At 45.3% G+C, this 71,905-nt stretch overlaps 1 protein-coding gene and 1 long non-coding RNA gene across 10 annotated transcripts in view; one reads left to right on the top strand and one right to left on the bottom strand.

Moving 5' to 3' along the window:
• The first annotated feature begins 31,694 nt into the window (after positions 1-31,694).
• MINAR1 (membrane integral NOTCH2 associated receptor 1) lies at positions 31,695-58,113 on the top strand. The gene is made up of 4 exons (XM_079954228.1): positions 31,695-31,848; positions 42,302-44,650; positions 48,788-49,042; positions 55,137-58,113. The coding sequence occupies exons 2-4, from the start codon at positions 42,353-42,355 to the stop codon at positions 55,332-55,334; spliced, it is 2,751 nt and encodes a 916-aa protein (XP_079810354.1). The 5' UTR covers positions 31,695-31,848; positions 42,302-42,352; the 3' UTR covers positions 55,335-58,113.
• Positions 58,114-58,976: 863 nt separating this feature from the next.
• Positions 58,977-71,905, bottom strand: part of LOC307203535 — a 17,167-nt gene continuing 4,238 nt past the window's right edge. For 2 of the 9 annotated variants that reach the window (XR_013833257.1, XR_013833261.1), the window contains 2 exons: positions 68,693-68,792; positions 58,977-63,073 (listed from right to left, as the gene is read on the bottom strand). This is a non-coding gene — a long non-coding RNA (uncharacterized lncRNA). Of the gene's footprint in view, positions 63,074-67,480; positions 67,661-68,692; positions 68,793-69,291 lie in introns of all 9 variants that reach the window. The other 7 variants (XR_013833258.1, XR_013833259.1, XR_013833260.1 and 4 more) reach the window with 7 other exon arrangements.

The following is a 71,905-nucleotide window of genomic DNA, read 5'->3' as shown; positions in this document are numbered from 1 at the left end:
CAGGTTAAATCCCTGGGATTCCCCACGTGAGGGTGCGAGACATTAACTGCCTAAAACCCTGGAAAGCCATTGCCAGCCAGTGTAGAAAATACTGTAGATTCCCAGAATAGTTTTACAATCCAATTTTTCTTTGAGCTTTGGGAATAGGGGGTCTCTTAACAACTCTCAGCACCTTTCGCAACCCACAGCTTCCAGGATTCTTGGCTGCTTAAAGTAGTGTCAAAGTATTCTTTATATGCTGTGAATGTGGCCTCCGTCTGAATATATTATTTGTGAATCTGGACTGAGATTATAAAAGCAAACCAACCTGAAGCAAAATTTCAAAAGCCATCAGCACGGCAAGTGTTTTTTCAGAAAACGATTGTTCCTTCTGAAGTGTGTTCTGTGGGCAAAACTTCACTTTCCTACGGTTTGATGTGCTCTGCTGAGAACAAAAAAATAAAAATCGATATTTTTATCAGAAAGGATTATTGTAGAAGTTAGGCCATCACAACTTGTCATTGCTTTTGAGATATCTGTCACTCACCATCATATTTTCTAACCTCATGTGGCGCTCCACCAACTTTTGTCAACACCTTGAATGTTGGTTGTCATGGCCCCAGCTCCAAGCAAGAGATCCAAACCAGAGTAGATCCACTTTAGATCCAGATGCATGTGCCACATGTGCCAAGCCCCTTTGAGAGCGGGAGCTTCATTTGTTAGATTTCATGACATCCCAAGTACTGTCAGTTCAGTGTTCATTCCAGATGCAGGGAGAAGAGGGGAGAGAGAGACAATCTTCCCTTCCTCCAACAGAGCATCAGCCATAACCACCTTCTTCTTTGGCAATCACTCGTAGCCAAGTAAGATTGTCTCCCATAAACACAGTTTTAACAGTGGGTCCGTAAGTGACTGTGGAGGCCAATTCTGGATCCACACATCCTTCCACAGTGGGGACATAGGTTTCTGGGTGGGAGTTGATCATGGTGAGCATTTTCCAAGTGCGCCTTCCTCTTCGCACCTTTCTCCCTTTTGTCCTGAGTTTGAGCATCTTCAAAACCCATGACACCTTTGGTAAAAGCTGTTCTCCAATTGGAGCACTCACAGGCCAGTGTTTCCCAGTTGTCGGTGTTTATACTACATTTTTTTTTTAGATTTGCCTTGAGAGAGTCTTTAAACCTCTTTTGTTGATCACCGGCACCACGCTTTCCATTTTTAAGTTCAGAATAGAGTAGTTGCTTTGGAAGACGATAATCAGGCATCTGCACAACATGACCATTCCAACGAAGTTGATGTTGAAGAATTATCACTTTGACACTGGCGATCTTTGCTTCTTCCAGTACACTGGCATTCGTTTGCCTGTCTTCCCATCAGCCATAACCACCACCATGAAACCACTAGCTAGGAGATGCCTTTATTTATCACCCAAGCAGTAAAACAGCACAACAGTAAACACACCAAATAAGCAAAAGACCCATTGCTGATTATAATAACAGTTTGCAAACAGGGCAGAAAGCAATTGTTTAACTCAGCTAATGTTGTGGATTAACTTGAACAAATTCCACTACTGCCACCCAGTCTCCCACAGGAGAAAGGGGCAAGCAGCAGGAAGGAACAGGCGAACCTCCTTTGCATTTGGAAGGTCCCAGTTTCAGTCCTCAGCATCTCCAGGTATTTATGGGAAAGACCCCAAAGAACTGCTACTAGTCATTGTAGACAACAATGTGTAAGATGGACCACTGGTGTAACTTGGTCAGTGGTGCAGCATGGGTTGTCAGCTCCCAGGGCCACAGGGAGGGATGGTTGGGTGGGAGAGAAATAGACAGAGTACACATGCACATTCAACTGCCTACCGGTGTCCATGTCACCCAGAAGATCACAGCTGCATAGATAAGAAGAATTGTCCCTGGATCAAATATATGTTGGAAATGCAAGGGAAAAGAAGGCACCTTTTATCATATCTGGTGGACATATAAGGCAGTAAAAGGATTTTGGGAAATGATATATTATGAACTGAAAAAAATGTTTAAAATAACCTTTTCTAAAAGACCAGAAGCCTTTCTTTTAAGAATTTTAGGTGCCAAAATCCCAGTGGAGCAGAAAAGACTATTTATGTATGCGACCACAGCTGCACAGATGTTATTGGCCCAAAGATGGAAAGAAGACAAAGTCCCTACTGGAGAAGAATGGCAGATGAAGTTGATGGATTATGCCGAAATGGCAAAAATGACCGGAAGAATCAAAAATCAGGAAGACCAAAATTTAAATAAGGAATGGGGGGAAATTATAATTTATCTTAAAAACCATTGTAAACACTTGTAGTTTAGCAGTGAACTTTGGAAATAATGGAGATGTAAAAGATTTAGATTATTATAAAAGGTGCAGGAGGAAATGATTAACAACAGGACCCACAAAGGGCAGGAGGGAAGTCCAGGAGACTCTTTGGAATCTTGTTTTTATGTCAGATATATGATTGTAAAACTTTAATCTGAAAAGTCAAATGAATAAACTTAAAATAAAATAAAATAAGAGTTGTTCCATTGTCTGGAAAGGTCAATTCCTGGTTTGCATGGAGATGATGGAAGCATGCAGCTGTATTGAGGCAGCACTGGGTGTTGAAATTTTCCACCTCTAACAATTTTGCGCCTGGGGCAACCACCCCTGTGGGCCTCACCCCCCGCTATGCCACTGCTTGGTATGCCGCTTCCTGTGTCTGCTGTCCCAGATTCAAGACCTAAACACAATTAACACACTAGTCCTCAGTAAGAAGATTTCAGTGGATTTGGAGATCAGGAGGTTTAACATGCTCTGTGTTAGAAATGCAACCTATCTGTGCTTGCTATATAACACCATGTCGAGGATTATTATGGTAACATAGATCAATGGGACTAAAGCATCTGTTGTGACTACAGGAGAGAATCATTTGGGTGTAACCAAATTGAGGAAGATTTTTATTTAAAAAGAAATAATTTCTTCTTCTTTGCCATAGTCACCTTCTTCCTGGTCTTTGAACAAAACAGGATGGCACAATGCCAAGAAACAAACTGTTTAATGCCACTGTTTGCAACCATGAACTTATTTTACTTTAAAGAAATCCCATTGGTCAAAATGGCACTTTTCCAAAATGACTATGTAAAAGCTATGCTGGCTCCGATACCGCATTTGAAGTCTGGTTTTTCTGAATTTCCAAACTCTGTGATGTTCTGGACACATTCAGATAAGCTTGTGTTTAGATACTGAGCCAAACAGCAAAAAAGATTGAAAGCTATTGGAGGGGGGGATGTGTGTATGTAGAAACTGTTACTGTTTGTAACAGAAATTAGCTCATAAATTTGATGATGTACATTGTTGTTTTGTTATTGTTTTTGTTGTTGTTGCTGTTTATTGAATTTATATACCTCCCTATACCTGGGGTCTCAGGGCAGTTCACAGAATAAAATCAAGACATAAAACCACAAAACACCCAACAAAAATAAAACAACAACCCAATAGCCCCCCATCCCCCAAAAACCACATTTTAAAGGGCATAGGATGTAAATCGGATCAATCAAAGACCTGGTTGAAAAGGAACGCTTTTGCCTGGTGCCTAAAGGTGTATAATGAAGGTGCCAGGCCAACTTCCCTGGGGAGAGCATTCCACAGATGGGGAGCCACTGCAGAGAAGGCCCCGTTCTCATGTTGCCACCCTCCGGACCTCTTGAGGAGGGGACACATGAAGGAGGGCATCAGAAAATGATCTCAGGGACCGGGTAGGTTCATGTGGGAAGAGGCGGTCCCTGAGGTATTGTAGTCCTGAACCGTTTACTATGTTACTATGCCATAGGAAGACATAGATACCCAGCACCTATTTTGTGCTTGGATCAATATTCTACTGGTTTGTGTTAGGATGTGAATTTGCACTGATCTATCTCTCCGATAAGGGGCGTGGGTGGCGCTGTGGGTTAAACCACAGAGCCTAGGGCTTGCTGATCAGAAGGTCGCGGTTCGAATCCCCGCGACGGGGTGAGCTCCCGTTGCTCGGTCCCTGCTCCTGCCAACCTAGCAGTTCAAAAGCACATCAAAGTGCAAGTAGATAAATAGGTACTGCTGTGGCGGGAAGGTAAACAGTGGTTCTGTGTGCTGCTCTGGTTCACCAGAAGCGGCTTAGTCATGCTGGCCACATGACCCAGAAGCTGTACGCCGGCTCCCTCGGCCAGTAAAGCGAGGTGAGACCAAAACCCCAGAGTCGTCTGTGACTGGACCTAACGGTCAGGGGTCTCTTTACCTTTTTATCTCTCCAATACTGTAGAGCAGAGAATTTCAGCCTGTGTGCCGCCTCACCTTTGGGTGCCATAATGACTGGTCAGGAGTGCCATTGGCCCACCTTCTTTCTCTCCCCCTCTTCGGGTCAGCTGTCCTTCCAGGATATCTCCAAATCTGCACCCTCCCTCTCCATGACTCAGCCAGGGCCCTACTGCACATCCTCTTGCTGTTGCTCCTGGGAAGGAGTTAATTCTGCAGAGATGGTGAGAGGAGCCTTTCCAAACCCAGCTTGTTGTGGTGAGTTTGTTTGAAGTGGGAACTTACTGCCCTCATGCCTACTCCACGTGGCCTTGTCCTCGTTCCTCCCTCCCTCCTGGTCAATTCTGGGAAGCAGCAGGACGAATCACTCTAGGGGCATCCACAAAACACCCTCCCTATCCTGAGTAGGCACATACAGAACTGCACAAGGATATTCCCTGGTGAGCTCTCTAAAATGACGATTGATTGATTGATTGATTGATTGATCGATCGATTTATCGATCTACAGTGGAACCTAGGTTTTCGAGAATCTCAGAAGCCGAACATTTCAGAACCTGAACTCTGAAAACCTGGAAGTAATTGCTTCTGTTTTTGAACGCACCTTGGAAGTCGAATGGTTTCCGCTGCATGTTTTTCCATTTTCTCAATGGAAATTGCCAACAGCCCTTTGCGCCTCGGTTGTCAAACGTTTCAGGAGTCGAACAGTCTTCTGTCTCTATCTATTTTAAAAAAGAAATGACTCACTCTGGAGATCCATTTCCAGACTGCTCTGGTTAACCTCAGAGAAGGGAGATAGTATGATGCTAGAAGCAAGGATGGCTTTGAGACAGGGAAATATGTTTTCTATTATTGGCTATAGTGCTGGATGCTCTTCAAAAAGCCACTTAGGTCATAATCCCATAAATGTTTTTCTTTTTTCTTTTCTTTTCTTTTTTAAATAGCAATGCAGCCTAAATGCTATTACACACAGATAATGCTCCCAACCTTCTGAAGCCTAAATCATATCAAACTCTGGAGGGATACAGTTTAAATCCACTTACGCTATCATTTATCAGAGTCATGGGCACCACAGGAATGGTGGTTGCTTGGTCCCCAAGTGCTCATCATTCAGAGTCCATTGCTGCCGGAAAAGCAGAAGATAAACAGGCTCACCTTTTCCAACATGGAAATGCAGTGCAAGGGAAAGGCATAGATCTTGAGTTTATTCCCAGAGGGGCAGGTGCGTCAGTCTCTTTCAGCAAAAACAGCAGACAGTCCTTAGTCAAAGAATTTATACACGTTCATGGTGTGTGTGTGTGTGTGTAGAATTGTAAACAGTGAGGTGAGAAGGAAATGAAATTCAGAAAAGTACAGATGGTGATAATTACCGTATTTTTTGCTCTATAAGACTCACTTTTTCCCTCCTAAAAAGTAAGGGGAAATGTGTGTGCGTCTTATGGAGTGAATGCAGGCTGCGCAGCTATCCCAGAAGCCAGAACAGCAAGAGGGATCGCTGCTTTTGCTGCGCAGCGATCCCACTTGCTGTTCTGGTTTCTGGGATTCAGAATATTTTTTTTCTTGTTTTCCTTCTCCAAAAACTAGGTGCGTCTTGTGGTCTTGTGCGTCTTATAGAGCGAAAAATACGGTATGTTATTATCAGTATGCATCCACACACAGAGAGACCTATGCTGATAACACCGACATCCTAACACTGGTAAGGCAATTACAGTCATACCTCGGGATGAATATGCTTCGGGTTAGGCAAATTCGTGTTGCACTCCACGGCGACCCGGAAGTAACGGAGCGCATTTCTTCCGGGTTTCGCAGTGCGCGCATGCGCAGACCGTCGAAATGATGTCACACACATGCGCAGAAGCGCCGAAACGTGACCCGCACACGCGCAGACGCACCGTCGCATCTTGCGTTCCATTCAGGATGTGAACGGGGCTCCGGAACGGATCCTGTTTGCATCCCGAGGTACCCAGCTCCTGCCAACCTAGCAGTTCGAAATTATGCCAGTGCAAGTAGAGAAATAGATACTGCTAAGGCAGGAAGGTAAATGGCGTTTCTGTGTGCTCTGGCTTCCATCACGGTGTCCCGTTGTGCCAGAAGCGGTTTAGTCATGTTGGCCACATGACCCGGAAAGCTGTCTGTGGACAAATGCCAGTTCCCTCGGCCTGAAAGCAGAGATGAGTGCCACACCCCATGGTCGAATTCAACTGGACTTGACTGTCCACGGTTCCTTTACCTTACCTCTCTTTGATGTCCCAGCATGGACACCTCAAAGTCAGTTTAAGTTTCCCTCCCCACACTAACACATGCACATCAGACCTAATTTCCATTTGCATCCACACAAAAAATACATTGCCTGTTACTTTTTTGACATCACTCGTCTTGTTCTGCTCTCACACTTCACACACATCCCCCAAAGCCCCCCACACCATCCACCCAACTTCTCCAGCATTTCCCTTTCAGACACCAAACTGCTATCCCCAATCACTACTTCCAGTCTACCTAAAATATCCTGCAATAAATAACAGGACTGGAACTTTTCGATCCACAATTGGACCCAGACAGTCCTTCATTTGATGGACTGTTTCTATATAAAGTAAGTGGGACCAATGACCGCCCTACCGCTCTATCACAAATAAGCTGGTCGGAAAGCTTTGGATTTGGTGAACGTTTGAAAAGGATTGTGGATATACTGTTGACTATTCATATGCAAAGAATGAAATGCACAAATTAGGTCAATGAATCTGAAAAGCCTCGTTCATTACAGCTCAAAAAGAGGCCGTCAAATTAGCCTGGGCTCCCTACTTAGCCATCTGTCTGCCTCTCCACTAAACAGTCCTCTCTCCATATCTGCTCAGAAACTTAATTATACTTGCAAAGTTCTCTACTCCGAGTGATTTACCTCAAGTTTGTGCAACTTTTCATTCAACATCTGGGGAATCACCTGAGCTCTACACATAAAGACGCAGGAGTGTGCATGACCAGATGACTTTATCAATAGCAGTCTTGAGCCATGTGATAGTTTAGAAGCAAAAATTGGCACAGCAAAAGCATTCCACCCAGCAACGAAGAGAAATGTGGTGGTTTTTATATTAGCAAAGCCAGTAAAAACACACACACACAAACAGTTGAAGTTAAATTAAGGAGTTTGATTCAGTGGTTAGAGGGAATGTACACTCAGAAAACACAGTCCCATATTCATGGCAGCACAGGAATGCAGGTTAAAGGTAAAGGGACCCCGACCATTAAGTCCAGTCTCGGATGACTCTGGGGTTGCGGTGCTCATCTTGCTTTACTGGCCGAGGGAGCCGGCGTACAGCTTCCGGGTCATGTGGCCAGCATGACTAAGCCACTTCTGGTGAACCAGTGCAGTGCATGGAAACACCGTTTACCTTCCCGCCAGAGCGGTACCTATTTATCTACTTGTACTTTGACGTGCTTTTGAACTGCTAGGTTGGCAGGAGCAGGGACCGAACAACGGGAGCTCACCCCGTCACAGGGATTCAAACCGCTGATCTTCTGATCGGCAAGCCCTAGGCTCTGTGGTTTAGACCACAGCGCCACCCGCGTCCCTAGGAATGCAGGAAGTGGCCTTAAATCAGACTATCGGCCATCTGGCTCAGAAGTGTTTCCACTGACTATCAGAAGCTCTCCAGGATTTTGGATAGGGGTCTTTCCCAGTCTACCTTGAACCCAGGACTTCATACATGGGAAACAGGTGCTCTGTCAGTGAGCCATAGACTATGCAGCTCAGCTCTGAATGTGTTCTCTTCTTTTTTGTTTTGTTATGGTTTATAACTAAAGAAATAAATAGCTCTGGACCTTCCTCCTGAAGATAGATTCTATTGCTCTTCATGCAGTCCATATAATCCTCTTCTTCCAGTTCAGAATCCGTCTCTTGAGAAGCTGGAATTTGTGCTCTTCAAGTCACACAGCGTTTTTAATTTAAAATGCACCGATTCAAGATGGCGTACAAATAATAAAGGCCGAGCTATAAATCAAATCGTATCACTAAAGCTTTGTCTGAACCTTTGACTGGCGTCGCTGGGAAAGGGGTGGGGGAGGGAAATCAGTGGGATACGTTTGAAGAAACCCACGGCAGCCCCCACTTTTCATATCACCCACAAGGCCAGTAATTAAAGCAGAGCAGCCCATATGCACACACAGGCCTCTGCTATTCGTCAAACGAAAGCTGTGAGCCAACCAAGGCTTCGCAGACCTGGTGTGATAGATGAGCACGTTGTAATTGAATTAGTCGAGAGGCATTGACCTTTCTGATGTATCATGCCCCGAAAAATGAACAACAAACCCCAAGTAATGCTTTTATGAATGTGTTGGCTAAGGCAGTCATCAGTTGGCTGATGATAAATAAGGGGGCACACATTTTCGCAAAAAACAAAGTGTAGTACACAGGCAGCAATACGCTGAACTGAAAGTTTCGGGGCTTTCTCTGAATCTGAAATTCATCCACAGGAACTTTTGACAGGTGAAGGTTATCTAGGGCTGTGGCAATCAATTAAAGGATTTTTTTAGTTGATGAGGATGGCAATCATATCCTCTGTGGGAATGTTCAGGGATGCAGGAGAGGATATATTGTCTGATTATATCCTTATCCAACTTGTGTTAACAAGTTCCACAATTTCAGCAGAGTAACATTCCCCTTATTTTAAACTTTGCAGCGGCTGCGTTTGCTCAGGCTCGCTAAAGCCTCTATAATAACTGTTCTGGTATTTTTCCATTTTTCCCTCATAAAAGATAAGACATGACACAGTCTTCTACAAAAGTATAAAAAGAGTTTACTCACATTCTGTTCACAATCAGATACCAGAAGGCAGACTTAGCTTAACGAAGTAACATACACTTGGAATCTATCTCATAAGAAGACAGTCCCTTTGTCCTCTCTTGGCTGGAAGCATCTTTGGCTTAGTAGATGTTGTTTCTTCGATGCATGTGGTGAAAGAGAGAGAGATAGCTGCCCTGCCCTGTGCTTTTGTCATTACCTGCACAGGTAACCACACCCACCTCTAGTCACATGCAGAGGAAGTCTGTCCCAGCCCAGAAGGAAACAGGAAGTTTACCTGCTGGTTGGACAAACATTCCTCCCCATGTGCAAACATGTTCACTCTAGGAATGTTGTACTTGACTGCTCTTGTGTTTCACATCCTACATCCTCATCCCCCAGGAGGGCGTCCTAGGGACCCTGTTCCATTGGGTCTCCCTCTCTGAGGTGGGAGAAAGAACTCTGATCTTGGAGAGAAAGATCTGGTGTGGAGTTCCTCCTTCTTCACTGCTGTGGCAAGGTCTGTAGTTCTGGCCTTGCTGGTGTGAGAGCTTAGTTGGGCATGTTAGGAGTGGGTTGGGAGTGTGTTTGTGGTGGAAGCACAAGTTTGAGTGGTAGAGCACAAGTTTGGCATGCAAAATGCCCAGGTCCAGTCTCCAGCATCTCCATGTAGGGCTGGGAGAGAACCCTGCAGAATCACCTGTCATCCATTAAAAACATGTTCCATACCCTCCAAAACCTGGGGTGTCATCTTCCTGGATGCCATCTTCCCTTTTTTAATCATGAGAGTACGGCAGCCATTTTGGTTGCCGTAATCTCGCGCTATTTTGTGCTTCTGTCCCGCCCCCCGAAAAAGTGCTTTTTCTGGGCATGGCGCTCAAAAACATGTGTCTGGGGTCACTGCACAAGATTGCAACACTTTTTCAGGGGGGGAATCGTGCCGTGAGATCACAGCATCCAAAATGACTGCCGTTCTTTCATGATAAAAAACAGTATGTCCTAGTTTTTGCAGGACACTTGTGGGGTATGCATGTTCTCAGGGTGGTGTACTGCACCAGGCAGTGGGGCAGGGAATAAATTATAAAATATAAAAAATATGACAGGCATATTTCATGCATTCATTCTTAAATCTATAGCCCTCCCTTCCTCTCAAAAAACCCAGGGCAGAAAACAGCAGAAATACATCTTTTAAAAAAACTATTCCAACACACAGACAGACTGGGAAAGAATTCTGCTTTAATAGGCTTGCTGGAAGAAGAAGGTCTTAAGTAGGCACCAAAATGACAACAGAGATGGCACCTGACTAATATTCAAAGAGAGGGAATTCAAAAAGGTAGTTACCACAACACCAGACCTTCCAAGTGTCCCTATTTTCCAGGGACAGTCCTGGATTTACAGAAGCCGTCCTGATTTCTGATTTGATCCTGGAATGTCCCACTTTTCCTTAGGACATCCCTATTTTCATCGAAGAAATGTTGAAGGCTATGGAGTTACGTGACCTCCGAGCCATGGAAATAAGTAATTATACAACCTTTAGAATACATCTGTAGAGGGAAGTTTTTAATGTTTAATGTTTTAGTGTGTTTTATTATATGTTAGAAGCTGCCCAGAGTGGCTGGAGCAACCCAGTCAGTTGGGTGGGGTATAAATGTTGTTGTTCTTATTGTTGTTGTTATGGAATGGGACATCCCTATTTTCATTAGAGAAATGTCAGAGGGTATGCAACACTAAAGGCCTGATTCCTACGTTATGGGTTTATAAGGGCTGAGATGATCTTTCAGGTATCCTGATCCCAAGCTGTATACAGTAGTACCTTGGAACTCAAATGGAATCCATTCCGAAAGTCTGCTTGACTTCCAAAACATTTGGAAACCCAAGCATGGCTTCCGATTGGCTGCAGGAAGCTCCTGCAGCCAATCGGAAGCTGCAGAAGCCCCATCGGACATTCAGCTTCCAAAAATAGTTCGCAAACCGGGACAGTCACTTCTGGGTTTGCGGCATTTGGGAGCCAAAACGTTCCAAAACTAAGCTGTTCGAAAACCAATAATAATAATAATAATAATAATAATAATAATAATAATAATATTTTTTTATTTATACCCCACCCATCTGGCTGAGTTTCCCCAGCCACTCTGTGCGGTTCCCAATCGAGTGTTAAAAACAATACAGCATTAAATATTAAAAACTTCCCTAAACCTCCCTAAACAGGGCTGCCTTCAGATGTCTTTTAAAGATAGGATAGCTGCTTATTTCCTTCACATCTGAAGGGAGGGTGTTCCACAAGGTGGGCGCCACTACCGAGAAGGCCCTCTGTCTGGTTCCCTGTAACCTCACTTCTTGCAATGAGGGAACCACCAGAAGGCCCTTGGTGCTGGATCTCAGTGTCCGGGCTGAACGATGGGGGTGGAGATGCTCCTTCAGGTACGACTATACACAAAAAAGCAGGACCTTGAACATAAAATTGAAACTCATCGGGATAAAACCAGGAGGGTGGAAAACAGGAATACAGAGTAAACCTCTGGGCTTATGAGTTTGGACTCAGATATCAATCCACTTTGCAAAAGAACTTCACACTTCCCAGCTAATGATAAGGAACACGGTCAGAAATCTAGGTTCATAATTTCTCCCTGGCTGAGTTGCCATATTAGCTGACAGTGTCTCGGTGGGGCTTTCGATGCTCTGCGAGCATCACTACATGTCAGAATGGATGTTAGATCAATAGGTGTTGCCTTCCCAAGCAACATACGGAACAGAATTAGATGGAAGATGTAATTAAAGGAGATGATAACACACGCAGGCCACTGTTGATCCTCCATCACTGTCTCCTCTTTGATCTATTTGGGATGCAGCCACAGAGTAGCAGAGGGACAGTGGAGGAATTTGATTTTGTTTGACTTTTAGTGGGGAAATCACCTCACTCTCACTTTTTGAGCCAACTGGCAAACAAAAACACAATTATGCCCGAAAATTCATGCATCTCTGAATTTTGTGGTGTTCTCTGTAAGTCGACATGAGTTTTCCTGTGAGGGGGAAAAGGCTGGGTATTCATAATCATCATCATCATCAATCAAACAATGTGTTAAAATGCATGTATTAGGGGGAATGTGCATAAAGATGCATGTATTATAGTAACAAACAAATATGCATTGAATTAGGGACAACTGCTTGCAGAAATATGCCTATTAGTCAGAACTGCATAAAACACACATATTCAGAGAAAGCTGCACTTAACATTGACATTTTATCACGATAGGGTTTTTTTAGAAAAGAAAATAGCAGATTGCTGCAGAAACATAGCTGAATTTCAGATCGGGGAAATGTGAAACTGAGAGAAACTGAAATTGATAGGTTCGTCTGTCTCATTGCTCCTATGAGCCTGGAAAAGTGTAAATACAACATACTAAGTGCTTGCTTGTGCCTGTTCCCCTTAGGCTAGTGGCTGATCTTGCTCTGTGGGATCTATTAGCAGTTAGTGGATTAACCCTAGGCTTGCTGCCTTGGGAATCCAAGGCGTCTTGTTTTATAGCACCAGAAACCAGCTCTCAGTTGTTTAGCCCAAAATCAGGCACCCTCCCTGTAATGGTCGTAAGGGGGTTACTTGTGCGTAAATTGCCTTCGGATTAGTTTGATTGCTTGCCCAACCATGCTTAGCCTCACAGCTCGCCCTCCGTGACCTGCTAGTCACTTGCAGAATCCGTCACTGGGCGTTTCTTGAATCTTTTCCAGCATAAAAGCTGTTTGACACCAAGTCTCCGCCTATGTTCCCTGCGCGGAACTCGTCTGCGCAAGTAAGGGGAAGGCTGGGGCGTGTCAGCGCTCTCTCCACTAGCTTCTGGTGAAGGGTCTTGGAGCCCTGTGGCCAATTCCTCCATCTCCCTCTCTTCTCTACTGGTGTTACGCTGAATTCCTTCCCCCCTGCTGGTCCCCTCTCCGGCATCGCTCTGGAGCCCTGCCTCCGCCTCTCGCTCTGATGTCAGTTCCCTGACACTCCCTCTAGTGATCATTTGATACCTCTGAGATCAGGAGAAGGGCAGGAGGAAGAAGCTCTTCCATTGTGCTCACATCCAGCTCCATTACTGGCTCCATTTCCACTTGCTGGCCTTTGTAACTAAGAAGTAGCACTGGGACTTTACTTTCCCCTTCTCTTCCCTCCTAATCCCATTTCCTTTCCTGCTATGTCTCTTCAGATTGTAAGGGCACAGGCAGCGGCTGTCTTGTTTCTGATCTTTGTAAGCTGCTCAGGGAGTTGTCTTTTGGGCCGAAGATTGGGAATAGGAAAAACAAAAAAAAATGCTTTAATTAAATAAATAACATGTTTCAGAGGCAGCAATGCCTGCCTCAGAATTGAAGGCAGGCTACTGGATTGCTTGAAAGTTTGCCCCAACCAACGACGCCAGCTTGTGAGGGCAACGGGGGGGGGGGGGCAACATTGCACATGTGACTTTGACACCCTGTTGTTGCACATGTGTCAGGCTTCGAGAAATTCTATCCCTCCCTCTGTGGCAGCAGGAAGCAGGGGAAAACAAGAAGAGTTCATACTAATTATCTACCGTATTTTTCGCTCTATAACACGCACCCGACCATAACACGCACGTAGTTTTTAGAGGAGGAAAATCTGTAGGCATGCCACCCGTAGGCATTCCCTCCATAACACGCACAGACATTTCCCCTTACTTTTTAGGAGGAAAAAAGTGAGTGTTATGGTGCAAAAAATACGGTATCTATATTATCTGTATCTATATCTATCTATCTATCTATATCTATCTATCTATCTATCTATCTATCTATCTATCTATCATCTATCTATCTATATCTATCATCTATCTATCTATCTATCTATCTATCTATATCTATCTATCTATCTATCTATCATCTATCTATCTATCTATCTATCTATCTATCTATCTCTATATCTATCTATCTATCTATCTATCTATCTATCTATCTCTATCATCTATCATCTATCATCATCTATCTATCATCTATATCTATCTATCTATCTATCTATCTATATCTATCTATCTATCTATCTATCATCTATCTATCTATCTATCATCTATCTATCTATCTATCTATCTATCTATCTATCTATCTCTATCATCTATCTATCTATCTATCTATCATCTATCTATCTCTATATCTATCTATCTATCTATCTATGTATCATCTATCATCTATCTATCATCTATCATCTATCTATCTATCTATCTATCATCTATCTATCTATCTATCATCTATCATCTATCATCTATCATCTATCATCTATCATCTATCATCTATCATCTATCATCAATCTATCATCTATCTATCTATCTATCTATCTATCCATCTATCTATCTATCTATCATCTATCTATCTATCTATATCTATCATCTATCTATCTATCATCTATCTATCTATCTATCATCTTTTTATTTGATTTTCAAAAACAGAAAGAGAAAAAGAAAGAAAATAAACATACATCAAAAAACCATACAATATGCACATATCAAGATTGCCCTGAATCTCCTGATTTCCGCCCATGGGTCCTTTTGATTCTATTTTCAACTGCATATCAATACTTCTTTCAATTTTCCATCTTCCTAAATTATCTATACATCCTGTTACATTACAAATGTGTTTACAATCCTGCAAATGTTTTAACCTGTTTGCAATGATTTTGCAAACACATTATAACCATTTCCAATTCTTTTTTAAATTTCTTGTCTTCTTGATTCCTGAGCTCCCCAGTTAATTTTGCCATTCCAGGATAGTCCATCAGCTTGATTCTTATGGGTTTATTCAATCTCTACAGCAAGAGGCAAAGGAACGCAGTCACTTTCCCATTAATGGTGTTGCTCCAACTGAGCTCCTTCCCCCTCCCTTCCTAGCAACAGCACTTCCCCTTACAGTGGCCGCAAGGGGCTAATCGCCTCTGCGTCCTTTGCTCTTGCATTCTCAACCAATGCCGAGTCCTGGGAGAAGGGGGGTCAGAAGTGCTCTCCAGTGATAACGTGTCAGCTGACTGATCCGGCTCTGCCTCCCCGCCTCCCACCTCCCAGCACCTCCCAACACTTCTGTTCGCCTTTGTCTGAGCTGTGACCTTCCTCAAACCACTACTGTAATTCAATACAGTCATATCTCGGTTGTCGAACGCCTTGGTACCCGGACGTTTTAGCTCCGAAACACCGCAAATCCAGAAGCCAAACATCTGATGCGGCTTCCACGGCTTCCAATGGAGTGCAGAACACTCCTACAGCCAATTGGAAGCCATGCCTAGTTTTTGAACCATTTCGGGAGTCAAACGGACTCCTGGAATGGATTAAGTTTGACAACCAAGGTACGACAGTACTGCCAGGAGTTCAGCCTACACTCGATTAGGACCCTGGCAGAGACACATGCCCGACTGGCATGTTCCCTCCCTCTTGGTCGATCATTCGGGAGCTTCAAAAGCTTTCTTCTGCCCGAACATCACAGCGACCGATGCCAACCAACACCGCACACTTAGGATCCGCAGAGTTTGCACATTTCACATGACAGACCTCAGCAACTCAGCATTTTGGCTAATCTACTTTATTTACATATAAACACACACAGAGCACTGCAACATGGCTCCCTCTCTCTCTAGCATCAGACAGCAAAGAGAATGAACTAAGGACAATAGTCCCACTTCACGGAACACAGTAACACAAACATCCTGTCTTTGTCACTTCCCACTCTGTGGAGTCAAAACATATACCGTCATGTGATAGACAAAAATCCCATGACTGCAATCATGGAGCAGGAATTCTAACCGGTACTGCCTTCCTCTTCTCTGGAAGCTTCAGGAGAAGGGTGGGGCAATCTCCACCATTCCTCCTAAATCTCGTCCCCTCCAGTCTAGTCCCTGACAACATGTAACGTCAGGACGTTGGGAGGAACCACAGGCGGAGCCAAATGTGTTCGTCACATGGCTTCAATGGCTGGTGGCTCCTCCTCCACCTCCTCTTGGTGCCACCACTGAAGAGAGCCTGCTTTGAGCCTCCTTCCCCTCTGCAGCAGCAGGAGGAGGAAGAGAAGGAGCCGGCCACAGGAACCACAATGCGCTCAGTTCCACGCTTCGCCTCTGTGCTTTTTGGACATTGGGGGACCCAGCCCCCACCCCAAAAATATTTGGTGGCCAAAAGGGCTTGGCCCCCAGGAGCTGGCACCCCTGGCCCCAACCCACATTAACCCTATTTATATTTATGGCAAACTCTCTTCAGCTGGCTTTCAGCTTGCTTGCACTGTTTGTCAAACCAGCTGGAAGTTCCCATTGATCTTCTTGAGCCACCGCTCTTGATCTCAGATCTGAAGTGGTCTTGCAACCTGTCAGTCAAGATCTTAAATAAATTCATGGCCTCAGCAGCAGAGGTAGCTGAGATAATAGCAGTATGAATAGCCCTTAAGTCACCTGTATGAAGAAGGCGAGTCAGTGCTAGATAGAGTACTGGGCTCCACTTAACTCTGTTGCCTGCAGTCAACACCTAAGTTTGCCTTAGAGATCAATGGAGTTTTGGGGGAAGAATTGCTAAATACTGGGCCTACTAGTACCATTGTTAGAGGTAAATGTGAGGGCCATCTGGCTGCGACATCTGTCACCCCATTGATTGCCAGGGTTGATTCAACTGATTTTGCTGGCTAGGCTGGTGTCCCCACTCTCCATGTACATCTCTCCTGAAGCTGTGCACTCAGTGGAAGAGGACACCCATCCCAGACAGAAGGAGTGTACCATTCTTCGGTCAAAGGTATACAATAGCTGCGCTCCCCTGCTAGAACCTCCAAACAAGTTCAAGGTCCACATTAAAGGTAAAGGTAAAGGTACCCCTGCCCGTACGGGCCAGTCTTGACAGACTCTGGGGTTGTGCGCCCATCTCACTCAAGAGGCCAGGGGCCAGCGCTGTCCGGAGACACTTCCGGGTCACGTGGCCAGCGTGACATCGCTGCTCTGGCGAGCCAGAGCCGCACACGGAAACGCCGTTTACCTTCCCGCTGGTAAGCGGTCCCTATTTATCTACTTGCACCTGGAGGTGCTTTCGAACTGCTAGGTTGGCAGGCGCTGGGACCGAGCAGCGGGAGCGCACCCCGCCGCAGGGATTCGAACCGCCGACCTTTCGATCGGCAAGTCCTAGGCGCTGAGGCTTTAACCCACAGCACCACCTGCGTCCCATAAGGTCCACATTAACCCTCCTTTAACCTAAGAAGAGAGGGACGCGGGTGGCGCTGTGGGTTAAACCACAGAGCCTAGGACTTGCCGATCAGAAGGTTGGCGGTTTGAATCCCCATGACGGGGTGAGCATATGGGGAAACCCTTAAGCAGCACCCAAGTGTAACAGCACTTCCCCATCCTACAATCCCCAGCTTTGCCTGGAAAGAAGGGGAAACCAATTAACTGGTGTGATTCATATATGCCCAGGCTGTTTGTGTAAAACCACAATATCTGGAGATGTGCTAGAGATCTTTTCCCTTCTCCCCCTGCAGCCAGGAAGGAGGGAGGGGCGTGAGAGAGAGACCCATTTGGAAAACTGCAGCCACTCATTCCTTACTGAACTCTTGCTGGATGCTGCTCTTTAATTTTGCAGGGTATCAGCGTTCAAGAATCAATGGCATGGGGCCCATAAAGTGCATGGAATAGGGCTGTAAGCAAGAAATACAGTGGACAGGGATTTTAAGGCAGTTTCAGAAAAAGGCTACTCCGATACATAATTTAAAAGGGCACTCTGCAGTCGATCGGTTTGAGATGGCTTCTGCCGACCACCAAGCCTCTTAGAACTACTTAGCTCCATTACAGGGCTGGCTAATATGTCAAAAGACAATAAGTGGGTTTGAATTTCTTTATTCTGGGTTTCCGGGGATTTATTATTATTATATATATAAGTTCAAATTTCTTTGAGCTGATGTTTAGCAACAACACTAGACTACAGCCCAACCATGGCAGGGGGCGGTGATGGGGGAGAGGAGGGCATTTTATCCAGGACTGAGATCATAAAAAGAGCCTGCTGGTCGGGTCAATGGCCCATCAAATCCAGCGTCCTGCCACACACATGCCTATGGGAAGCATCCATCCAGTTGCAATTGCCAGCAACCGGGATTCAGAGGCATACTGTCATCAATAATGGAAGCAGAACACAGCCATTGTGGCTAGTATAGCATTGCCCCCTTTGTCAGAGGGAGGGAGGAATTTCCCGTTGGTGCCCCAAATGCTGGAGAAGTCAAGGGAAGGATTTAGAGTAGCCAACTGCCCTCCTTGTGAAGAGCTGAGTATTTGTGCTTGCAACATGACGCTGTAATAAAAAGACTATAAATCTATCAATTGCTCGTTAATTCTTATCTGTGAAGCCACCAAAGGGAGAGGAGGACTCTCCACGCCTGACACTGTGCTTGGCTACCCAGACTTTGGCTACATGACTTTCACACACCCTTTCAAAGACATGCATTTGGAGAAGATCTTAACTTGGCGGGGGGGGGGAGAGAGACCAAGAATACAGGAGAAAACTGTATTATTACAGGATGTAGCATTTTACATTGAAATACGGGACAACCCTGTATTATACAGGACAAATGGCAACCCTGGAGTACAGCTTTGTTGTTGTTGTTGTTTAGTCGTTTAGTCGTGTCTGACTCTTTGTGACACCATGAACCAGAGCATGCCAGGCACTCCTGTCTTCCACTGCCTCCCGCAGTTTGGTCAAACTCATGCTGGTAGCTTCGAGAACACTGTCCAACCATCTTGTCCTCTGTCGTCCCCTTCTCCTTGGGCCCTCCATCTTTCCCAACATCAGGGTCTTTTCCAGGGAGTCTTCTCTTCTCATGAGGTGACCAAAGTATTGGAGCCTCAGCTTCAGGATCTGTCCTTCCAGTGAGAACTCAGGGCTGATTTCCTTCAGAATGGGTAGGTTTGATCTTCTTGCAGTCCATGGGACTTTCAAGAGTCTCCTCCAGCACCATAATTCAAAGGATCAATTCTTCGGCGATCAGCCTTCTTTATGGTCCAGCTCTCACTTCCATACATCACTACTGGGAAAACCATAGCTTTAACTATACGGACCTTTGTTGGCAAGGTGATTTCTCTGCTTTTTAAGATGCTGTCTAGGAGTACAGCCTTATCTTCCATCAATTTGTCTAATACTTTTCAAAAGCCTTTGAAGTTGGTGACCATCACTACTTCTTTTGGATGCAAACTGCATAATTTAACTACGCACTGTGCGGAAAACTTTTCTTTCTTTCTTTCTTTCTTTCTTGTCCTGAATCTTCTGACTTGCAGCTTCACTGGACACCCCCAACTTCCAGGGTTATGAAAAAAGCCCACCCACTTTCTTGCCCTTTCTCTAAGCTGAAACCGGCCCAAATGCCATAGCTGTTCCTGATGGGGGAGCTTTTCCATTTCACAGGATGGGAGAGAAGGCTGGGAACACCGACCTCTCATTTGATTTAGATATCATCACATAATCAAATCTCATAAAGTCACAAAGCCGAAGCAGAGCAAGGACATTGCTTCTCGCCCTCACTCTGACATGTTGTGGTATTTATTTATTTATTTATTTATTTATTAAAAAGAATAATAAGAATATAGAAAGTATTCAGCAGTAGTGTAGAAGGTGATCATCACTCTGCCTTAAAAGAGAATGTTATGAAAATGCTCTATCGTTGGTATCTCACTCCCTCCAAATTGGCAAAAATGCATAGGACAAGTAGTAAAACTTGTTGGAAATGCAAGGTAAAAGACAGCAACTTCTACCACATGTGGTGGTCTGGTAATAAAATAAAAGAGTTTTGGGATTCGGTCTATAATGAGTTTAAAAAGATGTTTAAGTATAGTTTTCCCAAAAAGCCGGAAGAATTTTTGCTAGGGTTGGTGGGAGAAGATATTAAGAAGATAGACCAAAGACTATATCTGTATGCAACAACAGCAGCTAGAGATTTGGTAGCCCAAAAGTGGAAGCTACAGGAGATTCCCAGTACGTTTCCGAGCACAATTCAAAGTGTTGGTGCTGAGCTTTAAAGCCCTAAACGGCCTCGGTCCAGTATACCTGAAGGAGCGTCTCCACCCCCATCATTCTGCCCGGACGCTGAGGTCCAGCGCCGAGGGCCTTCTGGCGGTTCCCTCATTGCGAGAAGCAAAGCTACAGGGAACCAGGCAGAGGGCCTTCTCGGTAGTGGCGCCCGCCCTGTGGAACGCCCTTCCAGCAGATGTCAAAGTGCTAAACAACTACCTGACATCTTAAGGCAGCCCTGTTCTGGGAAGTTTTTAACGTGTGATATTTTACTGTATTTTTGCTTTCTATGGAAGCCGCCCAGAGTGGCTGGGGAGGCCCAGCCAGATGGGTGGGGTATAAATAATAAATTATTATTATTATTATTATTATTATTATTATTATTCCGACAGTAAGAGAATGGCAGATAAAGCTGGTTGAATATGCTGAAATGGCTAAATTGACACACAGAATTCGCAATCAGGAGGAGACGAAGTACCAAAAAGAATGGAGTAAATTTATGGTTTATATAAGTGAGAACTGTACAAATATGAAAATGTTGGCAGGATTGAAGTAAATCTTATGTCATGGGGTAATTTTTAATTAATGAAACTGTGAATTATAGATTGGAATAGGAAAACTTGTGGAAGGGAAGGACGGAAGTCAACGGCTCTATGGAGCATAAAGTAGGATATATGTAATAAGACCTGATGTTTTTGTTGGTTGGTGTTGGTGTTCTTAAATCTCAATAAAAATCATTTGGGGGGGGGCGGGGGAAGAAGGTGATCATCACAACCATTGCCAACACAAAAAGTAGCAGGGATTGGGGAAGGAACTTCAAAAACGCCCACCTACCCAGCTCTTTTTTGAACCGTATCCATTAAAAAAATGTGCTTACAAAATGAAGCAGCTCATTGCTGACTTAGAGGTGAATTTATTTATTGTGTGGCAACGGCAGCTCCTGAGGGGCTAAAATGTGGCATCCGTCAAGTGGGGTCAGCCACAAATGTCGAATCTCTAGCCACCAAAAGGCCAAATGCGATAAATCAGTGGCTCAGTGACAGATGGCCTTTCGCTGACTTGGCAACTTTCCATTGGCCACGGCACCTCAATTAGTGTCAGTTTCCTTGCAAGGCAGTTGTTACAGACATATTGGTTGCCGACTAGGTTTCTGGAAGTGGTTGCTTTCCATGCTGTGAACCGGACAGAGAGGACACAGGGGCAAGCTGTGCAAAGTATATGGACTGACATCTTGATGAATCCTTTTGGATATGTTTTCCAACATGTCATGATGTTGGAAGAAAAGAATATGTAAAAAAAAGAAAGAAAGAATGCTGGTGGAAATGAAAATATGGGTTGCTTTTATTCTTCAGGGCAGCTCTTCCATGGTTCCAACAGAGCTTTTCCTATTCTTTATCTGTTACCTTCTCTGCAAAATCCGATTTTAGACATTATAAGGTCATGGTCCAAAGAGGGATGGGAGAGAAAGAGGGTTTGGTTTGGTTTCTAATGCAAACCTAGCTAATTTGCAGTCTCTGTGGAACGTTATTTGTATTAAATAATTTGCACTAAACAATGGAGCAGAAAAGAATTTTCATGGTTGGAACAACCGCCGCTTGGATGTTATTAGCCCAGAGATGGAAAGAAGACAAAGTCCCTACCAGAGAGGAATGGCAAACCAATCTGATGGACTATGCCGAGACGGACTGGAAAACTCAGAAACATAGAGGACAAAAACTTCATAAAAGAATGGGAAAAATTTATACGTTATTTAGGAGACCACTGTAAGCAGATGGGAACATTAGCAGGATTTTGATTCTACTTGTAGTGTAACAATTACCATGGATAATATGGATTGATATAAAAATTAGAGTATGGAGGAATATGCAGTTTTAAATGTTTAAAAAGGGACCCCATGGAGGGTGTGGGGGAGGGGAGTCCTGAGATTCGGAGGAATCTCTATACAGTGGTATCCTGGGTTACAGATGCTTCAGGTTACAGACTCCGCTAACCCAGAAAAAGTACCTTGGGTTAAGAACTTTGCTTCAGGATGAGAACAGAAATTGTGCTCTGGCGGCACGGTGGCAGCGGGAGGCCCCATTAGCTAAAGTGGTGCTTCAGGTTAAGAACAGTTTCAGGTTAAGAATGGGCCTCCAGAACGAATTAAGTTCTTAACTCGAGGTACCACTGTATATGTATATATATATATATGGGAGTGAACATAGACCACTGGGAGCAAAATGAACGGTAAACTGCCCCAGGTGTCATCTCTGAGGGGGGTGACATTCGGTGCGCCGCCCACCTGCGACTCCCAAGTCTCCCCTTACTCCCGAGCTGCCGAGTGGGAAAGGGGGCGGAGCTTTGCCACTTTGCAAGTAGGTGGAGGCAGCCCAGCAGCTGCAATTTAGAGCCCCTGAACCACCTCTGAGGTAGCTGCCAGGCTGTCTCCACCTTCCCTGACCCCAGCAACTATTCTGCCTGGCTGCCTTCAGGTGGTGCAGGGGCTCTGATGCCGAGGTGGGGGCTCCTTTAGACTTCTCCCTGGAGGGGAGAAGTTTAAGGGAGCCCCCAGCCGTGAAGCCCGCAATGGAAAGTGTGACGGCGCCTGCACCTCCACAGCTGAGCAGCCTCGATCCAGCTCCTACTCCTGTGCAAGCAGGAGCAGGGGCAGGGTTGGTTTAGCACAGGCTCCCTCAACCTCGGCCCTCCAGATGTTTTTGGCCTACAACTCCCATGATCCCTAGCTAGCAGGACCAGTGGTCAGGGATGCTGGGAATTGTAGTCTCAAAACATCTGGAGGGCCGAGATTGAGGAAGCCTGGTTTAGCACTTCCTTCTTTTAATAATTTCAATGTGTTTTAGGGGGTAACAAGAAGTTATCCTCACCGGATTCCACCTGACCTTGCAACATCACTGTCACCAGCAGCTCCTTCAACCCTTACCCATGTATTGCTGAGATTTGTGCATTAAAGAGTTTTCCAGAAACGAAAACCTGAGTTCGGGTCCATCACTCAGCAGTGAGGACCAGGACACACCAACCTGACCCAGCAAGGTCTTTTTATGCTCCTCTTAGCACTGACGAGAGAGGGGTCACCAAAGGTCATTGTGCATCATTGCGCAGAACCAGAGCATCCCTTCCATCAGTGATGGGACGGCAGAGAGGTGGATCAGCTCAGAAGATGTACAGCATGAACACACCCCATGCCTTGCAGGGTCGAGAAATCAACACAAAAGCAGCATTAGGAAACGAATGTTAAAACAATGACTTTTTTAAAAAAAAAAATCAGCATTCATAAGAGAAAGTCCGTTCCCCCCGCCCGCTGCCCCATTACCTGCCCAGCCAGAGTTCGAACTCCCGTGTTGTTCATAAACCAAGCTCAAAAACTCATTCGTTTCTGCCTAGCCTTGGCACCGAGTCCTATAACTTTCCATAATTTGGTGTATTTTTCATCAGTACATCTGGTAGGGGAGGATTGATTTCTGTGCCAAAAAGCCTTTAGCTGAACAAGAATTTGTGCCCATAATCAGTCATCCGCTGATTGCCACTGCCAGCTGAAAGGCACACCTTTCCGGGCACACAGCACTCGTACAAACTGGCAGCAAAAGCATATTTAACTATACCTGATATACCTTGCGATAGAATTTGGAAGAAGCGCATATTTGAAATGATTGATAAAAAACTCCGGAGGGCAGGATGAATCAGGAAGTGCAGCTTGCCTCTGGATGAGCGAACCCTTCTGTTGATTCATGAGTTTGCTCTGCCTTGAGTTTCAGTCTTTATGGGAATCTTGTCTAACTTGGATAATGTCTAAAATTAAGTCTGGAATTAGAGTATGGCCAGTTTGCCACAGTTTTCTTTTGCACCTTTTCTCTTCCCCCCTCTCAAAGGCTGTATGTTTAAAGCACACACCCCAAGAACCCTGGGAACTTTAGTTTGTTATGGGTGCTGTGATCTGTAGTTCTGTCAGGAACAGACAGTTCCCAAGCTTGTGTATGTATTTTAAATGTGCTTTTAACAAATGGAATCTTTGAAGCCTATGTCGCTGATTGTACACCTGCTTTGGAAAACAACAGCACAACAACATTCCCCACACACAATCCTTATGCATCAAGATTGCATCAACATTCTTTCAGTGGTGTTTTCCTGCGCCTTTGTATGGCACGTCAAAAAAAGGATTTTCACAGCACTTCTTTTTTTTAAAAAAAAAGAAAGATATTTATTGAAGTTTCCATTAAAACACAAAAATACACAAACACAAACAGACAAAATACAAGTATAATTTCAATCCTTTTTTTCTCTTAAACCTTATTTCCTCGACCTCCTCACACCTCCCCCTTCTGTGTTATAATTTCATTACTATCCACTCAACAAGTTCTTATCTTATTTCTCAACCTAAACTTAACAATTTATGTCATGCTATTATTTTCCTTTTCTTCTTTCTTTCATTCCTCAATTTATTTTTAAAACCTTATATCTATTTAAATTTAAAAAACCCCAATTTTAACTTAATCTTAAACCTTTTTCCTAAAGTCGCCCCAAATTTCCCTTCCATGATTTTTCCACATTCCCTAAAAGTTATAAATAAAGAAATAAACATATAAACAAGATCTAAGCAGATTATATCACCCTTCGGATTTTCAATTCCCACCCTCCCTTTCCCGGTTTTGATCCCCAAACCAGTGTCCATAAATGCGTCCATTTCTCAGCCTGGATCCCAAACACCTGAGGCTTTTAAGCCTCTCTCAGTTTCGCTCTGCTGGTCTTTTTGACAGTCCTTTGTTTCCAACACCAACTCTCAAGGAAGCTCTGTCCCAATAATGTCCATTTTTCTTCCCAGCAGGCCTCTATATTCAAAAATGGAGCTCAAATTTTGTTTCTTAAGTCTTTTAAATCTATATGTCCCAAAAGCTCCAATTTCCATTTCAATCAAATTTGTGCTACCAGGCCTCTGGTCCAGCTTTGTCTTCTGCAACATTGTGGCTTCGTCTTTAATTTCCAGCAAGTCCTCATATGTCTCTTGGGATTTTTCAAACTTCGTTTCCCCAGCTGCAGCAGTTTCTGTTTCAACTTCAAGGGCTATTGGTTCAGAGACGAAAACTTGTGTCAAGTCTCTTCCTGTTTCCACAAGATTGTTTAGTGTATCATTCAGTGCTGTTGCCCTTATTGTTAAGATGTTGCTCTGCTTCTGGAACTTTCCCAGGAGATAAAAAGTCCTGTTCAGCTCAGCGAGTATTTTTCCACTTACAGCCATTTCTTGCAGTATTCCAAAACTCCCCTCTAGGGGGATTCTGTTTACTTAGTGTCTTTAAAATTCCAATCCAATAGACCAAAATGCAACTTATTTTCTTTGCTTCCGACAATTAAATCCAAATCTGAAAAAATCTAGCCAGCAGAATCACCAAAAGCAATGTTTCCTTTTATTTCCCAACTTTGACAGCTAGTTTGACAGCTGTCAAAGTCCGTATCTTTCCAGCAGGCTCTTTCACAGATCGCACCCGGGTCCCGGGGGGTTGCACTTTAATTTAAACCAATTCTTATCCTCCAGCAAAATCAAATATACTGTCCAATCGCGAAGATAGTATTTTTTCTTCCAAAAAGGCAACTTTTTCTCTCAACTTTAGTTGGCTGGTCCTTGCTTTAGATTATCTACAAGGCGGGGGGGGGGGCAGACTTCCTTTTTACACTTCCCCTGATCGTGCCAAATTTTAAGAAAGAATTTCCCTTTTAAGTCCAATTTCCATATTACTCACGGGTTGTTGCTTTTAGTCCGAATATTGAAGGAAAAAGTCAGCGCTCTCCATCCATGGCATGCGGCTTCACTCAGCAGGGAAAGCAGAGGACTCTCAGCACCGCGCCGCTCCCCGCCTCCATTCCGCAGCCTTTAAAAAGGCTACTTTGCGGGTCGGGGGGGCGCTAATGGTGCCCGCCATGTCACCACGTCCACAGGCATCCGCACCTGTGGTTTTTTAGGGTCCCCGCGTCGCCGTCACGGCAGAACCCGATCCCTACTGAGCCGATTCCCTCCGGAGATCGGAGGGAATCCGCCATTAGATGTTGGCGCTAACCCGGAAGTCCGGATTTTCACAGCACTTCTACCCCAATCCCCTTTCTCTGAGCAGTGAGAAATTCCAGAGGATGCCACACAATTTTGGTTTCCTTTGGAAGGTCGCTGGAAGCTTACTGGCATTTTATAACAACTGAATTTACTTACAAAGGTCATATCTACCCATACCTTTAAAGCGCATGGCGTCCCCAAAAGATTCCTGGTAACCATAGCTTAAGAGTGCTGGGAATTGCAGCTTTGTGAGGTGTAAACTACAGTTCCCAGAATTCTTTGGGGGAAACCATGACTGTTAAAGTGACATTGATGTGCTATAAATTTATGGTGTGGATGGGACCAAATATATAGGTGAAGTGGAGCTGGAGGCACAGCTTAAACCAGCCTTCTCCAAACTGGAATCTTCCAGAACTTCCATCTACCCCTCCCAGCTGTTTGGTTAGAGCCAATGGTAAAGGTAAAGGTAAAGGGACCCCTGACCGTTAGCTCCAGTCATGGCCGACTCTGGGGTTGCGGTGCTCATCTCGCTTTATTGGCCAAGGGAGCTGACAGCTTCCGGGTCATGTGGCCAGCATGACTAAGCCGCTTCTGGCAAACCAGAGCAGCGCACGGAAACACCGTTTACCTTCCCTCCGGAGCAGTACCTATTTATCTACTTGCACTTTGACGTGCTTTCGAACTGCTAGGTTGGCAGGAGCAGGGACCGAGCAACGGGAGCTCACCCCGTCACGGGGATTCGAACCACCAACCTTCTGATCGGCAAGTTCAAGGCTCTGTGGTTTAACCCACAGCGCCACCCGCGTCCCTAGAGCCAATGGTAGTCATAGCCCCAAACATCTGCTGATCACTAGCCGGACAAGCTCTACCATTAGACAAAGTGAGGCAACTGCCTCAGGCAGCAGATGCTGGAGGGCAGCAGTGTTAGCCTCCTGGCTCTCCTTCCCATCTATTCCTTCCTGTTGGAGGACAGAAATGTACACGCTACATAGCCTGCCCTGGGCTCCCTAAAGCAGCCTGTCAAGGATCCCATCACCAGGGCTGAAGCACAATCCTACCACTAATCTGGCTGGCTTCTGTACAAGGGATGGCAAAGGGGTGCCATCGTGTCCTCTGCCACAGGTAGCAAAATGCTTTGGGAAAGACTGCATTAAACGTCCGAACAAGCGGTTGATGTCTGCCGCTTTCGCATCAGACTTCCCCAGCCTGATGTTTCCTTCAGATGTTGCTCCCTTGGGAGGCAGCGATGGCCACCACCAGCCGAGATGGCTTTAAAAGAGGATTTGACAAATTCATGGAGGGCTGTTGGTGGCTGCTAGCCATAACGATTATGCTGGGTCTCCACCATTGGAAGCAATGCTACTGAATACCAGTTCCTGGAAACCAGGGGCGAGGAGGAAGTGCTCTTGTGCTCAGGTCCTGCTTCTAGGTTTCCCACAGTCATCTGGTTGGCCACTGTGAGAACAGGATGCTGAACTACAATAGATGGTCCACTGGCCTGACCTAGCAAACTCTTCTTATGTTCTGACACTGGACTACAACTCTCATCCTCCCTGACCATTGGCCATGCTGCCTGGGGCTGATGTGAGCTGTCGTCCAAAACTTCTGGAGAGCATCAAGTTGGGGAAAGCTGCTCCAGGGAGACAGACTTTACTCAATGGTGCTGCTTACAGAGCCCAACAAAACAACACAACACAACAACAAAACAACCACTGCAACCACTACTACGCTATAAGATCCACTATCCTGTAACGTTACATATGAGCCTGTACTACTGATGAAACCTAGGATGGCTAATATTACGGAAATCCTTGTCTTAGACTCTGTGAAAGGATTCTGTGGAACTGTAACAACCCTTCATGTGGATTATTGGACTCTCTGAAAAGACAGGTGGAATAGACACTTATACACATATGGACCTTATGCATGAATGGAATATAGAATGAACTGATCCACTGGGTCTTCTGCTCTTTTCGTTGAACTTTATGAGACTTCTGTTGAAATCTACAATTTGATACAATGAATAGTATACCTTATATATTCAAAAGTACAGCCGGTTACGTCTTGTGTGTTTATTGCTTACAGAGCCCAAGCACAACTCATTCTGTTTGTGTGCATCCCCAAAAAACCTGCTGTTTCTTTTCACACAGACACCTGGGTTACATCATGTGGGAAGAGTCATGCCCTGATTCCAAAATGGCTCTCAGGAGACTCTCCAACTATTTCCTTAGTCATCATGGGCCAGCAGTTGAGAGCAATCCACCATTCTCTCCAACCTTAAGATATTCACCAACCATGTCCCTGAATCCATTAACCTTCTGCTATCTAACCCCCACAAAACTACAATCTCACTGAGACTGCAGACCCTCTAAGTGTCCCTGTTTTCCAGGGACAGCCGCGGATTTACAGAAGCCATGCCGGTTTCTGATTTGATCCTGGAATGTCCTGCTTTTCCTTAGGATGGCCCTATTTTTATTGGAGAAATGTTGGAGGGTATGGAGTTACGTGACCCCCGAGCCAAGGAGATAAGTAACTATACAACCTTTAGAAGACATTTGAAGGTGGCCCCGTATAGGGAAGATTTAACTGTTTAATGTTTTATTATGTTTTTATATATGTTGGAAGCTGCCCAGAATCATTCAAGCAAGGTATGAGCCACTGCCTGACTTGAAAACGATCCTCCCTGTAGTTCCGCAAGACTTTCCTTTAGTCCACATACTATGGAAACTCTTTTATTTTAATTTTCCCCCAAAGTAAACTTTTTTCCAATCTCTCTCTCTAAGGGTTCTATCCAATGCAAGTTCCACCAGACGCCATTAACTTTTGTGATGGCTTCTCTCAACTATTGGATTGTTGCTGTTGTTTTCTGAAAGCTACACGAGGCCACAATTTGACTAAAATTGGGGTGGAAACAGAAGGTGGTGTTCATGGCTTTCTATCATTCGATCCCATCATATGAGCACTGGATAGTTTTGAAAGCTTTTTTTAAAAAACCTCATTTTTTAAAGCCTATATTAACTTAAAGACAGCTTCTGGTGGTCTCCTATCCAGCACTAATTGATGTCCATCACATGTACCTCCTCAGCCTCACCACTGCCCTAGAATAAAAGCATCCCAAGCCTTCCTTTTGTATCATCCCTGATAGTAGGAATCAGCTGTAAAGCTGCACATTGTCATTTAAAATGCATCAAATAAGAGCACACCATACAGGTTTTGGACGACCTCCAAGCAAGCCGTATCATACATCAAGTGCATTGGCAATTTAATTCTGCAGAGGAAGTGACAGGGAGTGAGTGAGAGAGGGTGGGGCAGCTGCAGTACTGTAAGAAAGTAAGAAATGCCCTACCGGATCAGGCCAAAGGCCCACCAAGTCCAGCATCCTGTTCTCACAGTGGCCAATCAGATGCCTCTTCAGGGAAGTCTGCAAGCTGGACCTTGATCCTTTGTTTTCCTAGTGGCACATTCTCCCAGGCTATCACCTTATGAGGAAGTTAGCTTTTAACATCTGCTGATTCCAGGGGGTTGGCATTGTCTAGCACACAGCTTAGAACACAAGGCTTAATACACACGAGTCTGGCATCCAGTTTTAACACTCCAAGTATTACCGGTAATTAAATTCTAAAACCCAGGATTATTTCCCCACCAACAGCACCAATTGCAAATGGGGCAGAGCGGGACAGAGACTGAGAGAGAATATGCTTGCAACAAAATAAATATCTAAAAACCAGAAAATCCAAGGAAACCAAGATTTATTGATGAGTAAACACTGTGGTAGTGGGACGCGGGTGGCGCTGTGGGTAAAACCTCAGCGCCTAGGACTTGCCGATCGCATGGTCGGCGGTTTGAATCCCCGCGGCGGGGTGAGCTCCCGTCGTTCGGTCCCAGCTCCTGCCCACCTAGCAGTTTGAAAGCACCCTTAAGTGCAAGTAGATAAATAGGTACCGCTTCATAGCGGGAAGGTAAACGGCGTTTCCGTGTGCTGCTCTGGTGCCGGTTCACCGGAGCAGCTTCGTCATGGTGGCCACGTGAACCGGAAGTGTCTGCGGACAGCGCTGGCTCCCGGCCTCTAGAGTGAGATGAGCGCACAACCCTAGAGTCTGTCAAGACTGGTCCATACGGGCAGGGGTACCTTTACCTTTACCTTTTAAACACTGTGGTGCAGTTAGGCAATTTTCATTACATCCTAGTTTAATGGGGAAGGGGTCTGCTGAATGTTGGAAGATTCAGAACAGCCAAATGTACTTTTGCCTAGTTAAAATATGGAACACTTCCACATGTGATAGTGACAGCTATCAACCTAAAAGGTAAAGGTACCCCTGCCCGTACGGGCCAGTCTTGACAGACTCTGGGGTTGTGCGCCCATCTCACTCAAGAGGCCAGGGGCCAGCGCTGTCCGGAGACACTTCCGGGTCACGTGGCCAGCGTGACATCGCTGCTCTGGCGAGCCAGAGCCGCACACGGAAACGCCGTTTACCTTCCCGCTGGTAAGCGGTCCCTATTTATCTACTTGCACCCGGAGGTGCTTTCGAACTGCTAGGTTGGCAGGCGCTGGGACCGAGCAGCGGGAGCGCACCCCGCCGCAGGGATTCGAACCGCCGACCTTTCGATCGGCAAGTCCTAGGCGCTGAGGCTTTAACCCACAGCGCCACCTGCGTCCCAAGCTATCAACCTAGATAGCTTTAAAAGAGGAATAGACAAATTCATGGAAGAGACAGCTATTGAGGGCTAGGACAGCTATATTCTGCCTCCGAGTCCACAGTTGCTGGAAATCACCAGAGGGCAGAGCGCTCTTGTGTTTTAATACTGCTTGTGGGTTTCCCACAGATATCTGGGTGGCCACTGTGGGAACAGGACGCTGGCCTAGATGGGCCTGATCCAATGGCGCTCTTCTGATGTTCTTACGGATGGGAATGTGCATGTCTTTCCTCAGCCCTAACACCACGTTTTTAGGGGCAGCCTTCTGCTGCGTGGGCCCCTGGCCCCACCAAGTACCGCTTCCCGGAGTTGCACCATGGGAGTAAACGCGCTGAACATCGCCTTGTGCGCCCTGGGGAGTTTGCAGCGGTTCCAGAGCCTGGACTTTTGCCTACCCACCCCCCCTCCCGCGCCTATATCCAGTGGGGCTTCTTGGCCAATGATTTACGAGCCACTCTTGCAGGGGGAGCTTTGGAGACGGGAGAAAAGGCCCCGGAGAGAGAGGATGAATGAATGAATGAATGAATGAACGAAGGAGCGTGCATGTGCGTGCTTTGCTGGCTTGCGCGCAAAGGAGATTGTGCAGAGCAGCCTCCCTCTTGCTCCTTCTTCCGGGCTCAAACGAGGGTCCTGACGTCTCCAGGCTGTTGGGGAGCGGCATACCCACAGACCCAGGAGGCGGGGGGTGCAGAGAAAGAAAAATCCAGGAGGGAGCGACCCCCAGCAGCACCAGCAGCAGCAGAAACGTCCCGAGCCGCCCGCAGTGTGCGTTTTGCGTCGCTAGTTTGCAACGACGGGGGTTGACCATTGCAGTTGCGCCCCCTCTCCAATGCCGGAGGAGCGCTGGCCTTTTCTTGCTTTGCCTTTTTTTATTGGATTGCAAACCGACGCTTGGGGGGGGGGGACTCTGCTGGGGGGGGTGTTGCTTCCCGTTCGCTCCGCTTTCCCTCCTCTCTTCCTTCTTCCTCCTCCTCCTCCTTGCAAGGTCCCGGCTGCAAGAACCGCGGCAGAAGAAGACCCTGACATTGAGGGGAGGGGAGGGGGGAGAAGCAGGCGCCGATCATCCCTCCCCAACTCCGCCACAAGACAACTTTGAGGTAAGAAAGAGAGAATCCGGGATCCTGCAAATCCAAATGCGTAAATAGCTCAAACCGCCACAGTTGGCTTGGACAAGGCTTGGTTTGCTTTCCTGAGGAGTGCTCCCTCCCTCCCTCCTTCCACCCACCCCACCCCAGACCGCATTTATAAAGTAGGGGAGAGAAATTTGGGAGAGGTTGGAAAAGGACAATGTCAAGGAAAAGCCGTGTGGGAAGGCCAGGGCCCCCAGTTGGCGAGGAGAGGGGGACAGAGGTATTCATGAAGGGATCCTTTGCCTCTTATAGATGTTTATTTTGGAAAGAGGATTTTGGGAGGTATGGGGCTGGGAGAAAAGCTATACCTGCTGAAATTCCCCACTCTTAAAGGTACAGGAGTCGATTTCCTCCCTCCTGATCGAGCCAGCCAAGCCTGAGTCTGGCTAGATCAAGTAGGGAGACTTTTCAACTGACACGGAATAGATTTGGAGTAGGAACACCGGGCTGGCTCTGCCGGCTCCTGCCAACCTCTTTCTCTTTTTATCCTGGCTTCCCCATGGAGCTGTGAAGTGGGGTCCTGCTGTTTCTTGGTGCTTCAGACTCCCAGGGAGGCAAAGAGAGGGAGGGGGATACAAAATTGTTGCAACAACTTCAGCTTTTGTTGGTGATACTTCTCTGACTGCCTGAGTTCCGTAGGATCCCAGCAGAGGCTGGTGATAAGTTGATGGCAAGAGAAAAACAACAACCCAAACCCTGCCGCCACCGCCTTTCCGGATGGGCAATGGCAGTACCAGAAATCAAGGCAAAAATTTGGAGGCTGTAGAGGTCTGGGATGAGTGGGTAAACATTGCAAAAGAACCTGGCTGCAGGAATGAAAAGACTGTTGTGGATGGGATAGTCAATTCTGGCAAATTCATCTTTGTTTTGCTTTGTGAAATGGAAACACGGGGAAATGGGCTTCAGGGAGGAGGGGGTGCAATGTTTTGGAATCTAAGGTGGGATTGTATGCTTTTCCACTTGTTCCATGCTGCAGATCCTCAATATTAAAAACAACAACAACAACAACACAGAATTAAGGTGACCATGTTTTAATATCTGTGTGGGCAGGAGAGTCATTCTTGTGCTGAAACTGTGTATATCTGTGACAGCGATTGTGGAAGGATTGTTCTCAGCGTGTGAGGGAGTCAGGAACCAAATCATAACATTCTGTGAGGTTTTATTATGGTGTTTTTTTACTATCATAATTTGCCCTGCTTCCCCCACCCTCCCCACACATGTAGATCACTTACCTAATACAGGGAGTTAGTTGCATAACACAATAACAACAGGTATTAATTTAAAGTGTTCTGTAAGGCATTAAGCATTCTTTGAACTTGTGCAGAGAGAAAGCACTAGAGAAGACGGAATGCTATGTGGATATACAATGCATCCTTCTTGGAATGTGTGTGTTCAGTCGTGTAAGAGGTGGTGTGTTTGACAACATGGCAATCAAGCCAGCACAACCTTTTTTTACCTGTGTAGGAAGCCAGGTTTATATAGAGTTTTTTTTATCACCGTTCCTATATCAGAGGAGAGACATAAACCTCACAACTTCCTTGGGATCCACCTATGTTTTTTTGTGATGGATGTTTGATGGGAGAGATGAGGAAGCAGATCCACCGAGTGTTGTTCTGTGCAAAGCTTGCTTTTCTTCCCCTTTTCTCCTGCTGCGGAGAATGCAGACTTGCAATAAATTGTTTGCTGATGAATAAGCCTCTAGCAAATTGCATTGCTTTTTGCTTCCAGGCTGCAGGGCATTGTCCTCACCTCACCACCACCCCGAGCTCCCCATTGGCTTGAGGAGAGTGAATAAAAATCACATTAAGGAGGCGCCTTGCCAGCAAAGTATCTCATACCTGCCCCATGGGGTGGGGATTTGCAGAGAAGCTGAAAGCACAAGCTGGTGGCCCTGGCATTGTGTTCCATTGTGTGTCACACAAGGCTGGCTGGAAGCAAAACTCAACCCCCTGCCCTCCACCTCCTCACTTTGTAAGAGAATGGGACAGGTTGGATTGGAGTGAGCCTGCATGGGGCTCTCTGCCTCCTAAGTGCTTTCCTCTCTTTTTCTCTCCTGATTCAGAAAGCAAATGGGCAGGGGCATCGGAGTGGTCAGGTCTAAGAACTGGCTTGCAGCCTGGTCTTTTGTATGTTTACTCTAAGTATTAATGCTTATTTTAATGGGGCTTCTTCCTAAGCAAATATACCCAGGCTGTTTCCATCACGTTTGGGAGAACAGCCAAGAGTCTTGTGGGTTCTTAAAGGCAGTGTTAGAAACTCAGATATATAAGCCAATCACCAAATGGTACCTCAAACCTAGGTTACACTTGCCACAACAGAATGTCTAGGCATCATTTTTCCTCAATGAATTTTATTATTATTATCTTTCATTCCTGTACTGCTTTATATTTTAAAGGGGGGATCTCAAAACATTTTACAACACATTAAAGCATCAAATAAAACAATCCAGGATAAAATAAATTCAGCCTCCGAGAGAAATATTTCAAAGTAACATTTTGCTTTCCCCATATTTATTTACCTGCTTAATTTATATAGCTTCCCCCTAGCAAAACTTGAGGTTTATTGCGGCATACGTTTTCTGTGTAGGGCTTGTTTTGTGAAATGCTTTGGCTGTTGTATCCTTATTCATGGATACAGTATATGTGTGTGTGTTTGTAAATAGTATGACCAAGAGGCTATGGCATAAAAGGGACTCTCTAGGAACAGGAGCAACCCCACCCAACACAACTAAGCTGCACTCAGAGTAGACCAGTTGGAGTTAATGGACCTAACAGAGTCATGTTGATTAATGCCACTGGGTGAAACTTGGTTGAATGCCACCCACTCACTGTTTGAACTCCTGTTGTTTTGGCTATTTAATTTATTTATTCTTCCATTTATATCCTACCTTTCCTCCCAGGTAGCTCAAGTTGGCTTACATGGTTCTTTCCCCCCCACCCTTCATATTATCCTTGCAACAACCTTGTGAGGTAGGTTAGGCTGAGAGTGGGTGGTGATTGGCTCAAGGTTGTCCAATCAGCTTCATGGCTTGAGTGTGGGATTTGAACTCATCTCGTCCGACACTCTAACTTTTTCTGTGCTGTGTGTATTCCTAACTGAGGAGAACGCTCCGTGTATCTGGCAGAGTGGACTGTCGTCAACAAAGGCTTATGTTGCAGTAACATCTTTTGGCTGCAATCCTAAACACAGTGACTGGGGAGGAGGCCCCATTGAGCACAATGGGAATTACTTCTGCTCAGACATGCTTGAGATCGCACTGTCCATCTCTAGGGTGCTACAATACCAATTTTATTTTGGTTCCACAGACTAACATAATCTGAATTTTGGAGATAAGGATTGATGGCAAATAAGGACGGCCCTACTATTGGTCGGAGTGTGGCAGCCACCTCAGGCAGCAGATGCTGGGAAGCAAGGAGAAGCAGTGAAATGTTGGAGATATTGCCGTTGTGGTTAGTCCTCTGCCCCTTAAAGCTAACCTGCTGCCTTCACTTGTCATGCAGTATGCTATCCCATCACTTGCACTGAAGTAAGATTCCGTTGCCAGGCCCCATCTCTGCTGTGAATTTAAAGCATTACAGTGGTACCTCAGGTTACATATGCTTCAGGTTACAGACACTTCAGGTTACAGACTCCGCTAACCCAGAAATAGTACCTCGGGTTAAGAACTTTGCTTCCGGATGAGAACAGAAATCGTGCAGCGACGGCGCGGCTGCAGCAGGAGGCCCCATTAGCTAAAGTGGTGCTTCAAGTTAAGAACAGTTTCAGGTTAAGAACGGACCTCCGGAATGAATTAAGTTCATAACCCGAGGTACCACTGTATTATAAAACTGTATTTAAACAGTTATGGCTTCCCCCAAAGAATCCTGGGAACTATAGAGTGTTAAGCGAGCTGCAGGGAGCCCCCTATTCTTCTCACAACTCCTAAAGTTCCCTGGAAAGAAAGGTTGACCGTTCAACACTATTCAACCAGCATGGTGTAGTAGTTAATGCATCAGACTGGGACCTAGGAGACCAGGGTTCGAATCCCCGCTCAACCATGAAACTTACTGGGCGACCTTGAGCCAGTCACTCACTGCCTCTGAGCCTTATTGTTGTTGTTGTTGTTGTTGTGTTGTTTAGTCATGCCCGACTCTTCATGACCCCATGGACCAGAGCATGCCAGGCACTCCTGTCTTCCACTGGTTCCCGCAGTTTGGTCAAACTCATGTTGCTATCTTCGAGAACACTGTCCAACCATCTCGTCCTCTGTCGTCCCCTTCTCCTTGTGCCCCCCATCTTTCCCAACATCAGGGTCTTTTCCAGGGAGTCTTCTCTTCTCATGAGGTGGCCAAAGTATTGGAGCCTCAGCTTCAGGATCTGTCCTTCCAGTGAGCACTCAGGGCTGATTTCCTTCAGAATGGATAAGTTTGATCTTCTGCCCCTGAGCCTAGCTTACCTCAAATGTTTGTTGTGGGGGGGTTGAATGAGGAGGGGGAAAATCATTGATGCCTCTTTGAGCTCCTTGGAGAAAAGGGTGGGGTATGAATTAGGTATATAAATAAAGTGTAGCTCTGTGAGGGGAATAGAGGCTCTCCTAACACCTGTCAACATCCTTAACAGACTACAGTTCCCATGATTCTTTGGGGGAAGACACAGGTGTTTAAATCTGTATGATACCGCTTTAAATGTATAGTGCAGATTGTGCCCCGGCCTGGTTGGCTTCTGCATGTGGGATTGGAAGGGGGGCTTTTCTGAGGCAGCAAAATGTATTCGGCCGGCCCTGATGTCAGCCTACCTCTCTGCACCTGCAAAACATGCTACATGAAAGTCAGTTCTTAGGATTTCTACAATTTGATTCCGTATTGCTGTGTTGTGAACTGCTTTGGGCGTCCTTGTGTGGCAAAAGTTCCCCTACAAGGTGCGATATTGATAATAGTGTTAGTAACAGTATGGCAAAAATGGGGCTAAATGATCTGAAACCCAAGTATGTTTTTCTTGGTTTTAAGACCACCTGTCTCAAATGCCAGATTCTGAAGAGTTGCAGCAATTCTCAAACAATGATGGGTGAATATTGTGCAATAGCAAAAAAAACCCTGAAGATCAAAGTAAGAGTGAAATTTTTAATCAGAGATGCTTCTCTAGTATCACAGTATTATCTCTGCTTGTTTGAAGGTAATTGCATTATTTCTGTCCACACAGTGAAATGCTGGAATTTTGCATTGAAAAAGTAATGTATGTCATGCATATTGGCTAAGGTTTCCTTATTATTGCCTAGTCCTGCAGGGTGTTTTTGATTTTTTAAAGATAATTTTGTGTTGCTTTTCTTTTTTGAAGACAAAATAATCTCATTGCCTCAGAGAAGGTGGTCTTGGGAAGGTAAAATGGAATGATTAATGCCACGGTCTGATCTCCCAACAGCTGAAATGCTGGGCTAAGGCTTTTTCCACCTTCACACAAGGAGTATGAAGTGTAGTCAACCTGCTTTCGTAGAGGTCATGAAAGGATTGATCGGTAGTGAGCCCGTAGCTCGTCCTAAAGACCAACCCCGGTAGACTCTGGCAAGTTGTGAGGTGATGTTCTTGTGTGTGCGTTTTCACGGCAGTGCGATTGCTTTGTTCCAGTTGGGGAAATTGAATCTGAGGAAGACTGATCTCTCTTCAAAGACAAAGCATTTCCTTTATTGTTAATTGAACAGTCACAAGGCATTTCGTCTTGAAGGTGGCATGGAGCAGATAAGAGAATTTCCTTTGCTAAGTCAACCTCTTTTGATGTGTAATTCTGCAAGCTTTTGAGCTAACACAGGAGTCTTCGGCAGGTAGACTAGGAAGGCATTTAAATGCCCAGCTGTTCAAAACCGCCCAAGTTAATTGCAATGCGGGAAATGCAAAGGTAACATACATATTATCTTTGGAGGTCAGAGCAGCACTTGAGCTTCCTCTGATGCTGTCTATTGTTTGACTCACTTGCTTGAGATTTGGGAAAGGGCCATTGCTGAAGTGGTAGAACATCTGCTTTGGATGCAGAAAGTTCAAGGTTCACCCCCTGGCAGGCCCATGTAAGGCAGAGGACAGAGAAGCCCCAGAAGCCAGTAAATTTATTTGGCAGGGGAGGTGGGCAGCATTCATGCCTTGGCAGTAGCAGGGGCAGAGATGGGTGCTCTGGCACCGGGAGTGGCACACATGCCGTGTGCCCGGAGGCGGGGCGATCCACCCACAGGCCGATTGACGTGGCTGCGCGATCCTCCCGTACAGAGAGCCAGGGGAAGGTGGAGAGTCGTAGCTTTGCCGCTCGCCGGGCTTGGGGGAGTCGCAGGCGGGGGGGGGCCCACACCGAATGTCACCCCCCCCCCCTTCAGGATGACACCCAGGGCGCACATACTTCTCAAGGTCAGGCCCCAGTCAAAGGATTCATACTACAGTGGTACCTTGGGTTACAAACACTTCAGGTTACAGACACTTTGGCTTACAGACTCTGCTAACCCAGAAATAGTACCTCGGGTTAAGAACTTTGCTTCAGGATGAGAACAGAAATCGTGCTCCAGTGGTGCGGCAGCAGTGGGAGGCCCCATTAGCTAAAGTGGTACCTCAGGTTAAGAACAGTTTCAGGTTAAGAACGGACCTCCAAAATGAATTAAGTTATTTATCCAAGGTACCACTGTATAGAGCAGGGGTAGGCAACCTAAGGCCTGTGGGCCGGATGCGGCCCAATTGCCTTCTAAATCCGGCCTGTGGACGGTCTGGGGATCAGTGTGTTTTTACATGAGTAGAATGTGTCCTTTTTAAAAAAATAAAATAAAATAAATTTTATTAGTATTTTCCACACAACAAGAACAACACGAAAAATATCAAAAAATAACAATACACAACACACAAAAACCAACATTTGAAAAACTAAAAAAGCAACAACTAAAAAAACCAAACAAATCCATATCTTACAAGTTAATAATATAAACACTATAAAAACAACAACAAAACTTTGACTTCCACCAATCCCACAGCACCTCCTTTATCTCTCATTGTGTCTTCCTGTTTTCCTTATCATCTCTATCCTAACATCTAGATATAAATCCCTCTTTCTTATCCTTTCACTTCACAAGGTTATCCCAGACTCAGCCAGATTTCTGTCCTCGAACCTTGACTTTTGAGGTATTCATTTAGGCACTCCCATTCTTTTTTTTACTTCACTTTTTTTTGTCTTACTATGTCTGTCAATTTGGCTAATTCTAAGTATTCTGAAAGCTTACATAACCACTTTGAATGTGTCCTTTTATTTAAAATGCATCTCTGGGTTATTTGTGGGGCATAGGAATTCGTTCATTTTTTCCCTTCAAAATATAGTCCGGCCCACCACATGGTCTGAGGGACGGTGGACTGGCCCACGGCTGAAAAAGGTTGCTGACCCCTGCTATAGAGTATCCTGTAAGAATGACACGCTGTTCCTTTCCTTGGTGTGTTTGTTTTCCAGCTTACCTGCTTTGCTCTGAGATCCACCTTCCCTGAATTCTGCTTTCAGCTAGAATCTCCACAATTAATTTTGGAATTGGGCCATTTAGAGATCGACAAAGCAGAGGGAACGAATCGCTGAAAGAAATGGACAAAGGCAGGACACAGGCTGCATAAAAATGTGCATGCGCTAATTTATACGGATAGATGCAAATATGAAAAATAATCACTACAGTTTGAATAGAAATGCAAGAGACATGCCTGCTCAGTTTGCTGTTCAGGTATTAGCTGTTGATGGGCAACTTCAAGGCCCTTCCTCTCCGCTCTTATGGTCCTTTAATCTGTCAACTAGACAGGACTTCAGATAGAAGACTCCTTCAAATACAGGACTGCCCTCTGTAGAGTAGGATGCATGGACCTTCCTGAAAAAAGGCTGCAGGTATTGATGCCTTTCTTCTGCTCGTGTCATTTCCCCCTCTCTCCCCATGGGCATTGATAAAACGCTGGGGAAAGTCATCCTAAGGTGATGTACGGTCAAGATTCCTTTGATGCAGTTTTACTGAGATGTACATACACTGCAAGCATGTTAGTAAAGCATATCTTGAAAAACATCCTGATGCAATCCTTTTTTTAAAAAAAAAAAGTTTTTATTTATACTTTCCAAGTTTGTGCATTTCATTAGTATTTTTTTTTCTTTTTTTTTTCCAAATACATTTTTATTGAGGTTATACACATAACAAACATACAAACAGATACAAAAAAAAATTATAACAAAAAAAACCCCCAAAAAAGCGTCAGGATATACAAGCCATTAGTATTACAAGCCATTAGTATTACAATCAAATTAACATTTCAAAGTGTGACTTCCTTCCCCCTCTTTCTGCAGTTCCTTAAATTTATTTTTTTAACATCTTCTGCAGATCCAAATTCAGTGCTTTTTTTCTGGAGGAATGCAGGGGTACGCATACCCCTAAACATTTTGTGAATCTAAGTTTGGCCTCATTGAGGGGCAGTATTTCAATCTGAGTAGGAAAATGAGAGTACTCCTAAACTTTTTTTTTTTTAATAGAAAAAAGCACTGTCCAACTTCATTTAATTTGCTCATTTAATTATCTACTTTAAAATATATATTCTTATGAAACTACAGGTTATTACAATAATCCTGCTAATGTTTATCTGTTTGCAATTTATCTGTAAATATTCAGTGAACCATTTCCATTCTTTTATAAAAAGTTTGTTATCTTGACTTCTTATTCTTTCAGTAAGTTTCGCCATTTCTGCATATTCCATAAGTTTTTGTATCCATTCTTCCTTTGCTGGGACTACTCTTTTCCACTTTTGGGCAAGTAGCATTCTTGCTGCTGTAGTAGCATACGTAAATAAATTTCTATACAATTTAGATAGTTCTGTCCCTATAATTCTCAGAATTCTGGGAATTGATGCAGTCATATTGCCAGATCGCTGACTGGGGTAAGGTATTCTGAGGACATAACACCAATCCTGGCATGGCTGTAATGGCTACCAGTTATATTTTGGACTAATTCAAAGTGCTGGTTTTGACCTATAAAGCCTTCTGTAGCTCAGGACCTCTGTGTCTCCTCACACATTAACCAATTTGGACTCTGTATTTAGGGTTGGGTGATACAATATACCTATGTATCATGATGTCAGAAATAAGGATGGAGCTATGTAGAGGCATTGGCTGGCTTCGCGGTGTCCCCCTCATCATGATTACTGCCTGCTCTAGTGATTCCCTGCACCCAGCATGAGGTCAGCTGGAGCTGCAGGGAATGAGACACACATTGACTGGCTTCAAGGTTCTCCCCACAGCCTGTTAACTAGTCATGGCTCCCCCCAAGGAATTATGGGAACTTCGTTAAGGGTGCTGAGATGTATTAGAGGGGCATCCTCTTTTTTTCTTCCAGAGATGAGGGATTGAATGTTATACCGCTCTGGGAATTGTAGCTCTGTGAGGGGAGCAGAGGTCTCTGTATTGTGAACACTGACTGTCAACAATTCTCCAGGGTCCTCTCCCAGACCCACCTGGAAATGTTGGGGATTGAACCTGCACCAAAGCAGGTTCTCTTCCACTGAGCTATATCCCTTCCCTACTACTAATCAGAGGCATTAACTCTATGATTGTATGTAATTGTGGCTATTTATGCTTTTAAATTTGCTATATCATTGTTTATTGGAAGGTGTGAGCCACTCAGGGCACATACAAACACAAATAGGAATTAACAAAAGAATTCCCAGTGTTTGCTACAGTGTGACTGAGAAATACAATGGTACCTTGGTTCTCAAACTTAATCCGTTCTGGAAGTCCGTTCCAAAAGCAAAGCATTCCAAAACTAAGGCGCGCTTTCCCGTAGAAAGTAATGCAGAATGGATTCATCCATTGCAGACTTTTGAAAACAACCCCTAAAAGAGCAATTTAACATGAATTTTATTATCTAATGAGACCATTGATCCATAAAAGGAAAGCAATAAACAGTGTACTGCAGTCACACAATCACTCAATCAATCAATCAGTAGCTGAACTGGGTTCCACACAGTCACAAAAACAAAAAAGAGCCACAAAAACTCAAAACAAATAGCAAAAACAGCTTAATACTCAAAACGGAAATGTGGCACTCAAATTTGAAGTGTAACACTCAAAACAGAGCATGTTCAGCTTCTGGGAAAAAGTTCGCAAACCGGAACACACACTTCTGGGTTTGCAGTGTTTGGGTTCCAAGTTGTTTGTGAACCAAGGTGTTTGAGAACCAAGGTACCACTGTACTGAGATAGATGACATGGTATAGCTTCTCGTGTTCTTAGTGTACATCATTTTAAAAGAAAAAATCAACCCATAGAACACTTAATGACATGAATAAAAGAAAGTGTGATCATTATTCTTATTACCGTATTTAAAAAGTTGCTGTTTTGTTTTAGAGATTTTAGGTGGCTTACGAAACACAGCTTACTTTGTTTCTCTTTCCTGTTGTGTGTTCTTTTAGAACTGGAATAACGCGACTGGGATAAGCAGCAAAGCTTGATCTCCACCAGCCATGGAAACCAGTCAGGACTCTTCTCTGTTCCTTGTGAACATTTTGGAGGAGCTGGATACCAAACAAAACTCTGTCTCCTACCAGGATCTCTGCAAATCGCTATGTGCTAGGTTTGATCTGTCCCAGTTGGCCAAGCTGCGGAGTGTGCTTTTCTACACTGCCTGCCTAGACCCTAATTTCCCCGCCACCTTGTTCAAGGACAAAATGAGGTGCAGCGTGAACAACCAGCAGTCGAAGAAGATCATGGTTGCGGCAGACATTGTGACGATATTCAACCTCATACAGATGAACGGCGGGGTGGCCAAGGAGAAGCTTCCTGTTTCACGGGGAAAGATGGGGAAGAAAGAGTCGCTGGAGTCCTGCCGATCGGACACAGAAGTGTGCAATATGGTGGACTGTGTGCTCAACTGCGAGCTGAGGGATGGAGAATTTAACAGGGGGTATTCGAACAGGAGGTCGTCCAAATGCAGGAAAGGAGATTGCAAGGACTGCCCACAGTTTGTACCTGCTTCCGAGCCCAACTTTCTGCTTGGCGTCAATAAGGAGATGAAAGGGCGAGCGGCTTCCCTCGACCGACTGCAGGCCTTGGCGTCCTACACCATTGCCAGCTCTCCCCCCTGCGAAATGCAGAGCACATATTTCCCCATGAACCTCGAAACCGAGTCTATATCTGACCAGGACTCCTTGCCCACCAGCGGGAGCATCAAGGAGGCATTCATTTCGAACGACGAGCCCTTTGTGATGCAGTCGTGCGTGCAGAAGCGGAACATCTTCAAGGAGGACTTCCACAACCTCATAACCATTTCGCCCAGCTTAATGTCGCCCACTAGCAAAGCAGAGGACGAGCTCGTCGAACCTCCGGGCAGGAAAGAGACCTCCAAGCAGGCATTTTTCAACCACAGTTTTGAGATGCCCTACAGCAGTCAATACTTGAACCCAATTTATTCGCCTGTGCCTGATAAAAGGAGGGTCAAGCATGAAAGCTTAGACGATCTCCAGGCTTCTACTTACTTTGGCCCGACGACTGTTCTCGGACCTCAAGAAACCAAACGGTGGCTGGGGAAGCCGAGCAAACAAACTCCGTGGCCGGTCAAAAGCTGGAGTTTGAACACAGAAGAAGTACCTGATTTTGAAAGGTCCTTTTTCAACAGGAAACAGTCTGAAGAGAATCCACGGTACCAGGGTTCAAACAGCCAGCCTTCCAATTTCCCAGCCACGGAGAGGCGCCAGCCTTATCTTAACCCCAAGGATCAGCAGTCAATGATGCAGTCTGGCTACGCCATGAAACCGAACGGGCATAAACCCAAAGACATCCCCTCCATCTTGGAAGTGGAGAAGCACGAGCCCATGAAGAAGTTTAAAGACAAGAGTATTAACTGCACCTCCATCCAGCTTCTGAGCATTGACAAAACAAACAGTGTTGGGACACAGACAGACCAAGAGGGGCTGGAACACAAGAAGTGCAAAGAGATGGTCCACCCCAGTCAGAATAAGTACGGAGAGAGACATTCTCTTAAGCAGTCCGACGATGACTCTGAAATTGTCAGCGACGACATCAGCGATATCTTCCGGTTTCTGGATGACATGAGCATCTGTGGGTCTACCGGGGTGATGCAGTCGTCGTGTTACAACAGCACCGGCTCGCTTTCTCAGATACACAAATCGGACTGCGAAAGCTCCCCTGAACACCACTTAGCTAAAATATCCAACGGCAATGCCAGCAACAAGCTGGAAAAAGTCTCGCGCCTGGAGATCAGCGGCACAGACGACGAGCTGAAAACCAGTGTCTGCAAACTGGTTTTAAGGATTGGGGAAATCGAAAAGAAACTGGAGTCTCTCTCCAGCGTCAGGGATGAAATTTCCCAAGTCCTGGGGAAGCTGAACAAGTTGGATCAAAAGATTCAGCAGCCAGAGAAAGTGAGCGTCCAACTGGATCTCAATTCCTTGACCAGTGAGGTTCAGTCTGAAGAAAGTACCTCGCCCAGGATCTTTTCGTGCCATAATTCTTCGCACGGAGGCAAACTGGAGAATAATCCGGACTGGTGTTGTTCGGATGCCAGTGGCAGCAATAGCGAAAGCCTCCGGGTCAAAGCCTTAAAAAAAAGCTTGTTCACCAGGAGGTCTTCGAGGTCACTGACAGAGGAAAACAGTGCCACAGAATCCAAGATAGCTAGTATATCTAACTCCCCTAGAGACTGGCGAGCTATCACATATACGAACCAAGCTGGCATTACGGAGGAAGATATGAAAGACAGGGGTGGAGGCGAGAACAAAGACTGGCACAGAAAATCCAAAGAGGTAATTTTTCAATTTCTGCTCAGTGAATTATATTTTTAACTTGACTGCATGAAAAGGATCTGGTGTAATTCGTAAAAGGCTCTGAGGATTACAACATCTGCCTACTACTACACTACTGTTAGAATTGTTTTAATGAATTTCCGTCTGTTTTCTTAACCCACTTGTTTTTTACTTCCCCACGGCAATATCCAGAATACATAAGGAGCTGCAGTCTAAAAACAACACCGATCGTATAATTTGAGATTGTCCCAAAACAACACCAGCTGCCCCAAAATGTAGATTTTTTAATTTACATGGTATACTTAGAATCATAGAATTGGAAAGGGACCCCATGGATCATCCAGTCCAATCCCCTGCAGTGCAGGAATATGCATCCGTACGGGGATCAAAATCGCCACCTTGGCCAACTGAGCTAACCTGAAAGCAAATAGACTTGTATAGTTCATTTGACAGTTCAGTTTGCATGTTAATTCTTTACAGATAGGACTCACCTATTGGTGAGAAATGCCTTTAAGAAGTGTATACTCACATGTGCTCTCCCTCTGTTTAGATATCTCTGTATTCTGACATTATTATTATTATTATTATTATTATTATTATTATTATTATCATCTGATGTTAGTCTGTAATTATAGGGTCACACCATTATAATGAGAAGTCAGATTTCCAGGGGGTAGTTAGAAAATGGTTCATCGGACTGATTTGAAACTGGGCAGTGTAGGAGAAGCATTTTTCAGGATGGTTCAAACCAAATTTGGGGTAGAAGGGGTAAGAAATGGCTTATTCTGAAGAGGTTTTTTAAAAATACCAGCTTCTTGATGGGTACCTTATGTTTTTATTTCTTAGATTTTGCTCAGGTGATTTTTCCAGAAATATTTCTCCATTTGTACTGCATCTTTTCTGTTAGGTCAAAAGGAATGCCTAGAGAGTCTGCTTTTGTCGAATAGTAGTGTAATATGTTTGTAGATTGGGTTAAAAATAAATAAACCAAAAGGGCATTTTTGTGGCCAGTGTTGGTCAATGGGATTTCATACGGTTGTTCCTTGCACATGCTCAGTACGAACTTGTTGTGAGAGAAGGTTAGGTGGAGGAAAGTTGGGTGGAGTGAGAATGTCTGTCAGACAGGTCAGTTGGAACATGTGTAGGACAGAAAAGAACTGCGAGAGGGAAATGAAAGTTTATTGTTATTTTTAATTATAGAGCCACAGCGGTTAGGGGTATGTGTGTTGACTGAATCGTGTTCCTCCATTTATGATGAGAAATTGGAAGGGCGGTAGTAGGTTCTACGCCTCACAGTTTGAGCGTGTCTCAGCGGAATGATATGAAACTCAGCAGCATAGGAGAGACAGCTTCGAGGGCAGCCCATGATGAATTTGAGATGGACAGGATAAGAAATGGCTTTTTTTGGATGAATTCAGCATTTGGTGAGAGACTTCAGCTTGTTGACAGGTTCTGTCCATTGTTCTTTCATAGATTTTGCTGGGGTGGTTTTTTAGGGGAAAAATTTGTTAGTAGTGTGTGATTTGAGGAAACTAGGGATGGTTTAAAGATTAAGAGAGTATGTAACATGTGCTTGTCACATTGTGTAACATGTTTGTAGTTTGTGGGCATTTTAAAGAAGATCCTTCTTCTTGGTTGAGCGGTACAGAACTTTATGAGTATATTAAATAACTTATACAAATAACTTTCTTCTTGTTTTTAAACAGGCTTTAAAGTCTTTCTTGTTCACAAGGCTTTTATGAATGATTAAAGCCTTGCTTGCTCCTGTGTATACTATTATGCTTATGGGTTTTGTTTTAGTTATTTATCCTGTTTTGAACTGTAGAAGTTTTCTTTGTTTGTTTAGTTATGTCAGGTGCCTTGAGAATTTATTTTATTTTATTTCAAGAAATCCAAAGAAGATTGTTTCAATTTGGATATTATTTCAGAAGGTGCAAAATTGGTAAGGTAAAGGGACCCCTGACCATTAGGTCCAGTCTAATGACTAAGTCACTTCTGGCGAACCAGAGCAGCGCACGGAAACGCCGTTTACCTTCCCGCCGGAGCGGTACCTATTTGTCTACTTGCACTTTGACGTGCTTTCACACTGCTAGGTGGGCAGGAGCTGGGACCGAGCAATGAGAGCTCACCCCATCACGGGGATTAACCCGTGATGTTAGGCTCTGTGGTTTAACCCACAGCGCCACCCGTGTCCCCGCAAAATTGGTAGATTCATATTAAAATGTGAACGGTATTTCTTACCCTGTTCCTAGTCACTTTCAGAGTCACTTCCCTCCTTCCGCACATAGGAGGCAGAGTTTTAGGGAAGAGATGGAGGGAATCAACCCTCCCTAGCCAGCCAACCGATTCACCTGTGTGGAGTTTCATGAGCTCTTCTGCATGAAATTCCTGGTTGACTAGGGGTGCATTTAGAAATGGGGAATAGTGCATGGGACACGGGTGGCGCTGTGGTCTTAACCACTGAGCCTCTTGGGCTTGCCGATCAGAAGGTCGGTGGTTCGAATCCCCGCAACGGAATGAGCTCCTGTTGCTCTGTCCCAGCTCCTGCCAACCTAGCAGTTGAAAAGCATGCCAGTGCAAGTAGACAAATAGGTACCTCTGTGGTGGGAAGGTAAACGGTGTTTCCATGCACTCTGGCTTCTGTCACGGTGTCCCATTGTGCCAGAAGCGGTATAGTCATGCTGGCCACATGACCCAGAAAGCTGCCTGTGGACAAATGTCAGCTCCCTCAGCCTGAAAAGCGAGATGAGCGCCGCAACCCCATAGTCGCCTATGACTGGACTTAACCATCCAGGGGTCCTTTTCCTTTTCACCTTTAGTGCATTAGTTTTCCTGATTATAACAGTAGTGCTGCTGCCCCGTTCTCTAATGTTCCTTTCACACTGCAGTACCTGTTGTGTTATGGAACTGTAGCTTATTGACCCATAAACCAGCATGTTTGCATTGACTTTCATTCATACCACTAGACATGGTGTGACACAACCAACATCATTGGACAACGTTTCTACAGAAGCTACATGTGTGCTTCTGTTCCTCCATGATAATTGCAGGAAAGAACTATATGCTGGTGTACTCCCCCAAATTTTGCCACTTTACTCCCACAATTTTTCCGGGTTAAGGGCTGCAAATGGTGCCCCCCACCCCGCAATCAAATAACACAGAAATGAGCACTAAACAGGTACTGCATTCCATTAGTTTTCCCATAAGTGGCTTCTGCGTTGTGTATAATGCAGAAATAAACAGCAAGGGAAACATTGGGGAAATGGAATAAACCAATAAGTTAAAGTATAGCTTTGTTGTACTTCTGTTAGATCAAGGTCCTGAATGATGGATGTGTATGTATATTTTGATGAACTGAATTGGCGGGGAAGTGTGTGTGTGTGTGTGAAAATAGTAGTAATTAGCTTATTTTTTAGTAGTAGTATTTAGGGCTGAGCGATATCTGGTTTTCAACAGCAGCTAAACATCATGATTTTTATTATTATTATTTATACCCCGCCCTCCCCAGCCAAGGCCTGGCTCAGGGTGGCTAACAAGCAATAATGAAAACAAGTTGAATGAATACAACTTAAAAACAAGATTAAAATGCAACATTAAAATAATGAAACAGTAAAATATAAAAATGTTAAAATGCAGCCTCATCACAGGACGAGAAAGAAAAAAGAAAGTGATATAGATGATATAGTGATATAGCAGAATGTCTGAATGGTTTTTCCTGCATTGTGATTTTTGCACAGCACAGAACACACACACATCGTGATTCACAATAAAAAATTATGAAACCAATATCACAATATGGACTTCAAACCAGTCTTGAATGATATATTGATATATCACCCAGCTCTAGGTGTAATACATATAGTAACCATTTTATGGATGATATATAATATGACTTGTGCTGTACCTGTGATGTTCTATTATGTAATTGCCATTTGTTGTTTGCAAGCCGCTTTCGGATTTGTTTGAATGGAAAGCGGCATAGAAACACATTGAATGAAATTAAAAATGAATCAAATAAACAGCCATGTGGGTGCCGCCAAGGCAACTGAGCTGTTGAGCATGAAACTCCTTTCTTTCTTTCTTTCTTTCTTTCTTTCTTTCTTTCTTTCTCTGAACTACTTGTGTGACTCACTGCAGACAGATAGACAGTATGAAACCCCACACCCCCCAAGGCACTCCAAACAACCCAAAGATGGCTTCTTGATTGAGCAAGTCTTCAGCCCCCACCCTTACCCGGCGTCGCTCAAGTCGCACATGAAGACCAACCCCCTCTACACGGACATGCGGCTGATGGAACTGGCAGAAGTGAAGCGGGCTCAGCCGTCGTGGACCATTGAGGAATACACGAGAAACTCGGGCGAGAAAGGAAAATTGGCCGCTCTGGATCTACAAGTGAGTCACGTTGGTTTCCACCGTGGGTGGCCTGTGCCAAAGTGGAACCTGCCCAAAAGAAGGGGAAACCTGAATGTTGAAGGGTATAGAGATTCATATTGTCAGTAAGTATGTCAGACCCTCTAAGTGTCCCTGTTTTCCAAGGACAGTCCCGGATTTACAGAAGCCATCCTGGTTTCTGATGTGATCCCGGAATGTCCCGCTTTTTCTTAAGACGTCCCTATTTTCATCGGAGAAATGTTGGAGGGTGTGGAGTTATGTGACCCCCGAACCAAGGAGATAAGTAACTATACAACATTTAGAAAACATCTGAAGGCAGCCCTGTAGAGGGAAGTTTTAAAATGTTTAATGTTTAATCGTGTTTTTTATATATATCGGTAGCCGCCCAGTCAGATGGATGGGGTATAAATATTATTATTATTATTATTATTATTATGGAATAGGACGTCCCTATTTTCAACGAAGAAATGTTGGAGGGTGTGGTAGGTTTGGATTGCAAACCTGTATCTGAGAGGTGCAGGAGCTTTTTCTTCCTATGAGCTGCATTTCCTCGGGAGAAAGTGGTCAGGGTTTACATACCAGGAGTGGGCGGGGCCCATTCCCATATTAATTAATTAATTAATCTCTATACCTCCCTATACCTGAAGGTCTCAGGGTGGTTCACATAAAGCAGGCATCCCCAACCTCGGCCCTCCAGATGTTTTGAGACTACATTTCCCAGCATCCCTGACCGCTGGTCCTGCTAGCTAGGGATCATGGGAGTTGTAGGCTAAAAACATCTGGAGGGCCGAGGTTGAGGAAGCCTGACATAAAGGATCACATACATATAATCCAAATACAAACGACAACCCAATGGAACCACCCTAAAAAGAGCCAGCATTTTAAAAAGTGTGTAGGATGTAAATCAGATCAGTCAAAGGCCAGGTTCAAGAGGAACGTTTTTGCCTGGCGCCTAAAGGTGTATAATTAAAGTGCCAGGCGAACTTCCTTGGAGAGAACATTCCACAGATGCGGAGCCACTGCAGAGAAGGCCCCTGTTTTTGTGTTGCCACCCTCCTGACCTCTCGAGGAGGAGGAACATGAAGAAGGGCCTCAGAAGATGATCTCCGGGTCCGAATAGGTTCATATGGAAAGAGGTGGTCCTTGAGGTATTGCAGTCCTGAGCTGTTTAAATCACATTCCCTGCGTCTAGGGGCGGAGGCAATAATGCAGTGATATCAATTACAGGAAGCCACTGGAGGGGAGAGCACTGTTGTGCTTGGCTCCTACTTGAGGATTTCCTCGTGCAGGCATCGGGGGGGGGGGGGCTGTGAGAACAGGATGACTAGATGGGTCATTGGCCTGATCCAGCAGGTTCATCTCATGTTCACACAAATTCACACACATGTAAGGTGTGTGCAGGTGTTTGCATGAACACCTGAATGATCTCAAGTGTGGATTGGGGCACATCCTGGCTGCATGCCCAATGTCCTTGTGTGCATTGCCTGCCCCCACTCAGTCCACAGTCTTCCGCATGCCCTGGTCCTTGATCATTCAGAGAGTTCTACTAGCATTCAAAGGAACACAAGAAGAAGCCACACAGAGAGGTTCCTTGGACAACACAGGCAAGATCAGGGGCCAAGCAGGGAGAAGAAATGTACACAAGGACATTGGGGTGGGCCTTGTGTGTGCACCTGAACATGCCTTACATGTGTGCGAATTGGGTGCGTGCAATGATTGGGACCTCCCATCATTTAGCTTGGTCCCTGAGGTTGAACACTGAGGGCCTTCTGATGGTTCCATCACTGCGGGAAGTGAGATTATAGGGAACCAGGCAGAGGGCCTTCTTGGTAGGGGCAACCTTCCTGTGAGACGCCCTCCCATCAGATGTCAAGGAGATAAAGAACTACACAACTTTCAGAAGACATCTAAAGGCAGCCCTGTATAGGAAAGTTCTTTAATGTTTTATATGTGCTGGAAGCCACTCGGAGCAGCTGGGGAAACACAGCCAGATGTAAAGGTAAAGGTAAAGGTACCCCTGCCCGTACGGGCCAGTCTTGACAGACTCTGGGGTTGTGCGCCCATCTCACTTAAGAGGCCAGGGGCCAGCGCTGTCCGGAGACACTTCCGGGTCACGTGGCCAGCGTGACATCGCTGCTCTGGCGAGCCAGAGCCGCACACGGAAACGCCGTTTACCTTCCCGCTGGTAAGCGGTCCCTATTTATCTACTTGCACCCGGAGGTGCTTTCGAACTGCTAGGTTGGCAGGCGCTGGGACCGAGCAGCGGGAGCGCACCCCGCCGCAGGGATTCAAACCGCCGACCTTTCGATCGGCAAGCCCTAGGCGCTGAGGCTTTAACCCACAGCGCCAGTATAAATAAAATAATGATGATGATAATGATGATGATGATGATCCCTTCTAGTTTTGGTATTACTTTGGACCATTTGCACACTCAGGCGCACAGCTGACTAGATCTCTAAATCCACCCCCACTAAGTTCACTCACAACCCATTCTCAACACATTCACACCAACTGCTTGGCTTCTATGCTACAGTGCTTAGAGGGGGCTTCCTTTCTCAGCACGCAGTATGGAAATGTAGCAAGCTGCCCACAGAGATCAGAAGCAGTCTCTTACTCCATGACAGCCTCAGCAGCAGGAGAGCAATGGAACAAGTCCATGCTAGATAGGATTTTGCAGTCTAGCAGCAAACCGCAGTGCAACAAGTTCCCCATCTCTCACTTTGCCTATTCTAAATCCTCAGAGCACGTCATGCATATTATAACTAGGGTTGTAGCGTTCAGTCAATTATCTGTTTTAGAAACTGACCAACTGGAGAGGTGCAAACCAGGTAGCAGAGTTGCTGCTGCTGCTTAAAAATGTTGATTGTTTTGTTTTTGTTTGTTAAAACTCATTTATTCAAAAGTTACAATGCAGCTTTGTTCCCTGCCGTAATATCACAGAATGATCACTGCATTCCTCAATCCCTCGTCACTGTCATTTTGGCTCGCCGGATGCCCTCAGTAGGAACCCAACTACCAATCTGATTTCAATTAATATATTAATTGTTTTTAATAAGATACTCCCTTCTAGCTTTGAGAAGCACCCAAATGGACTTTGCATATGGCGGTCAGTACTCACACTCCAAATCAGCACCAGATGCCATTTTAATTTCCCACGATGCCTGGTGTTGAAATAGCTCTTGTCTGAGATGTTGTGTGGGAAGCTAAATTGACTGTTCCACACCACCTGGCCCAGGAGCCTCAGAGCTGGCAAATAATATTATGGTTGGTTCCTGGCAACTGACCGAGGATTACAAATGCAGGTGTCAGGTCTGGTCGGCCTACGTGGCTGGTAGGCTCCCTTCGGTTCTGTGGGTCGCTTGTTGTGCAGGCCTGCCCTCCCTCAGAATTTTACACATGAGTTGTATTTTAAATAGTAATTTCCCCACCACCACCAGATGCTTTTCGCAGTTTCTGTCACACACAGGTGGCAAGATTCAGGAATAAATCAGCCGTTCTGAGACCCAAGAGACTGGAGGGGTTAGAAGATTTCAGTCACAAGGTGTTGCTAGGACTTGACTTAAGGACATCTTGCAGTCTGTTTTTAGAGAGGCTGCCGAATTAAGAGCAGGAAGCGTTGCAACAGGGGAGCGTGAGGCAGCCACTTTATAATAAGCTTTGTTTCATTGTTTGTTGAAAATTTGAGAGCGTGGCGACAGAGGAAGCCATCTTTGGGAAGCTGCCTGTCAGCCTGAATTTTTCAGCAGATCCAATACACTCTCTTTTTATATTCAGTGGATTCTCGGGTTGCAAACGTGATCCGTGCAGGAGGCCTGTTCACAACCCGCAGTGTTCGCAACCCACAGTGCCGTGTCTGCGCATGTATGAGTCGCGATTCGGCGCTTCTGCGCATGCAAAAAACGTGATTTAGTGCTTCTCTGCATGTGCGATTGCCGAAACCCGGAAGTAACCTGTTCCAGTACTTCCGGGTTCGGCGCGGTGCGCAACCTGAAAACATGCAACCTGAAGCGTTTGTAATCCAAGGTATGACTGTACAGTCATACTTCAGCTCCTGAATGCCTCCCTTTAAGTACTTTTCGGATCCCGAATGCCGAAAACTCAGAAGTAAGTGTTCCGGTTGTCGAACATTTCGGAAGCCGAATGGGCTTCCAGAACTGATTTGGCAACCAAGATTTGTCTGTAAAGGTAAAGGTAAAGGTACCCCTGCCCATACGGGCCAGTCTTGACAGACTCTGGGGTTGTGCGCCCATCTCACTTAAGAGGCCAGGGGCCAGCGCTGTCCGGAGACACTTCCGGGTCACGTGGCCAGCGTGACATCGCTGCTCTGGCGAGCCAGAGCCGCACACGGAAACGCCGTTTACCTTCCCGCTGGTAAGCGGTCCCTATTTATCTACTTGCACCTGGAGGTGCTTTCGAACTGCTAGGTTGGCAGGCGCTGGGACCGAGCAGCGGGAGCGCACCCCGCCGCAGGGATTCGAACCGCCGACCTTTCGATCGGCAAGTCCTAGGCGCTGAGGCTTTAACCCACAGCGCCACCTGCGTCCCTTAGATTTGTCTGTAGATGGCTTCAAAGAAGAATCGCTTCTTGCCTGTGTCCGCTTTGCTATCACTAGCCACGATGTCTATGTTTTGCCTCCACTGTCAGAATACTGCTTACTGGGAATCAAGCAGGAAGAGTCTCCTCACAGAACTACAATTCCCAGAGTGGTTTAGCAATCAAGCCTTCTTCCAGGGAACTCTGGGAATTGTGGTTCTGTGAGCAGAATAGCAGTTTCCTAGCAAACTCTCAGGACCCTCTAGGTCCCAGCTCACAGAGGACCAACGCTAGGCTGTCGTAATGTACAAAAGTCTTTATTGAAGTTCAATTTCCATTTCAAAGCCGCAGCGCGCAGCCCTACATCTTAAAACCTAGATCGGCGAAGTCCCGTCTGAATCTCCTCCCCTCTTACACCAGTTTAAGATCCTAGCCCTGCTCCACCTTTTCCGCTGCTCTCTTCTCCTCTGGGTCCTCCTGCCCACTGTGGCATCCCCCTTTCTGGACTCCTCAGACTCTGAGTCGCTTAGCTCCTCCCCCTGTCTCCGGCGGGCTTTAGGACCCGGTTCCCAATCCTCATTCTCTGCTGTCCCACGCTCCTGTACATTTGAACTTGCCTCTCGCGCCAACCCAGTGACCTTCCTCCTGACCGTTACACTACTTCTGTCACTGCTTCCCTCTTCCGGGATACTGGCCGGATCTGACCTCCCCTCCGTTGTCTGACTCTCCGATGGAGGCGTGGTCAGCCCTGACTCCTCTCCTCTCCCTGCTGGGGGAGACGCTACTCCCGATACCTGTGACTCTTCCCCCCCACTATGCTCTGGTGGGGAAGCTGGTCCTGATTTCCAACTGCTGCTCTGGGAGTCCCCGCTGGCCCCTTGCTTCTGGGGTGTCCCCCTTGGGACCCCCCTTGCCCTGGCCACCGGCGCCCCCTTCTGTGAATCTTCCGATTCGCTGGAGAGGCTCATGGAATCCCTCGGTCCACTGTCCTCTTCTCCTACGCTCCCCTCGGATTCTTCTCCTTCGCTCTCCATCTCCTCTCTTCCCTGTGCCTCTGCTCCTGAGCCCCTGACATAAGTGTTCCGGTTGTCGAACATTTCGGAAGCCGAATGGGCTTCCAGAACTGATTTGGCAACCAAGATTTGTCTGTAGATGGCTTCAAAGAAGAATCGCTTCTTGCCTGTGTCCGCTTTGCTATCACTAGCCACGATGTCTATGTTTTGCCTCCACTGTCAGAATACTGCTTACTGGGAATCAAGCAGGAAGAGTCTCCTCACAGAACTACAATTCCCAGAGTGGTTTAGCAATCAAGCCTTCTTCCAGGGAACTCTGGGAATTGTGGTTCTGTGAGCAGAATAGCAGTTTCCTAGCAAACTCTCAGGACCCTTAACAAACTACGCTTTCCCAGAATTCTTTGGGGGAAGTCGTGACTGTTCAAGTGGTACAGCAGTGCTTTAAATGTATCGTGCGGATGTGGCCTAAGTTGTGCGTATCCTTATTTAGAGCTGGAATTTAGAGAAAGAGAATCTTAATGGCTTTATTTTTCTTTTTACTTTCCAGACTCAAGAATCTTTAAACCCCAACAATTTAGAGTACTGGATGGAGGACATCTATACCCCAGGCTATGACTCGTTACTAAAGCGCAAAGAAGCTGAATTCAGAAGAGCAAAAGTTTGCAAAATAGCTGCCCTGATTGCAGCCGCAGCCTGTACTGTTATCCTTGTCATTGTCGTTCCCATATGTACTATGAAATCGTGAATTTGACGATGGATGAATAAATCCATCCTGTAACATTTGCTCCAGATATTCCATTCAGTCTTTTAAATAATCACCTTATGGCAAAAATTGTAACCGTGAACTGGGAAGGATGCGCTGAGCGATCCCAGCGAGGGAGCATGTAAAGACATTTGGGGTTTGTTTGTTTCTGTTTCTGTTTTGTTTTTTGTTTTTTTAAAAAAGAAGAGTCTTTTTAAAATAGCAAAGCACCTGGCAGACTTAACGCTAACTAGGTTTAAATTTTTACACGTTATTACAAGTGGAATTCTTTTCCTCTCTTTTCCCCCCACCCTTTGAAGAGAAGGTAAAATATTTTGCAAGACTGGCTGTGGATGAAGAAAGAGGTTCCTCTCCCTCCTCTGTACCGAGAGAGATTTTATACTAAAGTTATCTAGATTGACTGCTAACCATCCTGTACAAATATGCATCTCGTCAGACAGATAAGAGCAGTGATACTGCACTCCAAAGTATGAACAACCTGAATGTATTTTTGTGCTGGTTCTGTTACGTATTCCTTGTTTGTCCAGTTTTGAATGCAGATTGGTTGCCATGGGACGGGTGCGTTCCGACATTTGGAATTGATAAGGGCTCTTTGTAACAAGGTCTTCCCCTCAGACCCTCCTTTGTTATCACTGAGTACTTTGGTGAAGCATCATCTGCTGTAAACCAAAAAGATCCAAAAGGGTTTTTTATTGCTTGCATTAATAATCACATTTCCAAAAAAAAAGCTGGCATGTGCTTCCAGCCAAAAAAAGGTTCCATTGTTGTTGTTTTACCTCCACCAATGGCGTACAAATGTTGCTCTTTTGTTCCGTTCCAGTCATGGCGAAATCCAACAAATTCAGGAGGTGTCCATTGTTCTTCTGCGATGGTTGGAATGCTTATAACCAGAATGGTTGTAACTTAGGGAAGTTTGCACAGTTGCTGTTGGTTTCTTGGTGTGGAGAGGAAAGGATCCATGCACAGGCAACATAATTCCTGGTGACATGCATGTTGTCTGTGCAGTCCTATCACTTGTGCAATTGGTACACATGAGAAAGGCCGTGTGCATGTGTCAGATGTTTGCGCATGGAGCTCCGACACATGAGGGCTGGTCTTGGACCCATCAGGATCCTCCATTGTGTGGAAAAGCTCTGTGCATGTGCATTGATGTGGCACATATGCCCAATGTACATATGGGTGGCGGGATCTAGCCAGTTCAGTGCATAGGCAGTGGGAGGCTGGCTATTGGCTGGATCCCCTGTCACTCTTCTCTGTTGAACTTGTGAGGAGGTTTGTCAGAATGTTACTTTCGCAACAAACATTTTGTGCCTTTTTAGAATGTAAACGAACAGGATGGGTCATTTGTGTTTTGTGGTGACTGGGTTGTCGTTGTCGTTTTAATACTTTTCATTTCATAACAAAGCGCTGCATCGGGCGGGCAGTGCAAATCCTTCATTATGTTTTTCAGATCTAGAACTAATACAGTATTTTCAGTGCATGCTTAAACGTGCAAACCAAGAGTTGTCTCCAACTAGGTCCTGCTCAGAGTAGACCCACTGAAATTAATAGTCTTGCATTAGTCATGTCCATTAACTTCGGCGAATATACTCTTGAGTAGAAATAGCACTGGCTACAACTCCCAGGTGTTTTGGGAGAAGTATTGTAGAAAGATGCTGAGATGTCTTATGGAATCCCCATTCGCCTCTACAATTCTCTGTGGAAAGGAATTGGTTGTTAAACCACCCTGTGGAGAACAGGGTTCTACCAACAACTCTCAGCATCCTTAATGAACTACAGCTCCCAGAATTCCTTGGGAGAAACCATGACGGTTTTAAAGTGGTATCACAGTACTTCAAATGTATGGTGTGAATGTGGCCTAACTTAGGTTGATTGTTTTTTGTGGTTCTACTGTGGATTCCTATTCCTCTCAGAAAGCTACGTTTCCCAGAGTTCCCTGGGAAAGAGCATGAGCTGTTAAACCATTCTGGGAATTGTAGATCTGGGAGAAGAACAGTGGTCTCCTAACTACTCTCAACAGTTCCCAGGATTCTTTGGGATTGGGAAGCCATGATTGAAGTGCAGTGCAGTGAACAGTGCAGATGGGACCATTGTTTTTAGGGTTGGATATTGCTTTCAGCTGTCTGTGGTAAGTGTTCCTCATATTTTGAAATAGTGGGTGCTATTTAGCCCCAACTACAGCTGCATATCATGCACCCATGCGCTGTAATGTTTTGACAGTGCTCAGATCAGCCCGGAAACAAAATGTCTCCTTTTGAAGCGATGACTCCTCTATGACGACTGTGAACCAACCAGTGTCTGGATCCGAGTGTGCAAATTTCAGCGTATGACGTTTGCTCTGCTTGTTTCTTTTAGTGCTGGCCAGTGTCTTTTCATGCACTTCTTCAGGTGGTCTCCCTTTCCAGGATATGGAATGAGTAAAACCTAAAGGTTGCTTCAGACATTGTGACAAGAGGCTGTGCATTGGGGAAACCACAGAATCAGGGTATGGTGTTTGTAGGGATGGGCAAATCCTGTCAATTTCAATTTCTCTCACCTTCTCATTTTTCCCATCCTAAATTCACTTCAGGGACGCGGGTGGCACTGTGGGTTAAACCACAGAGCTTAGGACTTGCCGATCAGAAGGTCGGCGGTTCAAATCCCCGCGACGGGTGAGCTCCCGTTGCTCGGTCCCTGCTCCTGCCAACCTAGCAGTTCGAAAGCACATCAAAGTGCAAGTAGATAAATAGGTACTGCTCCGGCAGGAAGGTAAACAGCCTTTCCGTGCACTGCTCAGGTTCGCCAGAAGCGGCTTAGTCATGCTGGCCACATGACCCGGAAGCTGTCTGCGGACAAACGCCGGCTCCCTTGGCCAATAAAGCGAGATGAGCGCCACAACCCCAGAGTCGGTCACGACTGAGCCTAATGGTCAGGGGTCCCTTTACCTTTAAATTCACTTCTCCACATTGCTGCATCTGTTTATTTGCAAAAATTCATCAATAGTTCAGTGTCCCCCCCTTAATGCACACATTTTTGATACAATTGTGTGTCATTTCCTCCTTTTTTGCAAGCAGTTCCCACTAACGCAATGCATTTGTGCATATTACTTTCACTTAGATTGATCCGCCACTTCCCCCTGGTAGATGCATTTTGGCTTAGATCATTTGGTAGGAGAACTTCACTGCAAAATTCAGAGAAGTGGGAATTTTGAAGGATGGCTGCGTTTTTGGTTTGCATATAGTTTCAGTAAGCACAGATTGTGTGTATTCACCTGTAAATGCAAGCCAAATCAGATTTCTCCCCCATCTTTAGGTGCTTAGGCCTCTGAAGCTTCTTCAAGTGTAGGAGGGAATAGGAATGTTCAGCAGAGGCTCCTGCAATTGGCAGGCAGTAAGAAACCCTGGATTGATTAAAACTGGGATAAGTACTAGGAGCCAAGTACTCCACACTTTCCTTACTAAAAGGTGTAAGGTACTGAATCTGGGTGCAGCCACACACAGTCCTGACCTGGCTCTAACACATGGCTTAGAAAGGCTACCTACGCATTGCCAAAAATAAAATAGAGAACGCATCGCCATACGAAGCGCAAAAGAGGGCACTGATCTGCATTACCCTCACCTGGTAATTTATACGCAGAGATGCCAGTTTGGAGAGAATTGCTATAATTTAAGTAGAAATACCATGCATCTCAGCATAATGAGGGAGACTGTGATCAGGAGACCCATCTGCTTGCTCAGTCTGCTGTCCAGATGTTAACTCTTGGTGAGCAACTTCAAGCACCCTCCTTCCCTTTTTCATGGTTCTTCCATCTTGAAATGCAGACCTTGCCCCGGTAACCTTCCGTATAGAGGACTCCTTCAGCGAGAGCAGGGGTGGCCCACTCCCAAGAGACTGCGATCTACTCACAGAATTAAAAACTGGCAGTGGGGGATACAGGTCAAAGTTGTTGACCTTTCTGGGGAAGGAAAGCCCTGTTTTGGGGGGATTCAGGTCAAAGTTGTTGAGCTTTCTTTAGGGAGGAGAAAAGCCCCCCTTTTTAGGAGTTCAGGTCAAAGTTGTTGAACTGGAGGAAGGTCTCTTTGGGGGGGTGACAAAGAGGAACAGCCACTCACCAACAGATTGCTGGGGAAACAAACAATCTCATTGAGGAAACTCCGTCTTCCGTTCTTCAGATCGTGCAACAGTGGAGGGCAGGGTGAGGGGGCAGGGGCGGAAAGGGACTCAGCAATCGACCACGATCTACCAAAACCTCCCGGGGATCTACTAGTAGATTGCGATCGACCTGTTGGACATCCCTGAGTTAGAGGATCCCTGAGTTAGAGGATCGCCCTCTATAAAGTGGGACACATGGCCATCCTTCATGCACTGCCTCTTCTGCTGCTTGTACGTCATCTTGCCGAAAGGTCTGACGCCTCTCTCTTAACTGGCAGCATGCAGAAGAAGACCTGCTGGATAAGGAACAAAAAGAGCAGATCAACAAAATGCCAAACTGACTTCCCCCCCTCTGTGTTGAGAATCCATCAGGTTTTCGTTGTTTTTATTTGCCTCTTTTAGCATCTCACTTTGCAACACTTCTTAAGTGAACTGAATTCTTCACTTCGCAATAAGTTATGTGCAGCGCTCACTGTAGAAGGTTGTTGTCTCAAGCATGCTTTTTTGGGCGGGGGGAGTTGTCCTTGATTCCAGGATATCTCATGTCATGTGTTCTATTTCTATTTCATTTTGGCGTTTTGCTGTTTTGGAAAATTCATTGTAAATGTTAGCTGGGTGTCATGTGGAGATTGTTCAAAAGTGCATCTTCATGGGCATGATGCCCAGGGCGCCTGCCGTGTTGAAATGCTTGGGCATCAGCCCAGACTCGTGCAACACCTCTATGCCAGGACGGTGCCTCCCTAGTGACTGTTGGTGTATTTAGGTTTGTAATGTAACATGCCGCATGGCACATTTCCAGCAAGACCCACAGAGTGGCTGTGCCATTTAAATTGGCCCTTGCCAGAATGGCACAGAACAGAGGCAAACAGTGGCCTTGAATAGGGTCAATTGCCAGTGGAACAGACAGCCTCCTGACCTGATCACTGGTATACAAATTTTGGCCATTTACTTTCCTGTGGATTTCATACATGGCCAGAGATGTTACGTGGCAGTAGCTACCACAGATGAAAAGACACCAGCAAAGACTAGGCCAATTGGCTTGGAGAGACCATGGAAGTTTGCTCCCATTGAAATTAATTGCTTTATTCCAGCGTTAAGTAGTCGAAAACTGCAAATTCTGCCAAGGTATTTTTATTTTATTTTTTTAGTTCTCCAAATAGTCAGCTGCTGGGTGCTTATATTAAGGACCCAGGTTTTAAGCACAAATGGGAAACATTGATATTCATGCAATATATACTTCAGAAGATGCTATTCTGTAATTTAAGTGAAAATGCTGCCAGGTTCCTGCAAATTTGCAGACCTTTGTATAGTGGGTGTGGATTGTTGCCTGTATCCCATCTGCTGCTCAGATGATACATAAACAGGGTGTTCCATGGGGACGGCTGGTTTTGTGGAGGGTGCTGCTTGCACAATTTCTGACATACACGCACTAAAAAGGAGGCGGGGGAATGGGGCACTGTCATAGATCCCCTGGCTCACACATGTGTCGTGGGCAGGGAGTGTAGCACAGCTCGTCCTCCATGAGATGGCCTTGTAAGTTGTGTGTAACCGACTCAGCAAGAAGTTTTGCCAAAAACACTGGCCACTTCCAGACCAATTCAGGTTCAGCGGTTGAAGTGAATTTGGTGTTCTTCCTCAACAAACCCATTTCCATTTAAAACACACACACAGAGACACAACATTTTGCAGGAAGGTCCACGATGGCAAAATGTGCTCGGACGTGTGGGGTAACGGTTGTTTGCCTTATATAGCCTCTCCACAAATAAATGGGAAAGAGTGATGAAGAAGCCACTGGCATCATATTATTATTATTATTATTATTATTATTATTATTATTATTATTAAAATTTGTACGCCACTCTATACCCGCAGGTCTCAGGGTGGCTCATGGGATAAAACCACAATATAAAAATACAAAATACATGATCGAAATAAAAAAACAAGAACAACCCTATAACACCCCCATATAACCTCCCTGCTAAGGTTCTGCAAACAAATCGGGATGAAGGCTCAATCAACAGATTGTCTGGAAGTGACCAGTGGCTGCAACCACAATTGCAATCATTGTGCATAATCACTGTAGCATAAGACATAGGCCTCCCCTTGAATGTTGGTGCACCGCATCTTGGACCCAGCCCCGAACATAGGGGTTGATCAGGGAGGTTTTCTTGCCCCATGTTGCAGTTGGCTTGTGGCAAAAGGGGTTGCATGGACAGTGTTTTAAATATCAGAATATTGCAGTGGCATTCATCCAGCTGCTTCATCTAGTCCATTGTAGAAGCCATGTTCGTCAATGTCCCATCAGTGGCCAGCTTCCCATCTTGTCTCTATGCCCTATTAACAAGCTTCCAGGACATATATGCATCGACTTCAAGGGCATTTCTCCGGGTCTGTCAAGCAATATTTTGATTCTCCCTCCCCAATTCCCTAAAAAAGGTTACTGCTTCTGATCTAGCTACACCTGTGGGCAATTAGCATAACAAATTATGGCCCCAGATGGGGATACCCCTCCCCTTTCAAATTCCTCCAATCACTTCAGAAGGGGATATATGAACATCATGATACAGGTGAGGGGGGTTGCACTCATGTTGACTAAATATGCAGGCATCTGCACACTTGTGCAGATTACCTTTGCTGGATCAGGGTGGTGATATTTAAAGAGTTGTAGTGTGATTCAAGCTCACTGCGAGCGTTGAAATTCAGGGAAGGTGGATCCTTATTATTTTTTGTATAGTAGAAATAATCTGGCAGCAGTAGCTGGCAAACTATACTGTGTTCAATCTTGTGTAACAGTTATTTTAACAAAAATGCTATAAACTGTATTCTACATTATAGACTTTTATATGGAGATACTACTACTACTATTACTACTAATAATAATGCAGCTATAGGTACATTATAATCCTTAGTGTGACTGAGAAAAAAAATGTACTAGATGGTATTACTTAAAATAATAATGATGAGCGTTATTTCTTTTTGTATTTATGCCTTATAAATAAAATGGTTATATACACAACGAAAGGGTACTGTGAAAATTAATAAAGTCAACAGACTGTTTAGAACCGATCCTACTTCTCTTAGTGTGTTTTAAGGGTTGCACTTGACTCAGCCGGTCACAATAAATGTTCCATCGCAACTAATTCAAGAAATTAGAATTGTAAATAACTTTGGTCCCATGGCTTGCCATGGGATGTGGTTCACACCAAATTCTTGCTGGGTCAGTACCACCATATGGAAATCATCCAGTTTACTTAAAAGAGTAAGGCAAGAAGGATGTTTCCATCCTTCCCAGGTTTTTAGGGTATATCTGTTTTAATTTAACTGGGGCATTTGGTAACTGTCAGATGTAATGATGCCTTTCTTTTACAAAGTTACTGTACAATGTGGCCTTTCAGTTCATTAAAATGTGACATCCAATAAACTTTTAAAAATGGTGCACATCCTTCGAAGTCCACTTAATTAAACAGAAATATTAATTCATCCCTCGGTCATGTTTCCTCTTCCCAGGGACATCCAAGACAAAGCCTGATTTGCGAAGGGTTGGCTTAACAACACATTCTGTTTCGCATCGGCAGGGTTTTTCATGGGACCTGCATCAGGGAAATGAGGAGATTGCTGTTGCTTATGGGGGAAATGGATTTTTTAAAATTATAGGTTCTTGCCAAGGGATTTGCAAGTCTGCAGGAGGGATCACCTCTTGAATTCTGAACAGATTATTTTATAGGTTGTTTTGCAATTTGAGTGATGCCAAGTCAGTCATGAGCCGGGGCTCTGATTCCCTATCCTCGGGAGAAGAGGCCATGCAAACAGAGGACATCTTTGACCAACTTACATTGCAGAGTGCCTTCTACCAAGTCAGACCACTGGTCCTTCTAGCTCAGTGTTGTCTAAACTGACTGGCAGCAGCTCTCTAGGATTTCAGATGGGGAGTCTTGCCTAGCCCTTCCTGGAGACGCTGGGGACTGAACCTGGGACCTCTTGCATGCAAAACAGATGCTCCACCACTGAGCTGCAGCCTGTCTTTATAGAGTGTTTAGGACCATAGGAAGCTGCCTTACGCAGCTGCCATGGTCCACCTACAGTGACTGGCAGAAGATCTCCAGGCTTCAGACCAGGAGGCAAATTGGACCTTCAGAACTAGTCTTCAATGCCCCTGCTTCTTCAGGAGTTCTAACACCACATGGTGCCGGTGGTTGCATTGTTTACTGTGGACTTCAGAAGAAATAGCAGAACCACAGCCTCCTCCTCGCCACTGGAGTCAATGGTACTAAAATAGGCTGGGTCCCTTGATAGGAGTAGAAGTTTCAGTCATCAGGAGCTGCAGTCCTACTTATAGCCAAGGCTTGGTTTGGTCGCTTGCTGGAGCCTTAATCAAACTGGCCTTGTTTTGTTGGCTAGGCCCACCTCAGAGCGGTCCAGGGTGCTACCTGCCTTGCTCTCTTGCCTTTTGGATCCTGAGGATGGCTTTGCTTGACCTCACTTACCGTATTTTTCGCTCTATAAGACGCACTTGCCCCTCCTAAAAAGTAAGGGGAAATGTGTGTGTGTCTTATGGAGCGAATGCAGGTGGGAGGCTCTGCTCAGCGCTCCCTTTAAAGAGCCGCGTGGAGCTCCCTCTTTAAAGGGAGCGCAGCTCTTGGGGGAGCCTTCATCCCGCTGCCTGGGAGAGGCTGTGCGCGGCTATCCCATAAGCCAGGACAGCTAGAGTGATGACTGCGCAGCGATCCCTCTTGCTGTCCTGGCTTCTGCCTTAGCCGCACGAAGCATCTTGGGGGGAGCCTTCATCCCGCTGCCCTCTTGCTGTTCTGGTTTCCGGGGTTCAGAATTTTTTTTCTTGTTTTCCTGCTACGAAAACTAGGTGCATCTTATGGTCTGGTGCATCTTATACAGCGAAAAATACGGTATGTGGAACTGCCCTCTGCTTACAGGAACCTGATTTGACTTTGTTTCCAGGATTCTGAAGTGGGATTGGTGGTATGTGACCTTGTTCGCCAGCCATGTGCATCTGGCATGGTCTCCTGCCCCCGTCATTTACCTAAGCCATGTATCTCCCACCTGTTCTATTCAAATGAACAAAGGTACTTAGGATGCCTGCCTGGGAGAAATGGCATCCATTGTAAATTGACTGTGGCTCTCATTGGTCAGAAAAAGCCGGAGACCACTCCCTCCACGGAGAGGGAAAAGAGCCTTTAAAAGTGGAGCCAGCCTTACAGCTTTGTCCTTTGCACCAGATCTGGGCCAGATTTCCCACGCCACCAGGAAGCTGATTGTCCCCACTTGTCTTGACGCTTGGAATCCATTCTACGAAATGTTTAAGAGCAGAGTCATAATAAACCAGCATGTTCTTCTGAACTCTGGGAGAGGCTCGGGGAGGATGGGCTGCCTTTACACACTGAGCAAACTGGGAGGGAGTTCTCTGGGAAACTCAAGGGGCATTGGTCTCAGAGTTCCTGGACTTCAGTATATCTGAAGGAGCGTCTCCACCCCCATCATTCTACCTGGACACTGAGGTCCAGCGCCGAGGGCCTTCTGGCGGTTCCCTCACCGTGAGAAGCCAAGTTACAGGGAACCAGGCAGAGGGCCTTCTTGGTAGTGGCACCCTCCCTGTGGAATGCCATCCCACCAGATGTCAAAGAGAACAACAACTACCAGACTTTTAGAAGACATCTGAAGGCAGCTCTGTTTAGGGAAGCTTTTAATGTTTGGTCCATTACTGTATTTTAATATTGTGTTGGAAGCAGCCCAGAGTGGCTGGGGAAACCCAGCCAGATGGGCGGGGTATAAATTTATTATTATTATTATTATTATTATTATTATTATTATTATTATTGAAGTTGGTTGGGGTCTGCAAGCTGCTTTGATCTCTTGGATGGGATAAGGCAGCTGGAAGACAGCCCTGATTCCCCCAGCAAGTTGTGAGCAGGTTGGGCCAAGGAGCGGAGGTTGCATTACCATAGAGCAGGCATAGGCAAACTCGGCCCACCAGCTGTTTTGGGACTACAACTCCCATGATCCCTAGCGAACAGGACCAGTGGTCAGGGATGATGGGAACTGTAGTCCCAAAACATATGGCGGGCCGAGTTTGCCTATGCCTGGCATAGAGCTTTTTTTATTTTAAGTAATTGCTTCAGTGCAGCCCAGTCCTTTCTCATCTGGGTTGTGAGAGTTGAGTGAGAGGGTGGCAGTGGCTGCTACTGGGTAGCAAGGCCCAGCAGGCAGCACTGCAGGGCTGTTGTGCAGCAGCAGGGCAAAGAATGTGCTAGGAGAGACTTAGCTTAGCATCCTCTGTTCTCTGCATGCTACCTGCAGGCTGCAAACCTGGCTGGTGGCGCCGCCTGGCACAACAGGCACAGTATGCCATTCACTGACAGCTCTAGGTGTTGGATAAGCAGGAGAAATGAGTCTACCCCGAAATATATCAAATGCACTGCAATAAGATATAATAGATTGGTTTCAGGCCAGCCAAGGATTATCATTAGCTGGCAAGGTGCTTTGCTTGAACAGTTTTGACTCTGATCCAGCTCTGCCTTGCTTCACTAGCTCTGGAATCTCCATTACATTCTTCAGCAAGGAAGGGGAACCTGTGACCTTCTGGGTGATGTTGGGCTGTAACTCCCATCATCCCTGACCCTTGGACAGGTGACTGGGGAGTCCAACAACATCTGCAGGGCCACAGGTGTCCTGTCCCAGACCTACAGGAACCATCAGTTCATTCTGGCTTGGATCCAGATTAACTTGGCAGCATTTAGGTCTAGTTGAATTCACCGGGGCAAGTTATCCGTGACTTAGTCCCATTGATTTCAATGGGAACCAGGGGGCATCTAGCTTGGTCTGGATCCAAGCTTCTCTGGGCTGTATTGAAACTTCACATGTGCTTTAAATTCTTATGTATTCTGTACAGTGGTACTTTGGTTCTCAAAAGCCTTGGTACTCAAACACCTTGGTTCCCAAATGCCGAAAGTAAGTGTTCCAGTTTTCGAACGTTTTTTGGAAGTCAAACATCTGATGCGGCTGTCGGCTATTGTTTCCAGGGCACCTGCACCAATAAGAAGCTGCACCTTGGTTTTTGAACATTTCAAAAGTCAAACGGACTTCCGGAATGGATTAAGTTAGGTGCTTTTGTTTTAGCTATTTATTTTGCATTTTTGTTTTTGAGGCTTTTTTGGTTAATTTGTTTTTGTGACTGTGTGGAACCCAGTTCAGCTACTGATTGATTGTGTGACTGCGGAAATGGATAAAAGCCCCCCATCCAAACAATGACTGTCATTAGTGCAGGTAAGAAAATAATAAGAATTTTATTTTTCATCATCTACAATACTGTCTTCTTTATTTTATAGTACTGTACATTGATTATTGCTTTCATTTTATGGACCAATGGTCTCATTAGATAGCAGAATTCATGTTTAGGGGTTGTTTTTAAATGTCTGGAATGGATTAATCCATTTTGCAATACTTTCTATAGGAAAGTGCACCTTGGTTTTAGAACGGACTTCCGGAACAGATTAAGTTTGAGAAGCAGGGTACCACTGCATGGCTTTTTCAGGCATCTCCAAGTAGGGCTGGAAGAGGACACTGTCTGAACACCCCTGAGAGCTTCTGCCAATCCGTGTAATCCATGCTGAGCTAGATGGACCAATGGTCTGTCTTGTTATAAGGCAGCTTCCCGTTTTTGCATGTTTCCGTTCATCATTCCAGTCCTCCATTCCCCATTCTGTGGGTGAGTGGATATCTGCAAAGGCTGCAACTTCCCTTCATCTAGAATCAAAGTGTGTGAACTTCTGGTACAGGGATGTTGCTGCCTTGCTTCTCATTCTCAGCCACCAGAAAAGACTACTCAGTCATGTTGAATAATTACACCTTGGAAAACACATGGGCAATTCTGGGTCATGCTAGCGACTTGAGAAATGATTAAATGGCTGCTCCGAAATAAGTTGCTCTAATTAAACAAACAGTGTTGACTCAGAGTTAAATTTCAGAGTTTTTAGTTGTGGGCTGACCTTCAGGAGAACAGCAATGGCTCCATGGGGAAGTATGCTTTGCACTGGGGACATCTGGCCAGATCTGGCGACAGCGTACATAACTAAGATCATTATGGAAATGTATCATCCAGGACTCTGGGTAGTTAGCCTCAATTCCATGGGAGCAGCAGAAAAATGCAGAATTCAGGTCCTTGAGAACTGCAGATTCCGATAAAACAAAAAACCTAAGATGCTACTCCTTATGACACCTGAAAATAAATGGTTGTTACCTGCTGGAATCTTGGGAGCCAAGCAGGTATACAAGCAGTGAATGATCATTGGGGGGGTCCAATGATTTATCTAGCAATCTGTTCTAAATTATGAAATAGTAAAACTTGCAGACCACTGGTCCCATCACCTCCTGGCAAATAGAAGGGGAAGAAATGGAGGCAGTGAGAGATTTTACTTTCTTGGGCTCCATGATCACCGCAGATGGTGACAGCAGCCACGAAATTAAAACCCCTGCTTCTTGGGAGAAAAGCATTGACAAACCTAGACAGCATCTTAAAAAGCAGAGACATCACCTTGCCAACAAAGGTTGTATAGTTAAAGCTATGGTTTTTCCAGTAGTGATGTATGGAAGTGAGAGCTGGACCATAAAGAAGGCTGATCGCTGAAGAATTGATGCTTTTGAATTATGGTGCTGGAGGAGACTCTTGAGAGTCCCATGGACTGCAAGAAGATAAAACCTACCCATTCTTAAGGAAATCAGCCCTGAGTGCTCACTGGAAGGACAGATCCTGAAGCTGAGACTCCAATACTTTGGCCACCTCATGAGAAGAGAAGACTCCCTGGAAAAGACCCTGATGTTGGGAAAGATGGAGGGCCCAAGGAGAAGGGGACGACAGAGGACAAGATGGGTAGACAGTGTTCTTGAAGCTACCAGTATGAGTTTGACCAAACTGCAGGAGGCAGTGGAAGACAGGAGTGCCTGGCGTGCTCTGGTCCATGGGGTCACAAAGAGTTGGACACGACTAAACGACTAAACAACAACAAATCTTGCAGAAGGATTGATGGAAAACAAGAGATATCACTTGTATTTCTCAATTTGCAAAGTGCATTCAGGTTAGGAATGCAGGAATCTGTCTTACACAGAGTCAGACAATTCGTCCAACTAACTCGGTAGAGTCTGCACTGACTGGCAGCAGCTCTCCAGGCAGGCTTTCAGACCAGAATCTCTCTGAGTCTTACCTGGTGATGCTGGGGATTGAAGCTGGCCCTGAGATCTCCTGCATACAACGCATAATTTCTCCACAGAAGCACCCTTTCCTTGAGGTGGAATTTGGATTATCTGCATAAATCAAAAAATGTTTATTTAAAGCAAACTACTTTAAAAACCGGTTAAGAAAATACACTGTTTGATCTCATCAGACCTGCATCAACTCATTAGCTTAGGGTTGAGGGCCCAAAACTCAATTTTAGAACTGCTACTGTAAGCTTCTGCTCCACATTTCTCCTTTCTTTAATTCTCTGATTTGGACTTGTGAATGCCGATTGGTTAAGGAGAGCTGTAGAGCAATCACCACAAAGGGATTTGCATAATCATGACACTCTTGTTTCTCAGCTCTCCTGATTGGCTATTGTCAATTCCTTGATTGGATGGGCTATTATAATCTTCCTCTTCCAACTGGTTCCATTATTAGAATCTCCCCGTTTTCCCCCTCCTTCTTAAAAAAGAACAGTTTTGCTAGCAGCAGCAGTAGCAACAACAAAAAGAAACCTTGTTTTCATTCCCCGAAGCTTAGACTGGAAGGTTAAAAACATACAGAAAGAGGGAAGGTGTTTAATACCAACAGAAAATCACCAGTTGTGGGGAACCTTTTTCAGCTTGAAGGTCGGATTTCCTCTTGGATGACGTACTGAGGGCCGAGCGCCAGCGGTATGCAAGGCCAGAGACACTGAGGGTTTTTTTAGAAAAAAATAAACAAGCAGTGTATAAATTTTATTAAACAAACAAATCAAATAAATAAAGGTGGGCATGGCCAGAGGCGAAAGTGAGTGGAATCAAAGAGGAAGGTTTTTATGCACCCGCCAAATACATTTCTCCACATGGGTACCGTAAATGCTTCTTTGCGTTTTAGTAAAAGCTAATTGCTTCCCCCAAAGAATCCTGGGATGTGTAGTTTGTTAAGGGTTCTGAGAGTTGTTAGGAAACCTGTAGCCCCTCCTTGAGTAACAGTTCCCTGAGTGGCTGAACATGAATTCTCCCTTCCTAGGGAACTCTGGGAAGTGTAGCTCTCCACACCCTTAACATCCTGCCAACCTAGCAGTTCGAAAGCACGTCAAAGTGCAAGTAGATAAATAGGTACCACTCTGGTGGGAAGGTAAACGGCGTTTCCGTGCACTGCTCTGGTTCGCCAGAAGCGGCTTTGTCATGCTGGCCACATGACCCGGAAGCTGAACACCGGCTCCCTCGGCCAATAAAGGGAGATGAGCGCTGCAACCCCAGAGTCTGTCATGACTGGACTTAATGGTCAGGGGTCCCTTTACCTTTACCTTTACACCTTTAACAGACTCCAGGGTTCTTTGTTTGAAGCCATTACTTTTTAAAGTGATATGATACTGCTTTAAATGTATAGTGAAGAAGGGGCTTGTGTGTGTGTGTGTGTGTGTTTTCTATTTTTTGAATCAGTGAAGCTGACAAAAGAACCACTGGCCAGTTCCTGAGACTCCTGTGCCTCTATTGGTGTTTTTTTAATCAGAAAAAAAGCCCAGAATAATAAAATTGATGGTTATAGTTGACCATTCACTTGCTACCAGAAAGCCCAAGGTGATGATCAGGGCAAGCCCTACCATCAGGCAAAGTGAGACAACTGCCTCAAGTGGTGGATGCTGGAGGGAAACACTGACAGCCTTCCCACCAGCCCTTCTCAATCCCCTGGCTTTCCTTCTGTGCTGGAGGACAGAACTGTGTGTACTGCATGAGCTGCCCTGCCCCATCTCAGCCTCAAGTGCAAGGAGAGACACTATCTTGACACTGTTGTTCAAGGAAGATTCAACTGCTAGTCCACTTGGCCTTTGTTCGTGGGAGAGGGTTGACATCTGGTCCTTTGACTCGGGCTGCAAAATGGCGTGTGCTTTGTCGATAATTCATTCAGTGACCTCCAGCAGAAGATTCGTTCATCCATTTCTTTTAAAGAAATGTTAGGGACTGCCCTTTGAAATGTATATACCCAAAGCCTTGTTTGTAAGCAGAGCGGTTAAACCAGAGTTTCCTGGTTCTGGTGCAATGGGAAACAATGGTTTAAACAAACCACCACAGAAGTACCCAAGCTGCCTAGGATTCAACAAGGAAGGGACAGAGCATGCAAACACAAGGCTCCTGGTGTTTTACAACATGGTTGTCACATCTGAACTGGCCCCGCTGTGTTAATGCATGTAAGTAAGGTAAAGGGACCCCTGACCATTAGATCCAGTCGTGACCGACTCTGGGGTTGCGGTGCTCATCTCGCTTTATTGGCTGGGTCATGTGGCCAGCATGACTAAGCCCCTTCTGGCAAACCAGAGCAGCGCACGGAAACGCCATTTACCTTTCCGCCAGAGAGGTACCTATTTATCTACTTGCATTTTGACGTGCTTTCAAACTGCTAGGTTGGCAGGAGCAGGGACCGAGCAACGGGAGCTCACCCCATTGCGGGGATTCGAACCACCAACCTTCTAATCGGCAAGTCCTAGGCTCTGTGGTTTAACCCACAGCGCCACCTGCGTCCCAAATGCATGTAAGTACACACCGATAAAGCATGGAGATAAAGAAAGCATGGAAGCATTACGAAATATAGGAATTGAGTAGTAACAGAATAGTCATTAGAAGGTAAATATAGAATGAGAATGAGATGGCTGTTACTAGGGCAATAGTCCCCAAATAATAAAGGCGCTTTATATGAAACTATCCATCTGTGTGTGCTTTCTGTGCAAATACTATTTAAAGAGTTTCAGTTTGCTGGGGAATCTTTCCTCTTGGTTCAGCAAAAAAAACAAAAAACAAAAACAAAAACACATGGCACTTTTGAAAAACTAAACTATTTTCCACCCTTCTTGTCTGTCATTTTTGCAAGGAAGCAAGAGAAGGCACGTTGCTTTTCTGATATATTGGAACAACACATCAGTTTCTTCAATTTTGCGAGGTAATAGAAAACCTCAGCCCTGACTGTGTCCATTACCTGATAAAACCCATCAATCCAGTTGAGGATCAAAAATCCGTAAAAGGCAGAGCTGCACCACAGAACTTGATGCTGTTTTGTGTTACTGAGATGGGAAGGGTGCGGGAACCTGAGGTGCACCTGCTACAGGGGTGTGCCAAAATTATTCCCCCAAAATTCACAACTCAGTTTACATTTCAGACTGCGGGGCATCCATTTCACCTGTCTTTTGTAAAGCAAGATACTTCACCCTTCTCACTCTATG

Source organism: Podarcis cretensis, assembly GCF_951804945.1.
Source record: "Podarcis cretensis genome assembly, chromosome: 14".
Classification (NCBI taxonomy): Eukaryota; Metazoa; Chordata; class Lepidosauria; order Squamata; family Lacertidae; genus Podarcis; species Podarcis cretensis.
Note: the sequence above shows the minus strand (reverse complement) of the source record. Positions and strands in the feature narration are given on the sequence as shown.

Excerpts from the sequence above, each read along its gene's own strand:
- MINAR1 (XM_079954228.1), top strand. The coding sequence starts at position 42,353 with ATGGAAACCAGTCAGGACTCTTCTCTGTTCCTTGTGAACATTTTGGAG. Across the intron at positions 44,651-48,787 it reads GGCACAGAAAATCCAAAGAG|ACAGATAGACAGTATGAAAC; the intron begins GTAATTTTTCAA and ends GACTCACTGCAG. Across the intron at positions 49,043-55,136 it reads TGGCCGCTCTGGATCTACAA|ACTCAAGAATCTTTAAACCC; the intron begins GTGAGTCACGTT and ends TTTACTTTCCAG.